At 36.8% G+C, this 61,984-nt stretch overlaps 1 protein-coding gene across 1 annotated transcript; it reads left to right on the forward strand.

Moving 5' to 3' along the window:
• Positions 1 to 11,745: 11,745 nt before the first annotated feature.
• LOC149775823 (heat shock 70 kDa protein 12A-like) lies at positions 11,746 to 29,071 on the forward strand. The gene is made up of 5 exons (XM_089943440.1): positions 11,746 to 12,172; positions 17,518 to 17,871; positions 18,218 to 18,439; positions 23,265 to 23,409; positions 23,765 to 29,071. Exons 2-5 carry the CDS (start codon positions 17,575 to 17,577, stop codon positions 24,823 to 24,825), a joined length of 1,725 nt encoding a protein of 574 aa, XP_089799566.1. The 5' UTR covers positions 11,746 to 12,172; positions 17,518 to 17,574; the 3' UTR covers positions 24,826 to 29,071.
• The last annotated feature ends 32,913 nt before the right edge of the window (positions 29,072 to 61,984 follow it).

Genomic DNA, 61,984 nt, shown 5'->3' on the forward strand with positions numbered 1-61,984 from the left:
AAGCAGCTGGTATGTGGCAGGCCACGAAACATCTGCTTTCTACATGTTCATTATGTTCATTCAGACACAAATTTTATCAACCAAAACGTAAAGCGCCTACTACGCGAGTGTACATGGTTTTTATTACAAATCAAAAGTGCTGGCGTGTGCGTCCATTGTTTGTTTACAATAGAAAGTAGTTCCTTTATGCACGTAAATCCAATATGAAGGTGTGCAATATCGTAAAATACTGAACGATTCTGACAATGTAAAGTTAACAGAGAAAATAATGAGCATATCACATATATATATATATATATATATATATATATATATATATATATATATATATATATATATATATATATATATATATATATGTATGTATGTATGTGTGTGTGTGTTGTTATGTATATTTACACTGTTTTGTGTTCTTGACCATTGTCTGTAATTAAGAGTAGAGGTCAACCTGACTATTCTCATGTTTGTCTTGTTAGTAAGATTTCATTGCGTTGTTTGATTCTGTTTGTGGTCAGGAAATATCCCTGATTATGACCTTAGGAAGTTCTAGAAACTTATTTTTGTATCAGTTCAGGGTACGTATCGATTAAGATGATGGAGCTTTTCCAGAAATGGTTATTGCGAATAGGTCAAATGGGGATGTCTAAGTTTGAGATGATGAAGATTATTCTTTCCTTTCTTAATATAATTCGTTTAGTTTTATTCAATTATAATGTTACAGGAATTGTTTATTTAAATTATTCGTTGAAATTACAAAGTGCTCATTCAATGCTTGGATTAATATAACATTTCATTCAAGGACATTCTTGATTATATCACGTGACGCATCAAAACTGTTAGTGTACCATCCTATTCAATACTACTGGTACATCATCACATTAAATACCTGGAATTCATTTGGAACATTCTATACTTTTCGACTTGAGATCTCATTTTTAGGATTATTTGAGATTTGATTCACTACACTGTAAATTCCTGTTAAAGTTTCACCTTGTATTCTAGGGAAATAACTTATTTGTTTAATTTCGCTAAATTGGCTGGTTTCGCTTTTTATACCACTTAGTTTAAGAACATGGAGTAGTAACTATCGAGCAGTAAAAGCTCAGGTAAAAAATCAGATGCAAGAACACGTCAAAGTTTTATCAAACTGCTGTCAGAAAAGCAGATCGCGTAGTAGCAACAGGCTCAGCCAACCAGGTGAAAACGACCCTCCTTTATGTTCTTAGATCTCGATCATTAATCAAAGTCGTACGATACCTTTATAAGTCAATATCCCAAGGACAATAGGAGTCTTATGAAATATATGGTCTCCTGGGTGTTATCAAGGCAATGTTGACGGCCGGTTTTCGCACAACAAACTACCCACGGACCGGTATAGGACTGCATGGGAATATAATAAGCTCACTTGGCCATGTCAGCTTAAAATGGTTAAGAGTCTCAAGTTCAAATATTTTTAGATATAACAAGACAATAAATATTCTTTAGTCAAATGACGATTATTCTAAAACAACACCGCAATTAAACTTAGATGCAGGCGTTGAGAGTGCAAGGGACATAAATCGTCAAGAAAGGAAAGCAACCTTGTAAGGTTTATGTGCCTTTACTATCATTACACTATTGTTTGTGGTCATTTGACTTCAAATAAGCAAAGCAGAAACTACGTATGTAATTAATTCTAACTGATAGTAGAACCGTTTTGACATTATTGTAATTACATATAGGTACAAATAGTGAATTAACTGCCACTAGAACAATCTCTTTTTTATTTTTATTTTAGTTTTGAAAACTTCAAAAAAAATATTGACTATACAAAGATTCATATCTCATTTTGGATTAACTCCCTAAATATGTTGTTCTAACGTTGAGGTTACTTATCAGTAAAATGTGTGTCCACTATATTTTGTATTGATGAGCGCTCTTGTATGAAGACCACGTAATTCCAGTTATAGTTATATATATGCTATTTCAAGATAGTTTTGAAATAAATTCGACTTTGTCATTTTTTAGTGAAGCTGTAGAAAGTAACATAAACTTGCTTGTTTAAGTGACAGTTATTTAATACGTTTTATCTATTTGAAAGTACAATATTGTCATGAAGGTAACCTTATCGATTGAAATGAAGTCATATGAACAAAATATATGGTTTAATGATGAAAAGGGCACACACACCTTAATCTGTATCACAACGATACAAATATTATTTAATTTCTTACAAATTCTTTATAACTTTAATTAGTTGTTTGCATTTTCACATTTTCTAAGTTGTCAATAGTAATTGGTTCTAGAACCATGGCATATAAAGAAAGACGCTCATATCACAATTTCTTATATCGCATATTTTACTATTCCAGTTATATTAAAGCCAAGTATTTTTGAGACGATGTTAAAGTACATCATGTTTCATTTCATTTTATTTAAACATTTCAAGGCACTTTCCTTTGGTGATGTTAAAGACCTAACCTAACTTATTTAGAAGATTATTTTTGCGCAGTAATTTCGTCACTTTTGTGAAAACACTTCTATTCTATATACACTCAGCCATATATATATATATATATATATATATATATATATATATATATATATATATATATATATATATATATATATATATATATATATATTCACTATAGGTATTACAGCAGACGTTTAAACCATGTTAGCTTTAAGAAATAAGTCGCTGTACAAACTAAGCATATTCGAACAAACCTTAAATTACCAGACTAAAAAAATTATAACCCCGTAAATGTTTTAAATAGCAATGAGAAAGTCAGCGAGAGAATTTGTTTGTTTGCTGGTATCTGAAATTTGTAAAGTGTGTGAATATAGCTAGAAAATTGTATTATGTGTGAATATATTTTACTGTGTTGGGTGTAAGGATGCCAACAGCTAAGAGGGCATTTTTGCTTTTCTACTTTTGATGAAAAGTTAGCTGAACACCATATATCTCTTCTGAATACTAGCAGTATAATGTCGGTCTCCGTCTGTAAAGTATCAAAAGCGAGGCCGCAGCCCAGGTCATATTAAGCCAGGTAACTAAATTTGAATACATGCTGTTTTATTGATCATTTGTACAGAGGAAATAACAAAAAACGATTAGATGATAAGCAGATAAACATATCATTTCTTGAATTACAAATCTTCAAACCTTTGGCTATTAACATTTTATCTTTAAAGATGTCCTTCGTTAAACGTGCAAAGACTTCGGATTAGCCTATTTTTGGAACTAAATGTGTGTCTGAGGACTCGGCGCGTGTACATGTATTACGTATTGGTGTTACCTCCTGGGACATTTCCGGATGATTGCTGACTATAAATTATCCAGCCTAGTGTGTGTCATGTGTATATTACAATTGACGCATTGCCAAGCATGTTGGACAATAAATGTAAACGTTTTAAAGGAACTTAGCAGCTGAAATGTATATCCAATTTTAAAGCAAATCTCGATTATGTGGAATTTTTTAGGTGTTTGATTGAAATTTGGGACCGAAATTATGTATCTGTTTTCAAAGTAGAGCAGTATCGGTTAACAGGAAAAAATAATAATATTAAACAAGACAATATTCCACATCAACAAATTTTTTAAAGCTATTGTGTTCAAATTTGAAAATGATGGTAATATTTGCAATATGGGGACAGTGTAAGGCTCAAACAATGTCCTAAATTCAACATTGTTTATGTCTTTAATAGCAAGAAAAATAGCGTGATCCTAGAACAGAGGTGCGGCTTAGCACGTAGACAAAGGGTTTGTGCGACGAAACCTCTTCTAGGGACCAAGCGAGCGAAGTCTCCCCATGACCGTGCATTTTAGGTGTTTCCAGAGCATACGAAGGGCATATAATTGCAAATAATAACTTGCTTCGCTCTTTAATTTTGGTGGTGGAGTGCAGGACGGCAGCAATACAATGAGAGTCTATCATAGCCAAGTTTAAAATAGTAACATGACTAAGTCCTCTAGAGTAATGAACTAATGAAACACTATGGTCAGCGCATCAGCTTAAGAAACAGAGCTGCAAAAGTGAAATGTTGAACCACAAATTTTCTTCTAGTTCAATGTCCTACCACACTCACCCTGTAAATTTTGTTATAGGTAACAAATTTGAACCAGAACACATTGACAAATGTTTCGTTTCGAGCTGTTAATGTCTGTATAACGTACAAAATACTGTTCATAGCTAAACAGCCTGCATCTGTGTGATTCTTCTATCCTTTTTCTGAACATAAGGCTTTGAAAAGTCTCCTCTGCTGCTTCGCGTACTCTGTTTTACCCAAGGCAAACTTAGTCTCTTTTGCAGTTTTCCGCCAAGTTTGGAAGGTTATGGTTTTCGTGCTTTCCCCAGAGAGTCAAACTCAAGTTCTGTCTTTAGGACACGCTAGTCCATTTTCGTCCCGAGGATTTTGGTTTCCTCTCTTTACATAGAATATATGAAATTATTTTATTTCAATATTAAGACAATGTCTACTTACTTATGTTGTTATGTATATGATATCTTAAACAAGCATTGTTACTTGTTTCAATCCTAAACTGGAGGGAATAGGAGCGATACAGTAGATGCGAGTTGTATTTCGTTAGCTTTCTGCAGGAAAGAGTTAGAAGGAATTGATAACTTTAAATGTTCACAAATATCAGTCATCCTGCAAACATAAACTTTGGTAAGTTATGCACTAAATGTGATAGGATTCTGCCAACACCTAATAAAATAATTATTTCTTTTTTGGTAGGCATATACCTTCGATGAACTAGTTTATAGGCATACATTGATAATTTTCTAAAATACACGAATTTCCTCACTATTAAGAGTTTGCTTATTTGTTTTACCATTCAAAGTTCAGCATTCGCAGTAGTTTACTTTTTATCAAGACCGACGAATTATAGTAACATTAGCTGCCTGGTATCGATAAATTGCACACATTGCACACACACACACACACACACACATACATACACACATATATACAACAGTATGACACATTGGTAGTCACAAACAGCGGGTACTTAAAGAAAGCAATTATAGCTCTGCTATTGTCGCTTAAAGCCCCAACGTCGCTGTTTTTCATAAATTTCACCATTCTCCCACTGTAAGTAAAGTTTGCACGTAACGGTGGCTTTGGGACTTTAACAACACAAGTTAATTCCTTATTTTTGTACCATTTAGGTTTGTATCAACGGCGAGTCCCTCAACAGCCTTTTAGTGGATTGCTCAACATACCCGTGACAGGGAAGTACAATTATTGGCAACAACAGTGGTAATCAGTCATGAATACCAAACCACCTGCGGTTTAGGTCGTAAACCTAGGGACTCGTGTTGACATTCAATCAATTCCGAAGTAATGCATTACGCTGGTGTAGGGGAATATGCAAATTTTAGGGATATATCGTGACAAAAAGGTACGTTTAAATGTGCAGAGCTTTGGAAGTATTGCGCTATAAATAAACATCTACAATGAAATTGGCTGTGACCCATCATATTTATATATAGTATGCTTCTCTACCATGCTACATTGCCTTAACCGTGGTTTTGCTTTTGTTCGTGTTAACGTGGACTTTCCTCATAATACTCTTTCTTCTGTCCTGCACTCTATTTGGCGGACATGTGACGAACGTACTTTAAAAGTTTCCCATGCAGCAGTAAGACACTGGTCCGATTTCCATGGATTAACCCATTAATATATGATACCCACCTATTCATTCCTTTCAGCTCTCGATAGATCCAACAATTCAAAAACCAATAAATATAAAAATAATTCAGTTTTCCAATCAGTAAAGAATACGTGAATGGTTTGGTTTACTTTGTGTTTTACGGCACAACAAAACATTTTTGCTATTTATTGCTGAAGAACTAGAGAAAAAAATGCCTTGTCCAAAAGCACACCGCAACGGTGGAACTTGTACGACCTTGTCCTATTCACAGTTGGTAGGATTTAGGTTGAGAGCTAGCTATTGAGTCACCTCGGTTTATGGAAAATTGATGAAGAATAAATTGTCATTGCCAATTTGAAATGGCATCATAAAGCAAAGTATATGCATATAAGTAACGAATAAATTAAAGCGATGATGATGACAATTATGACGACTACGATGATGATTGATGATGACAATTATTATTATTATTACTATTTCATTTAAATAAATGTTCTAAATAAATGTTCTTTCATTGTATTCATTTAGCAGAAACACAGGTTATTAAAGTTGACATTGGTCAAACATCACTAAACAACCACTTTCTTTAATGCATAACTTTTTGTTTCTCAATATTTGAGATAAGTAGAAGAAAAAGTATATTGCGCAATACTTATTTAACATACGAAACGATCATAAAACTCGAAGTAGCATCTTTCTTCGAAGATACTTTTGCACTATTAACTTTGTAACTTGTTTACTTTTCGCCAATTTAAGAATGGAATTCCAAAGGGTGGAGATTTAAAAAGGCTAAATTGATGTAATACGACGTACAAGGTTGGTTAATTGCATATAGATTTCCTATTATATTCGCTATTGTCTGAATGCACTGATTTTGTTGTAAATAAAGTGGTTGTTAAAGATATCATAGATACATTCGTAAATCCTTAAAAAATGTGATATAATTTTGTTCCTTTGTGGGTAAATCTTTTAACCGAGATCATTCATTTAGGACCAACATGCACATTATTTAAAAGAAAGACTACTGAGATAGATACCTTCCAAATTTTGCGGATATTTAATTAGGCTGAAGAGGACCACTGCAAATATGTCAGAGCAAAACAAACAACCAACAATAACAAAAAAGCCACAAACAAAAAAATCAATAAACTGAAAAAAACTTTCTTCTCAAAACTAGCATAATTTTATATGTCATTCGCGTTGGAACTTCGCAATGTATGTGACGTGATCAGACATTTTTATAACACTTTCTTGCATCCAGAATTTGAAATATTTTGCAGATTTGATAAAAAATGGTATAAAGAACTGTATAGGTCACAATGTTCAGAATAAACATACGGGAAATATTTCATAACCCACATACATATAAGAATACATTTAGCATAAGACTACACACACGCAATTCGGAATAGTTTTCATTTAAAAAAATATAATTTGCACATTACTGTTTTTGTTGTGAACATTCATAAATTATCCAGTTGTGACAGCACAGAGACAGATCTCCTTTTCTTTGCCAACAACACTCAGATCAAAACATTGTCAAGGGTGTACTAAAATTATTTTTCTTACAATTAAGCTAGATGAACGGAAACAATTTTATCTAAATTAATTTAATCTGAGTTATATACAACAATGTTGCAATTCATATATAACCCACATACATTTTAAATTATGGTAAACGAGTATGGCATGCTTTCATCGATTTTACATAAGATTTTGACTTTTGTAGCACAAGAAAGTCTGTGTATCTACCTTATGACTTTCTGTTTCTGATATAATTTGATTGGTGTGACATCTTTCAGCAGAAATATGAATTTCATGTAAACTTGAATGACCAGTTTAGTTATTTATTTATTTATTTGTTTATTTATTTATTTATTTGTTTATTTATCTATATATTACTTAATTTATCTGATCCTTTCGCTCGTATTACGAGATTTCCGTTTTTGGTGGGTGCGGGTGGGAAATGTCATTCATTTTTACTTGCAATGTCATGTTGACGACGTGTGTCCAGAATTTACAAAATTGTATGCATGTTAAAAAAACTTATGATTTCATGTCAGAATTTGACAAATACGTAAACTTCACATGAATTTTGTTTAGAGTAGAAAATTATTGCTAATATTTCTTAAGAGTCCAATAAATAAAAATTTATTTCAAAGTCATTTCATTATACCACTCAGCATTTTTTGGCAGATAAAAGCAGTATTTTTTCGACATGTGGTAAATACAATATTTCATTAATGCTCTCATTCCACGTGCAAATGATAAAACTCGTGGAATAACTTAGATCCTTTTGGTCTTCAAGGTTCGATAAAGGTAGACATTTTTCGATCCGTTTTGAAGATTGCGTTTAAAACGCTGGATTCGCGATTACAAACGTGCGGAAACGAATCCTACCATTGGATCAGCCCGGGTTGGTTAAAATGAGGGCATTTACACCTCATCTCAGCTATTCTTACTATTTCAGCTCGCGTCATCTGTCATGGAGGGGGTGTAAACCGTATCACCATACATCAGCATAAAACTTAGATTCTGGCAATTAAAAATATGTGAGACTATATTGTTGTCAGTGAGAGTGAAATTTTGTAATGACATCGAAATTAATGTAGTCCCCACATTCAATTCGTTTTGCAATAATTAGCAGTTATATATATATATATATATATATATATATATATATATATATATATATAATTATTACATTTCGTTATTTCCTTACATATTTCTGTCATATATCAACATTTATTATTTAGTCCACTCCATTAGTTTTATGCACAAAGATTTCACTTATGTTAGGTACTTACTTTGATACAACCTCTCCAAGTATTCATTAGATACAACTTATCCAATGGATACCAAATATCCAATGGTTACAACTTATCCAATGGATACCAAATATCCAATGGTTACAACTTATCAAATGGATAAAAATATCCAATGGTTACAACTTATCAAATGGATAAAAATACCGAGTGGATGCATCTTATCGAATGGATACATCTTGCCCAATGAATACATCCGATCCAGTGGGTACAACTCAACCGGTGGATACAAAGTAGCCATTTGATACAACCTATCGAATGAAAACAAACTATATTATGGACACAACCTATCCAATATATATATATATATAATTTACTAAATGGATACAACCTATCCAAACACCAGCATAGGCTATGTTTCATCTCCTTGTAATCGTTGAATCTGAATGTAGTAACTGGGATTTTAAGTGCAAGCGACCTTACTTAAATCACACCTGTTCATGATGTCATCCTAAGCAGGGTGAATTCGATAAATCAAGGAGAGTGAATTTAATACACCAAGGAGAGTAAATCCAATAAATCAAGAAGTGTGAACTCTATAAACTTGTTCGATGTTTATGTTTAAATACTGCTTCCTATTTAAAGACAGAAACCTCATTTTGTTATAGCCTTTATACATTCGTTGCTAATATATAATTACATATGGTTATCAAGAATATGTGGCATGTGAGCAGTGACAAAGAAATATTACAGGTCGAATTGTATGTTATACATCATATTCTATAGAATGTTTCAGCTTAAAAAATGACTTTGTACATCTTTGTGAACGTGATCAAAGTGTACACTTGAAACTGAAATTGCGAACGAAATTTGTAGAAGTTTTTAGATGTACGGGTAAATACCGTACACCAATCCTATATCAAAGATTATAAGTTCCAAAATCATATCCCTACAATCATGCGTTGTTAGCTTGCCTGCATGTTTTGAGAGGCTTATAGTTCTGATAATTATGTGCTGAAAGTAATTTGCTTTCTGGGACATGGTACTGTTATTATTTACGACGAAAATTTAAGTTTTCTAATATAAATGTCCTTTACAATCACAGTACTGTCTGTCTCATATGTCTGGTGCAATTTATTGATATTTTATTAATTATGATAACAATTCCTCAGAGGATTTGCAAGAGAGAGAGAGAGAGAGAGAGATTATCTAATGTTTATCCAGGATGAATGACCGGTGTTGCCTTTAATGCAGAATTAGTGTGACCTGCTTAATCATAGGAGCACAAAAAATATTCGAATACTATAGTCAATATTTGCTGATTTTAAATCCCAGAAATAACACCTATTCCTTTAAAGATTTATGATCACACAAAATATCAACATAATAGATTTTGAAATAATCCTATGTCATGGAAAGTGAGGGTTAAAGGGGTTGGAAGAGGAATGCCTAATGACTTTACATATTGTGACATCATTGCCTTTAAAACTGTTTTGATAATGAGTGTATAAACAACTTTCCTTTCTAAAATCTGAATAAATTATTAAAATTACATAGACCTATTTTTAAAGGCAGGGGATTGTGACCGTAGACTTTAGACAAGCAGTGCAAACTTGACCCACATTCCAAGTAAGATAGCCACCACTTATAACGTTTAGAACTTATCGCCATAAAAGTGGGTTAACTTAAACAGGTTTAAAATAATCTTGACAATGCATCAGGCACACAAGAGTGGAAAGTTTAAAACTAAAAGAGCAGATCTTGATGACTCCCTAAATTAAGTATAACAGCAAATACTTTCAAGGGTTTAAATATTCGATAGAAAAGCTTAGTCATTGATACTACCTCAGCTTCCTCTTCAGGATGAATGTTGCCATGGCTACTCCTTTGCTGAAGTAGGCGAGAGGAAGTTTAAATAAAACATTTGCCTTTGATTAAGTTTCACTGGATTACAACTGTACTTCTTTAGACTTATTATCTATAAAATATTCGCATGTTCATGTCTTAAATATCGTGTTAGCTATACGTTTTCCAGCATCTAAACAAAAGAAATTTTGAATACTGTGGTTTTACTATTAAATATATTTTAAATTTGTAAACGAGGAATACGTATATCCAAAATATACTTTCAGCAAAACTTTGTTTTGACTGGATACCGAAATCGTATGATAATCCTGCAAATTGGAGCTCAGAAAAACGTGATCCTGCAGATAGTGTACTCCAACTGCTGGACAATCAACACTGTTTCCGTTAGAGGGTACCTCACTTTGCGAGCTCGCTGTTAAAAGCTCCTGGAAATTTGGGACACTACCAGTATGCACACACTTACGGCCATTGTGGTATGTGGTGACCCTTGTTGTTTTGCTGGCATGGATACCTTATTGACGCCTTTAAAAACCACACAATGCACCGTCAGATCTTGGTCTATGATGTTTGTCAAGAGTAATCAGTAGAATACATATCATAAACATAGATCTGCCTTCACGTTATGCGACATCAGGTCAGGGTCTATCATCTTTGCTAGTATACAAGGCCATTTATTCGTATTGTTACAATAAGACTGTTAGTACACGATGAAGAACATATGTGATGCTGACACAAGAAATTACCTTTCATTCTTTTTTTCTTTTGCATATACCAAGCTTGCTAATTAATTTAAATTCGAAGGTTTATAACTCACCATTACAATTTTCCACACTCCTTTGTCAATCCTTAGACGGGAATTTATTAAAATTATAATGACAACAGTGGTGAATTAAGAGAACATTGGGTTTAAAATGGTATGTTAGAACAGACCACTTTCCTATATAATACATTATTCGACCGCATCCAACCACATTAGCTAATCGGATCGAACGCTTCGATGACATTGGCGTTTTATGATTGTTTACAAGGAAGTTTACTCAAAAGGGACATATCTTCGTAGGTAAGAGAACAGTGCGAGTCATATTTTGTAGGTAGTAAAATATATCTGTCTACAAATGCAGTGCAATTCCCATGTACTGATATCGGTCACATACTCTGCTATACTGCAAGTCTAACTCATATGCTGCTTGTATAAATCATGTAGGAAGCCATATTTAAAATAAATTCGGTAACTAGAAGTCGTGTTGGGTACATATTGATTAATACCAAACAAAGATCATATTCAGCTATTATTCCAAAGGTTGTTTGGCATTTTGGCAAAGTACCAAATCACCTGATACTTTTTTACCTTTGTGCACACAACACCCACATGCTAGAGCTTTATGTGCAGAGTGGCTTGTTTAAAAACACCAACCACACAAACAAATATCAGCACTCAGCAAGCGTTTTGATATCAGTCATGTGCCTCTCTAACATGCTTTTATCCCGTAAAAATAGTCAATCTCAGTTCTAGTGACAACACACAAGCACGCAACGAATATAACGAAACCCGATGGTACTGAACAACCATCAAACTGAATATAAAGTAGGATGTTATGTTGTTTAATAATTGATACTGGCGCCGGCAAGAGATGAGATGCAACGTTTCTAGCCAAGAAAGTACTACATCAAGGGAACAAAAGGCACGAACAAAGCCAAAATCAAAACAAACTGTCAGCTAAAAGTTATGAGAGTGGACAAGTATTGTACCGTAATGTACGAAGAAAGCTACCAGCAGATATGAATGAAACTATATTAGAAAAAACCCAGAGAAAAATTAGTAAAAAGGAAAAAGACATCTTCAACTCGTTCTGAATGGATGTATTAGCAAAGGATAAAGGGTTCTTGTATTGAACAAAAGGTAAATTTATACATTTTTTATTTTGATTGTGTGTAAGATATGAAACGTATGTAGATTCTAATTAGCAAATAATATATTGTATTGATAGGTCTTACATGCATTACCCCCTCATCTATGTCGGAACACGAGGCTTTTCAGGAAGCCTGCAATACTGGTCCCAGTATTTTGATATCAAACACATCTCTTCAAGGACAATGTTTTTTTCTCGACCAGGCTTTGGGTCTGTTCATTTTTTCAGTATTCCAACAGAGACAGTTAGTGCTATTCCTAAGAAATGTTGATTCATCTCAAAATCTTTGTTCACTTCTCGTACAGAATATAATAAATGATGGCATTTTTATAGAAAAAAAAAACTTTTCTTAGCATTGCAACTTTGTTTGATCGGAGAGTTGTGTAAACTTTACTGGAATAAAAATAAAACGATTAAGGTTATGTGTTTATAATCCATTTGCCTCGTGTGTGGCTGAGAAATCGCAAAAGAGACGTCGGTGAAAATGGTGTTGGCGTGTAGATAGGAGTGGCGAAATAATAGTCGGAAGTACAAAACTATACTATTTGGCGGTAAACTATGCTACTACGCTCAGTTAAACAGTTTTATTGATAGATATGGACATTTAGAAAAGCATACAGTCAATCATATTAAGATCATATGCTCCGATTTGAAGCCCGTTTCCTCAGCTTCAGACCGAATTTAAATTCATAGTGTTGTCTGGGCCTTTAGTGTGTGTGTGTGTGTGTGTATATATACATATATATATATATATATATATATATATATATATATATATATATATATATATATATATATATATATATATATATATATATATATATATATATATATATATATATATATATATATATATATATATATATATATATATATATATATATATATATATATATATATATATATATATATATATATATATATATATTAATAGCGCATACTGAGCTTTATATATATATATAGCCGTTGATAGCGCTCACAAATGTGTGAGATTACTGTCAATTACTGGAAAGTCTTCTTTCATTGCTGTCTGAAAGATTGTTTCGTTGGATTGTATAATTACCTAATTACATAAAACTAAACGATGCCAGTAAATTGTATATAGTTATTGCTAAATCAAATTTAGCTTTTACGGTTCTGTTATTTAAGCGTGCTTGCTCATACTAGGGTGATTTATGATTATAATCTAATTTAAGTGTTTCAGAACAGTCTAACCTAAAATACTGTTCAAACAAACTGCTACGACTTGTACGCTACATGTAAGTATATACTCATGTTAACAGCTCTATTCATAAACAAGTATAAACTCCGACTACTTTCTGAATAACTCCCACATTGTAAGGTTCAAAGGTCGTGAAATAAGGGCCTATGTTAACAACAGATTTCGGAGAAACATGGCTGAATGTGTCCTGATGCATATGAAATGTTTGTGGAATAGAGCTAGAGCGGAAATTAGTTTTGGACTTAAATATAATCTTCATGCGTGAAATTAGTTTCGAACCGGTCTCTTATCTTTGTAATGTATTCATACAAATATGATACACTTAACCTTAATGATTGGGATATATACCTCTCGGATAATTACAATAAACGTCATTTATATACTATTCAACTGTTTATTATATGATACCTGTATTAGTCCTGTTTGGATTGAACATTTCGCTGACACTTGTGTAAGCGTCTGCTACAAGTGGTTTGAGTAAATGCACGGGCATAAACAATTTGCCAATAATCTATTGAAAGAAACTATTCACAAAGGATTGGTTTTGCAAAATAATATAATACTTTAATAGTTCATTCTTGCCTCACTCTCCTACAATCATGTTTCAAAGTATATAGCAATAGCGAGTCTTTTAGTTCGTTAATGTTTTATCCTTTAATCAAAATTAGCGTAGGAGAATACACCAGTATAATGAAAGACTACTACATCACCTCTGATATGGCTTGAAGATATCAACTTAAGATTGTTAAGGACGGCGCCTGATGAAAGCAATTGCCTGCAAAACACTGATCGTGGTTTAACTTAAGGTCGTCCAACAGTTGTCAACGAACGATTGTCAGGTTGTTATTGTTATTGTTGTTGTAGGGTTTAACGCCATTTTTCAGCACACGATACATGGCGGCCATTATTAATGGTGGAGGAAGAACTCGGAAAACCCCCAGAAAGAACCACTGACCCACGAGAAGTTACTAGCAAGCTTTCTCACATTCCCACATTAGCAAGCTTTCTCACATACCCAATCCGAGACTCGAACCCACGCAGACAGAGGTGAGATGGCAGTGATCCGTAACGAAGAGCGCCTTAGACCACTCGGCCACTCGGGGCCCCCGATTGTCAGGTAATAGTTAACTAAAACAACTATCAAGCCGTCGAAAAGCTATGCCAAATGACAGGAAAAATCCTGGTAATGTTTCAGAGAAAGACTTACATAACCGTACGTTTAGAGCTTGCATTGATATCTGGGAATACGTAATTAAATAGCATTGAATCCTGAACAGAAGTTATACACTTATTTTACGTATTACTTTGATTAAAATGCCAAGTCACTGGAGACAACCGCAAATGAAGTGGTCAAAAACGTGTACTTGTGCATGTGTTTATGTGTGTGATTTGGATTTTTAACGTAGCTTTAACAAAGGGTCAGTGATATCGATACGTTGTCTGCAGTGTGACAGTTTATAGTGATGTTTAGCACTGGTGCATCATGCCTCAGACATGTAACATGTCCCACCCAGTCAGTGTCTTGACACCAGCCCGGCCAGTTCTAACACTAACCTGTTAATACTGAGCGCCTAGTGAGGCAGTTGTTAGTGCCATTTTTATATATCTTTGATATGTTTAGGCCGAGGTTCGAACCCGCGACCTCACGCATCTGAGGCGGACGGTCTAACCACTAGGCAACCGGAGAGGTCAGTGTCCATGTAATGAGTTAATATCCAAATCACATGCTTGTAGAATTAACAACTTATGGTTGTAATTACGTATAGATAATCTACCAAAGGATCACTGGATACGGCTAAATAAGTACAGTGTCAGCTCCAGTGCGTATCTACATATGCCACTTTGCTAATCAGCATCATAAACGTCGCGAAAAGTTTTAAAAAGTCAATGTAATATTCTATCCCATCGTATGCACGAAATGACAATCGAAAGCGACAAAATATGAGAAAAATACCATTTGTTACATAGCTACATTACAGCTCAGAAAAAAATGTTATCGATTGAAGTCTTTGAATAATGCTTTTCTCTGCAAGTTAGACTCCTGCCCCTTTTCGTTGAGCATGCATTACCGGACTTAATTTTGCACTGAATTTTGATTGTGTTTGTCGGCGCTTGCAATGTGACGTAAGCGTACTTCCCACGACCATTAATTCAAGTACCAGTAGTCCTCTATGGAAGCAATCGATTTCACAGATTGTATTGTTTCATCTAAAGTCGGGTAGACCACCTAAATTATTGGTGTTTCTTATCAGATATGTATTCTAACTGCGTGAGTGAGTCCTATTTGAGGACAAATATAAAACGAAGGGCGTGAGCCCAATGACACGTTCCAAGAACAAACCGCTGTTCAGTATCTTTCTATGATCTGATGGTGGCACAGTCTTCAAACAGTCAGACGAATGCAACTGAGTTATCATCTTCACTTACATTGGTGTGAGGTCACCTTGCTCAGTTGACCTGGACAGCTGACATTGCAAACAATTTTCTTCCACTATATTTTGCAATAGTTTACGACTGATCCAGAGGCTAGTTATTTCACCCGTAATATATTTCTTATATCTAATAGTGTAATGCAATTACAGTTTGTTTCCTAGATTCAAAATGCTGCAACTGTTTATCATTATATCCTAAACTTGTAAAAAAGCAACTATAAGTGTTCCGCAGGTTAAACGTATTTCGATGACTTGCTGCAGACCTACATGATACATCAGTATGTATATTTCAAGGTAATAGGTTCGATGTCTTTGCTGAATATACGTGCTGCTTCGTAATTTTACAATAATAGTCGCGATCGCAAGATTTCATGGAAGCAAACTTTCCATAAAGTTTAAAAAGAAATATTTCCTCATCTGTATGTTTTTCTTCATATTCATATTTTATGCTTTTAGTTTATCGTTGACTTATGCTTCCTCTGACCAGTAGTAAAACTTGTGTGTTTGCAGGTTGGTTTATATAAATAGCCCTATGTAGTTTTTCCCGACATCATTCTTTGTTCCAGATATATGTGCTATGTGTTGGTTTAATGACGAATTTGTCACGTTTTGGATTGTATAAAATGCACAATAAATAAACACAATCACTGCTTCAAAAAGCAAAATCGAGAGGTTGATTTCCTTAACAAGTTATGTAAATGAATCACCCTATATACCTTTTATAAATTGTGACAATAAGAGTAGCAACCATATATAATGGTACAGATATTAACTGATATGCTGCTGCTGTTGTTCTTCTAGGGTTTAACGCCATTTTTCAGCACAAGATAGGCTATACATGGCGGCCAGTATAACTGGTGGAGGAAGAACCCTGGAAAACCCAGGGAAGAACCACCGACCAACGAGAAGCTACTGGCAGGCTTTCCAACGTACCCACGCTAGCCGAGCCTTGGACTCGAACCCACGCAGACAGGTGAGATGGCAGTGATCCGGAACGGTGAGCGCTTTAGACCACTCGGCCACTCGGGGCTCCAACTGATATGCAAATAATAGTTTATCTTACATTAGTAAGCGTATGTACATTTGATACATTTGTGTATTTAATGTCATAACGTTCAGCTGAAATTGCTTGTCCAAGATTGCCAATATAAGCTGATTATGTCGATACCATTAGAATCTGATCAACATTAGGATGCTGTCAAGCTCAGAGGATCCGGTGAATTATCATTCCCTTCGCATGTTGTTGTTGTTGTGGGGTTTAACGCCATTTTTCAGCACACGATAGGCTATACATGGCGGCCAGTATTAATGGTGGAGGAAGAATCCGGGAAAACCCCGGAAAGAACCACCGACCCTCGAGAAGCTACTGGCAAGTTTTCTCACATACCCACATTGGCTGAATCTTAGACTCGAACCGCCACAGACAGGTGAGATGGCAGTGATCCGTAACGAAGAGCGCTTTAGACCACTCGGCCACTCGGCCCCCCCCCCCCCTTTGCATGTTATTAAAACCGTCAAATCCGTATTCATCATCGTCGTCATCATTATTGCTTTATGTTTTCTGTTGGGTTTTTGTGGTATTTTACTTCTTGCTAAAATTAATAGTATGGCATCTCTATCCGCATATTTGAATGACATTATCATCATGTGTGTTCTTACATTTTACTAATAATTCTTGCAGTTGCCTTTTCCCACTCACGCCAGAGCCTTAAACAGAGAGAGCTGATCAAAAGAAAATATGGAGATGAAAGTAGTAGATCTGGTCGTAGCGCTGGATATTGGTACAACCTATTCAGGCTTTGCCTGCCAGTTCCGCGGAACCTTTGAAGTCAATCCAGCAGATATCTGGACGAGAACGCACAGCCCTGATATTTCCTCACACAAGACAAAAACGTGTATCCTTATTCGTAAAGAGGATGACACTATCCATTCCTTCGGTACTGTTGCTGAGAAGAATTTTCTTCGCATGGATGACATGGGGGAGTCTAATAAATTCATGTTCTTCACGGGCTTCAAGATGCTTTTGTATGAGAAGGTAGGAAGAATATTTGATTATATGCTTAAAGATGAAACAGAAAAAAAATGGTTTCTCATATTCAATGTAAAGAAGACAGTTAACCATGCTCGTATATATACTTTGCTATCGCATAGAGATACGAATAGACACGTATCTATCTATCTATCTATATCTATATCTCTCTATCTGTGTATATATCTATATCTCTCTATCTGTGTGTGTGTATATATATATATATATATATATATATATATATATATATATATATATATATATATATATATACATACATATGCATACATATATACATATATACATATATATATATAAGTCGTTTCCAGTATAATGAAAATGTTTTCTGTAGAATTTCAAGGAGCGGATGGTAGAAGCAGAGCCTTGTGGTGACCACAGGAGTGTGAAGTTTGTCATGTCCAAATTTATCGAAGCGTTAAAGAACGACTGCCTCAAGAAGTTTATGGAGAATAGAAGTATTCGACTGAATATAGACAGAATCAGATGGGTTCTGACTGTACCAAGCATATGGAACGAATCTGCGAAAGCAGTCATGAGAGAGGCCGCAAAAGAGGTAATGTATTACAAGAATCTGCGAAAGCAGTCATGAGAGAGGCCGCAAAAGAGTTAATGTATTACAAGAATCTGCGAAAGCAGTCATGAGAGAAGCCGCAAAAGAGGTAATGTATTACAAGCACAAGTCCCACTTAATTACATTATTAAACTAATCACGTTATGCTCACCAAATTTTCTGAAAATATAGAAATTATTCGCCATTTTGGGTTATTTAGATTCTTACTGAACATTTTAGAAATCACATGTAACGAAAAACTGATTTACAGGAAATGCACCTGACGTGAAAAAAACACTTCGGCATATATAGCATTGTATATAAAATTCTACCTTGCTGATAATTCTGTTAGCACGAGCAAGATATTATTCGACAACAGCAGCCTTTCGTCTTGATTGAAGAAATTTTCCGCGTAGCGAATTGAAATTATTTTAAAGAATGGAAAGAAAACATCTTAAATATTAAACAAATGAAGGAATCAGTAGTGAAATACTAAGTGTCTAAACTGAATGTTAGCAATAAATAAAATGCAACGTAATTACCCTTTAATCAACGATACGACGTTTAGAATGGATCCGTTACAAATCTTTGAAATTAGTAAAGCCATTTGGATAAACATTGGTACTAGTCTTTAATAATATTTATTTCTTTATTCTTTACGATTTCCAGCAATCTAGGTGGCCAGGGCCTTTGAGTTAATTTTGTTTATACGCGTATAAACCGAAAGACATTAATACTTATTTAGAACTCCCCCTCATCTACTGGGGGGTGGCCTACTCTTTTCGACATTCACATATAATTATATGCAGATTATTTGCAATCAATATTGACGCCATGATGGTTTTCATCCACAACGAAGGAAATGAGACCATATCGTGTTTACTGTGTATATACGGATGTTATTCTACTTTGCATCACTCGTGAAATATAAAACCCAAAACTGGGTCGATCAAAGGTGAAGATAATTCGCAGAGAGAGAGAGAGAGAGAGAGAGATTCAGTCGAAGCCACTGACATTTCGAATGTTCTTACAAGTTACATTATGATACGTACATTAGACATTTGAATAGTGTTACCTATAGTAAGTAAGGTCAAGAAGAGTAGAATATTCTTCTGGAGTAATTTAATGAATTCGCCTCACGATTAGACAAACTGTAGATCGAGGTCTATGTCGCATTTTCATATTTTGAATGAAATTGGGACCTGCTAGAAAAAAATAATGATGTTAAGAGTTTCTCTTGTTTTAGTTACAATGTAAATAAATCACTTGTTGTAGATTGTATTAGTTAATGATTAAGCATAACCATCCAATGAAAACAGTAAAGCTCGTCTTAACTGCCGTAAAGAAGGGGAGTGGTTGGGGAATCTAGCTGAAACTTAAAATGTTGTTGAGATCTCAGTTTATCTTCCAATGAACCTACATAAATGGTTGGTCAGTCTTCATACATTTTCAGCCCAAAAAATTTAAGCCAACTAGTTTAATAGCTTTGTCATCAAACATAGTAATTTGGTTTTCTTGCCCACCTCATGCATGTATGTATGTATGCTTTATTACGAATCTGTAGTCATTAACTAAATGATAGACAAGAGCGAAACCGTCACAACAACTAATGTATTTCCCTAGAATACGAAGTGAAAAGTTACAAGGAACTTACAGTATTGTGATCTGAATCCCATTTAGTCTTAGAAGTTCAGTCAGAAGTCTAAAACTATGAAGTGTTCCAAATAAATTCCAGTGGTGTTCAGAATAAATTCCAATCTTGAATGTGCTGATGTGCAAATAGTATTAGATGTGTTGATATGCCATCAGCCTAAATGTATCACAGTGATATAATCTAAGATGTCCTTGAATGCATTAACCATATTACCAAAATAGTTATCAAGTCAAAACGTATCAATGGGCACTTTGAAATTCCAACGGAATATTTAGATAAATAAGTCATCTCAAATTATAACACAATTAAAAGACTTATTCCACTATTATAACATATTATGATATGAATGTATAATTCCTGTGTTGACAACCTTAATATAAAAACCTCGGACACAATAAGAGGACCATGCTAATGGTCTAAATTAAATTTATATATCATTAAGTTGTCAATATTGTGTGCTATCTTTCTTATCCGTTTCGGGTAGAAAAAAATAAGACTAGCTCGTCGATTGTGGGATTTATTAATGGTACGAGGTAAACCTAAAACATTACAAAACGCATACTTAGAATACAAGACAAATACCATACAGAATATAACCGACACAAATACAATACACAGTTTACAACCCACCCACCGGCGTTTATAATTTTATCACCCAAAACCCACCTAATTATCACTTACCAGACTCGAAGGGTATATAATTTCCCAAATTATACTAAATCCATTGTCTTTCACTTGCGTGAAAAACCAGTACTCTTCACAACTTGCACTGCTCAATGTGTTGTCCGTCTCCAGCCTAGAGTAGGAATCCTAAAACTGTTGTTTGTTAGTTTGGCGGGGAAGTGATTTTAGTACTCCTTACGCACGGGAATCATGCACCGCGATCGATCACTCACTCGCTCGCTCACTCATGACAACCACGCACATTGGTACACGATTAAAGTCCTGGGTCACAGTATGATCACGTCTTTTATTAAAATTTTAGTAAAGAACACGACAGATATCAGGTAGACCAGGGGTTCCCAAGGGAAAAGTAAATGCCATGAATTCAGACATAAGTAAACATGCAAAAATGGCATTAGTCAGGTAGGTCAAAATACAGAACCTCAGTTGTGGACAAAGGTCGGACTCAAAACACAAGTTAAATATATTTAACAGTATATGTGTACGTATATATTATTTGGAAGGTAAGTAGGTATGTATGGATATCCTAAAAATGTGTTACTATTTTCATCTTCGAGAAATAACATATTTACATAGCCATTTGTTACTCAGCACACACTTGTCAAATTCAAATCATAAAGTCTAATAATAAAAATATTAACACTTTACACGCAAATATAAAAGCGAACTTTCATTTTAGAGAAATGTCGACTGAAGGAAAAATACTACCATCCAATATATTAAAAAAACTAGAAGGTTCAAGTTAGGCCAGTCATCATACATGGATGTTGAAGAAGTTGTACAGTAATCAATACATATTCTCTTAGCCAGGTCAAACTTAAGATTAATCAGCTAATTGAATACTCTAGATGAAATCGTTGCAACCAGCCACCCACCCCCAACGTCTACATATATTATATATTATTTATCGCCCTGAAATTGGCAGCAGCCTGCTTAATTATGAAAGTTTACTGAAGAACAACAGAGAAAAGGTGAAGTTCAGTTGAAACAAAGCCAAGACACTGAGTACCATTTATGACAAATGATAGTGTGTATGTTCCTTAAAATCAAGTATAATATTTATACCCTAGCAAAACCTGAGTAAACGCTACAGATAGCAGTTTCAAAGTAACGCAGATCGGTAAGTTAACTTACCATAACCCGAAGACAAAATTAGATAAGTATACACACATACACACACACACACACACACACACATAAGCAAACATAAACTTCACTTCACAACTTATTTCCCAAGAACAGAAAGTGAAAATGACAAACATGCTAACAGTATTGTGAACTAAATTACAAATAATCCTAAATGTTCACAATTCTAAAGGTAGAGAACGTTCCGAATGAATTTCAATAATCTTGAATGTCCTGATGCACCACAGTAATATAATCCAGAATGTCTTTGAATGTGTTCTCTTTATTCCCAGAATAGTTTTTAAGTATAAAACAAAAATGTAAATGAATATTTTGTAGTTCCAATGAATTGTTTAAATAAAAAATTTCTCCAAACGTCTTATATCTGAAAAGAACTATCAACTCTGATTATATTCCACTTGACCTTTGTCTCAATAGTATATTTTGGAAAATCAAATCATCTTAATAAACAGTATGCACAAATATAAACATTTTTGCTTCCAGAACCTTCTAAGCTCGTAAACAATGTCATGAACTCAAAAGTGTGTTTGTGTGTGTGTGTGTGTGTGTGTGTGTGTGTGTGTGAGAGAGAGAGAGAGAGAGAGAGAGAGAGAGAGAGAGAGAGAGAGAAATTGTCATAAACCACTTGATCTTTACTGGAAAGCTGGCATATTCTTGCTATGTGGGTTGTATGTTTAGTCAGTTTTTCTACTGGTCTTATTGTGAAGCTAAACAAGATATGCAATCTGTTTAATTGTATTATCTTGGATCTTTCGTCGATACCGTTTCGTTGTGAAGACAAGCATTAACATACGCACCGTTTGAAAGATTAACGTTAGAACCATCATAGCATATACAAATCTCAAAATGTCGTTTTTATGTGACGCTGTCGGGCCGGCACACAGACATATATATATATATATATATATATATATATATATATATATATATATATATATATATATATATATATATATATATATATAACTTTAACACAACGTACGGTATTCGGAATTATGCAGCATGCAAAACAATTTATATTTTGTATAAATTGAACATTCTTGAATAATAGTTTTGGAATATATAAAAATATTTTTTCCGCTGAAGACTGTACCGTCGTTTATAATTTAGAATTGCGACCACTCGGGTGCATATGCTGCGATTTCATCCAGCCAAGTTATTTATATGATTTCATTGAAATATCCTTTGCTTTGTTTTTCCTTCCAGGGTCTTTTTATGACTATGCACCGTTTATTAAACTTTACTACTGTTTTGTGCAAGACAGAGCTTTATTGGCTTTTATTGTTTTTTTTTTTTATTTCACACGTGGACGCATATATCTTGGACGAAATTTATTAATTAAAGGCGGGGATTCCAGGAAATCAATTACTCCTCGCCCTAGAACCAGAGGCTGCAGCCATTCATTGTTTGTACTTGCCAAAAGAGGAGCGATCTGGAATGGGCAATTTAGGCCACGTGGGAGATAAATTTGCGATCATCGACATGGGAGGTAAAACTACTTATGATCGTGATTGCATTTTTATAAATTTAATTTTATTTTACACGTATTGTAAAACGAGTTAGTTTAACTTTTAACAATTTTAACAAGCGATCACAACTGTTTTAATATTATACAGAAACTGCAAAAGGTTTTGTTAATATTTCACATTTTCTTTCTTAATTACATGTTTGTATCAGGTATTGTATGTTGAAAGTAAATTCGTATGCTGAATATTGAAACTTGCAGAAACGTGGCCACTGCCGAGGCAGTCAATATTTTAATTGTAAATGGTTTTCTAAGGAATAATTAAAGAAATATTTTGAAATTACATAATATATATTTTTCCCTGCAACATACTTTATAGGAGGTACGGTGGACATCACAGCAATAGAGGTACTCGAAGATGGCCAATTACGGGAAATAGCGAGATCTAATGGTGGAGCTTGGGGAGCGCAGAATGTCAATCATGCGTTTCAGCAACATCTAAGAGATACTTTTAAGACTGCTATGGCGGGTTCTATTTTGGAAGAGTGCTCACGCGCCGAATTGCTAGACGTGGAGAATGATTTTGAACAGCAAAAGATTAACATTGGTTTACATGCAACAAGAGAGGAGGAATGGATCAAGCTGAAGCTACCAAACAATCTTTGGATGAAAGTGTTTCCAAACATAAAAATAGAAAAGGCTAAATACTCTAATTTTTTTCAAATAAGCGAAAAGGGACTTTCATTTAATTCAGAGTTAATTAGAAATTTTCTTTTCCAGGAAACGTTGTCCGAAATCATAAAGCACATTCTAAAAGAAATTAAAAGCAATTGTCTAGTAGGCGTAAAGAAGTTCGTCCTAGTAGGAGGGTTTTCGGAATCGCCAATCACTAGAGGTGAATTTCACAAGGCATTTCCGCATATAGACATAATCATCCCAACAAATCCCTTTTACTCTGTAATGAAGGGAGCGGTTCTTTTCGGACAAAGACCAAACGTATTTAAAACCAGAATCTCCCGTTATACATACGGTGTCTCAACTAGCAGGAAATATGATCCAGCGGTACATGCACCAGAGAAAAAGAAGGTTCTTCCCAGTGGAGAGGAGATATGCAGAGATGTCTTCAGCATACACGTTAAAAAAGGTGAAGCTGTGTCGCTTGTATGTTCCCAAAAATCTCGAATCTACATTCCACTGGACGAGAACGCAACGTTAGTACATTTCAAATTTTATCAGTCAGAGGAAACAGATCCAAAATATGTGACAGATGCATGCTGCAAGCGTCTAGGCGAACTTGTGGTGGATATGCCCGATACAACCGGTGGAAGGATGAGAAAGGTGGAGGTGACTGTAAAATACGGTTGGACAGAACTTATTTTGTCTGGAGTGGATAAAACAACAGGAAAAGACTGTAGTGTTAAGTTCCGTATAACTGAATGATATTAATACATCCATGTAGAAATGTGCGAATCCATGGACACTCTTGCTGTTGTTGTTGAGCTTGATTGCAGTCAAACTACTGTGAGATATCTGATCCATTATAACAGTTACCTGTTATAGACGAAAGCTTTCGATTACTAGGCCGCAGATGCATATAGTGTATCTAGAATCAATGTTTTACTTTTAATACTAATACGTGTTCCATGACAGGCTCGATCCTCAGAGTCATGAATATTTAAACATGTTTTGAAGAATCATTTCAAGGTATAATATGTAATCACAATCTTCAACACCCAAGCCAACCTTCAGATTAATAAAATGCCAACAATCTCTTATTGTCTCATTCAACCTTTGCACTTTGGACTTTTGGTGAAGCTGCTTAGACCGGATTTTATTTGCTTTAACCTTGTTAAAGATTGACCCACTTTCTGGGGGGAAAAAAACTGGCAATTGACCAAAAGGACCCCATAGATTATGAAACAAATTATGGTGAGACGATCTCATATTGGAAATCAGTTTATTCGACTGAAGATAGATCAAAGATGAAACAAATTATACTTTATGAAATATATAGATACAGTCTAAATACCATTCGGAATAAACTCTGTTGTTATTATACGATTTCTGGTTTTTAGAATAGTCTATTTCAGTCAAAACTGTGTCGTCTGCGTCCAATATGTACAATATCTGGTCTTAATATTTCTACAACAAATTTAACAGATAAATAAGATAAACTCTTGTATGCATGTGTTCAAAGAGATGAAAATCCAAACTTTACGGAAATAATGAAATTTTAAAACACAGTGAACAACATCACATTAGTTGCTTGAAAACATCGGCAAGAAAATAGCGACCGTGTTACTAACGAATTTCCCCTTTGATTCGAAATAGTTGACAATCAGGTTGGAACTTATAAATCAACGAATGAAATGACAAAGGTTTGTGCATTTTTATATCATTGAAGCTTTATTTTTTAACTCGTGGGGGAGGAGTTTGAAAACTGTGAGAATATTGGAGCATCATCCCAGAAAAACGGCCCAAGTAAACTGAAATGTTTCCTTCAAGATACGTGAAAGAGTTTCTCAAATTGAAACAAGAAGCGAACGGATATCTCGTCTGGTGTCAGGCTGATTAAAAAATGGCCATTGTATGCAATTCCATCGATCTTGAAGGCATCTACTTGGAACACTTATGTCTGAACGATATTGTCCAAAGCCGTATACTTGGTGGATCTAAATCTATACTTTCAGTTAATGGACGATTCAGGAACACAAACGTTTAGGAACACTAACGAACTAACATTCCCATGATACTATTCTGAGTTTTGCCAGTCACGAAGAGAAAACAGACGGCTACTAGTACCGAGCTAAGAAATGACAACTTCATACCAAATGTAAAAGTGAAAGGACTACTAGTAAGCAATCATACTAGTCAAATAGTGAGCTCTGACTTCTTGAAAGAAGTCATAAAGTCGGATCAAGACATACACGTTCTCCTCAAGACATACAAATTACGAATATATTTCACGTTTCTCAGATTACAATGTCGTGAGTAAACCCTTTGAAAACGTTTCCGCATTATCTACGAAACAAGTGTGACTACAAGTTTACAACAATGCATTACGTAAGTACCATCCTCAGATAGAAACAGGAAAATATTCCAAGAAAGAAATATTATTTTGAGTAAAGAAGTCCATCCATAAAGATGACTTTGTATAATGTAAACAATGCTTGCCTTGCGTTGATATCCATTTCATGTTAACCAAAGTTCAATTTCTTCTACTACACAAAAGATGCCATCGAAAAGGAAATGTTATGACTAGTCAGACACAATTCCATTATCTTTGCAAGGAATAAATTATGTAAAGGAAATGGATTATATGTGACTTCCTTTTAGTAAGCCGACACATGCTCGAGGCGTTCTGGAGGACCTTCAAATAAAAGTGATTTGTGGTCGACCAAACGTTTGACTAAGGTTTTGAGAGGACTGGTATGGTTCAGCAGTCTGCACGTTGAAAGGATAGCGAAGATACGAAGCGGCCCAATGTTGACGATCTGACATTTCGTTAATCACGTTGAGAGCGGAGGATGCGGTCGTAACTCTAAAGTTGTAGAAATTCTGAGAATCAAGGAACACCGGACATTTTATACAGAAACAAAATACTTAATTGTGTTACTAAAAGAGACAGCAGCAATGAAATACAACGCTCGATAAAGTTCATGTCTTGATGATCTTGAGAATTTCCATGCCATATTTTGTTTCAAAAACCTATCAGGTAACGCGTATCAATTCGTGTTGGGAAGAGTTATCGTTATTAGTTTGTCACTTTCAAAACCTGTAAAGCTGTGATTGTATTGGTGCCCATCAGATCTCCACGTAGGACTGTGAATATTTGATTTTAATCACATAGTGTTGTTGGAATTTATCCAAGAACCAATTAGTGAAAAAGAACATTTCCACTCTATCAAATCAGAACACAATTGTGTGGAATTTCATTTTGCCGTAGCCTTTGAGAACTCGGCAAAGGGGATAATGTTTGCAGAAATTAAGACTGCTCTTTAAATCACCAATCTTACAGAAGTAAGCATGGATTTTAAATAAAACTGGAACACTGACATTGATACAAATAATGATAATGAAGAACTAGAGCAACATTATTCAAATACACAACAATAAGGTAGTGGCAGACACGAACGAAAATCAGAAGAAACAGAAATGGTATTTGACTAGAAGAACTACAATACTTAATATCCTGTTTCCTAACCAATTTGCCAATAGAATCACACTCATGGTATAAAGATTTAACAGACCACTGAAGACCTCGACAGATTGGCTTAAAAGCATTGCATATCCATTTAAAGAAAATGTAAGGTATGTGATCATTACTTACCAGTACCTGTAAGAAATAACAAAAATGAACACCAGGAAAAGCCATTGCCTTCTGACAGACAGTTCGTACTCTAATTTCTTGAATCAAGTGGTCTGTGGTAAAGACGAACTTCCTCCTCGAAAACTTAACGACGTTCGAGTTTATGTCATCAACACGGAACCACTTGATCGCGGTTTTCTTTTCCAATGTTAGTATGGTAAAAGAAATAATTTGGTTCCTATGTATTGCCTCCTATCAAGAACATATCACAAACTTGGTGAGAAGAAACGCTGTTTCAACTCAGTGTAATGATGTGATATCATAAGGATCCCATATCAACTCAATGTAATGATGTGATAGCATAAGGATCCCATATCAACTCAATGTAATGATGTGATAGCATAAAGGATCCCACATCAACTCAATGTAATGATGTGATAGCATAAGGATCCCACATCAACTCAATGTAATGATGTGATAGCATAAGGATCCCATATCAACACAATGTAATGACGTGATAACATAAAGGATCCCACATCAACTCAATGTAATGACGTGATAGCATAAGGATCCCACATCAACTCAATGTAATGATGTGATAGCATAAGGATCCCATATCAACTCAATGTAATGATGTGATAGCGTAAGGATCTCACTTCAACTCAATGTAATGATGTGATAGCATAAGGATCCCACATCAACTCAATGTAATGATGTGATAGCATAAGGATCCCATATCAACTCATTGTAATGATGTGATAGCATAAGGATCCCATATCAACTCAATGTAATGATGTGATAGCATAAGGATCCCATTTCAACTCAATGTAATGATGTGATAGCATAAGGATCCCACATCAACTCAATGTAATGATGTGATAGCATACGGATCCCACATCAACTCAATGTAATGATGTGATAGCATAAGGATCTCACTTCAACTCAGTGTAATGATGTGATAGCATAAGGATCCCATTTCAACTCAATGTAATGATGTGATAGCATAAGGATTCCATTTAATTGTATGTAGACAATATTGTATGTAGTTTATTCATCGACGAATCCTTGGATTCCCTTTAGAATTCTTGCCAACTCGTTTTTGGAAGAGAATGAAACGTGGTTTGGTGATCATTATTAATATGTGTTTTCTTTAGCTCAGAAACGTACAGTCCATCGATATCGAGGTCAAACTGTCATGGACCCATGTCTTACTTACAGTCGTAGTAGATCTCCAAATACATTTCTGTTTATTTTTTTTTTGCATTTGTATTGTGAATGAAAAATATACATGAAGCTGAGGGGCTGACTTGATCCTTACCCTTCCGTCCTTGATTTATTTAGTTTGTGAAAAATATCTTATTAAAATAAATCATTTTATTTTGTTGTTATTTTTAAGAAAAAGAAATTGAATGCTATTTCGTTCTTTCTTTCTATTTATTATTGGCTTTCTATGGGCGATGGTTTCCTTCATGATCACGTATAGAATCTTATGAATGATTTCATTCACATCATTTATGTTTACCCATATAGCATGTAAAGCTGTGTTTTATCACCAGTCTACCGATAACAATATTAATAAACAATAGCTTCCCCAGCCCATACATATATAACAAAAAGATCTGTATTTCCCTATTTTCTTATTTTTTTATTTACTTTACCCCATATCTAATGCTTCTCAGTACGCGTGGTTCATTGACAAAGCGTGCACATTCGTCCTACTACAGGAATGCTAATCTTTAGGAAACACTGTCCTTACCTCTCACTCCTTTTGGCAACGGCAACTGACGATAATCCAAGGAGTATCATACAAACTAGCTTTAATCTCCAAAGAAAATGTAGAAAATATAAGTCGGCTATAAGCAAGACATCGGTATTTTCGTTTGGTAAATAATACCACAAATTTTATCATGAACCATTCTGAGCTCTTATAGCCATCTTTTCCTCCTTTGCCTTTCCCGGGCATGGATATTTAGGAAATGTGCTCCGCTCTCATTCGACTAGTAATTACATATTACACCCAATGTTAATGGTCAAATGGTCGCACACGAAATTCAAGTCCAACAAGCACAAGTATCGTCGATTCTGTGCAGAGCCAGGAGAGGAAACAAATATCAGACAGAACGAAAATGTAGGACAACTGAGCGAGGCTGTAAAGGTTTAGAAAAAGGGAGATACGTCCTGTGCACGGAGAAAGAATTTTACTTTAGTGTCAGACATCAAAATTGGGAGATGTTCTCCTTTCGGATGGCAAAGCCCGGGTAAGAGAAATGACGCAGGAGACTGAAAGGATCAATAGAGAGTGGGAGAAAGAGAAACAAATCAAGCTTCAGAAGTACCTGATAAATGGGAGAAGGTACATCAAAGAGAGCGCGAAATGGAGGAGGAAGAATGGAGGCAGGAAAAGCAGCAGCAGTTAGAATGCAACATTTACTGTGCATTGTCTAAACACACAACACACGCATAGACACCCTATCCTCCGCCCTCTCCAACACCCATTCACCCTAATGTGGACTCTGGTGGAACACACACACACACACACACACACACACACACAGAGGCAGACAGACAGATAGATAGATAGATAGATATACACCATCTTTTCCACCCTCTCCAACATCTATTCTACTTTATTGTAACGAAAGTGAAAACAAGTCTGTATGTTCAGGGACGTCATGGCGTTTCAACTCGTATATAATTTTCCGTTTGGACAAATACGTCACTTAGCGTTAATGATGCGACACACCTGTCAAGGCATATACAACTGGTGTCCCACAAAATACAGGTATAAAATTAGTGTAATACAATATTGCTCGTTGTTGATCGACACATTGTGTTCATGACAGTTTAATCGTGAATTTAATACTCAGTCGCTTGCGTATGTCCGTGTTAGGATGCCTTGCTGTACATCTCTACTTAGATATTTTAGTTCGCATGGCGAAACCAACGTACAGAAAGCATGGGCGCTATATAGGATACCTTAAGCGCGGACAATTTAATTAGCGCCTTAAGAAAATTATAAAATGATAAAGACACCTTGATTCGGCAAGAGCGGATCAGGACTAATGAAGGTATCTTATATCAATATGTTTCTATAACGCATAGCGCGCACTTCTACCATCCGCTTAGAGGGAACGTTGCATAACAAGACTTAAAATATGGTACTAACAGCTGCCTCGCTTGGCGCTCAGCATTAAGAGGTTAGTGTTAGGACTGGTCGGCCTGGTGTCAGGATAATGTGACTGGGTGGGACATCATGCTACATGCCTGCGACATGATGCCCCAGTGCTAGACATCACTATATACTCCCACACTGCAGACATTGTAGCGATATGACTGAAAAACTGTTAAAGCTACGTTAACAATCCTAATCACAAACATACACACACACATAAAACTTTGTCGTATGTTTATAATTTAATTTATAACAATTTGCCTCTAATGCATACTTCTTGATTTTTTATGTGTGTGTGTGTGTGTGTGTGTGTGTGTGATTGTATACACACCTATCAATGTATCATAAACGTAATATAGAAAGGATTACAATGCATCAATACAGATGGTGAGACAGGTAAAAATATTACCATATGCTAAGAGACCAACAAGGAAAATGAGAAATTGATGAAATCATGGAAGCATTTCATCATAAATTAATTTTTGAAAGGTACCTACACGTCAAATGCTATTATATGTTGATAACAAAACTGACCGAAATCATAAATAGTTTGTTTATGTGACCGATATCTTGTGCGTTTATTAAAAATGTAATTGTCATCTGTTATCGACAACAGATGGCTTTTGCTCATATTTTCATTAGAAGATAAAATGGTAGCAATTTCGCTTTAAAACTACATCTATCGTCGACGACAAGCATGTATAAATGATTCTTCTTGAATTTCGCTTGAAAAAATGAATTATGGGCAGGTGTATTCAGTCATGTATTTTAGAAAATACGATCAGGTATGTTTATTTTATTAAAGGTCACTGGCAATCTATTTTGTACAAACGTGTGATTATATGTTAGTAAAAAAAACCGCATTTGTTATGTATACACACCATAAAAATGTTTAATTAGACTTTAAAATCCGCTTTTTTTAACTGACAAAAATTATTCGGCAATCTCCATAAACAATCGGTAGTTTCCGCGTGCCAAAAACGGATATGACATATATTTATCCCTTCTATTCAACCTAGCTATTCAAGTATTTAATTTCCCCCACGTAAATGTTTTAGTGATATATCTTGCGATCGTTCTTTTGCCCAGCACATGTGGTGCACTGTGTTGCATATGGATGTAACCAAAAGAGTGATGAGGGGACAAAAGGGTTCTTTCTTTTCCTAAAGACCCTGTTTACCACAAAAAGGTGGATTGAAGCTGTGGGATCGACTGGGGTGAGAGATGGAAAAGTCCTAATTCCCGTAAAAAGCTATATGGTGTATATGAGAAGATGGAAGAGGGATGGAAAGAGCGTAAGTAAAATATATCAAATAAAGGATTACAGTACTGTAATATTACTGCAGATGTAAAATATTAATGTTTAAAATAATCATAATACTTTTTGAACGTGCATACAGTAGACTTTGATCAAACTCTTTATTTAGCATTATTATACCAATATGAACTCAAAAGGATTAAAACAATTATAGAAAAATTGAGGTATTACTCTGCGACGTTTATCATTTATAGGTGTAAAAGTCTGTATAATCAGTCATATGTGGATATATCTCAGGTTGCCGCCCCCCCCGCCCCCTTGTCGGCAATGCCTTTTCTCAGCATATAAGAGGATAGATGTGGCGGTCAGTATAAACGGTGAAGGAAGAATCTTGTAAGAACCATAGTACCAGAGGAAGATACTGGCGGCTTTCTAACATACCCATATTAAACCATATTAAAAGACCAGTGATTCGAACCGACGCACACAAAAGAGACATGGTAGTGATCTGTAAAGGTAAGCGCTTTACACACGTGGCCACTCGGGGCTCCTTGATGGTTCTTAATATTATGTATATTCCACAATTGGTACTGTATTGCTTTCGATATAATACTTGCAGAACACTAATTAAAACTCATGGTTCAAAATGCCGATGATCCATCCAATATGGGACTTCCTGATGAAATCTTGTACACTACATCTAAATCTCGGGCTGAAGACTTCACAACGAAACAATTAGTTCCGGTCTTCATTGCAGGACCAGTTTTCTAGATTCCAGTGTATGTATGGTAATTTACCTAACTGTATGAAGTTTAATAGATGTCTGCTGTGTTGTGTTTGTGTGTATATATATATATATATATATATATATATATATATATATATATATATATATATATATATATATATATATATATATATATATATATATATATATATATATATATATGTAGACCGACTAATTTTATGTACAATGACCAAACAATTATTATACCATGAATGACTTGTTATATTCCAATCTCATTCTACTTCCAATGACACAAGAAAAATATACATTGTAACTATTTTTTCTCTGACAGACGTACCTAAATTACAGCATGGGATGTCAAAATACTGAATCAAATGACACATAATAAATATTTTTTTTTTGTTTCCAAACTTTCTCTTGAAAATGAGAATGTGAAATGCATTTGACACAACCCCAATCAATGTACATAGAGTAAATGAAACGGTGACATAGCACTATAGTGTTCATTTAGTTCATAGCACAGTGGTTACTGATGTTACAGATGAGAAACCTCAACTTAAAACCACACGTCTGTTGGGTTATTTCAAAAGCAAATGTTTCAAAACTCAGATGAAGACAACATCTGGAAGGCAACCCAGTTTCAGCGTATCCTTTGCAAAGAAGAGATAGCATGTGATTGGTACAGTGTGAAACACTTTGACGCTATTTGTTCCCCTTTGAACCGAATTTGTAAATCTCTTTCTTTTCGAGGAGATAGACTGTAGGGCAGCCCTTTCGAATACCTTCACGTATTTAGGGGATTTATCCGTTGGGTCGATTCCCCATCTTTCCGATTCCATCGGGTATATTGAGATTCTAGACAGGTACATAACACAATGATGCCTAGATAGAATAATTTGTACTTTCCTTGGGCATGGTTGTCATGTTGCCTGCCCTCGATTACGTAAGTCAAGAACAAAGGAATTGGTTAGAAGCCATGTATATATGTTATACCCCGCGGCTATAGTGGTCCTGTTCGTAATTGTTTCGAGAGCCCCGCTTTGTTCGGTGTCAAAAATTACATATGGACGTTTAAAGCTTTGTTCAAGAACAAAGGACTCTTATTGGCGTCGTAAATCTCATCACGCTGACAGACGACCGGAGCATTGTCTGCTAAGCTGAATAGAACAGGTATAATCGATATCCAATCGGAATTGAGGGAGGGTGTGGTCAACATTTCAACCCGAATTTAACTGAGTACGTTAGACTAGAAACTCCAGTCATTGTGAAACATCGTGCTGAGAGGTTGTAGCAATAACTCCGGGATGCCACTCGTGAATTGGCAGGAAAACTTATGAAATTCTAAGGATAGAGAAAGCTTCGTAAAGGCCAGTGAGTTATTTGCTCGATTGTTGCAGAATATTACGGCATTGTAATTATGTGAGGTATGTATACTTCATTACTAGAATCATTAGTACGTATAATTACCTTTGTAGTGTTTAATGTACATGCGTATTTGAAAAATGAGTTATGATTATGTAAAGAATTATGTAAATTGCCAGCTCGTAGTTAGAATTAATATTGTAATTCGCTATATGGTTAATTCGTAGTAAACTAGTGCATTTATTCATGGGATATTCTAAACTTTGCAACTGTTGAATTGAATTGTAACTTTGAAATATGGTTGCAGTGTGTAAAATTAGTTAACATGGATATTTGAATATTTGTGTACACTCGTGGGAGTGAAATGTACAGAGATGTGTCTGATTGCTCTGCTATTGTTCAGTATAATGAAATTAAGAATATATATGCGGATGTGACGCATTTTATTGCTCTCTGTATGATAAGTAGTTGATACCGTGCTTATATTACGACGTTGTTTACCATACAAGAACGTATGGGTATTTCGATGTGCACGAATGCGTGACCGAAAAATGTAATAGCCTTTATCTGATGACTGATTGTTGGTTTAGTGTGAGGGATGGCTAAGGAAATATGCTAACGTCCTTGTGTTTTCACAGGAAGCTGTGGTTTAGTCCCGAGTTTCTAGGAGAGAAAGAGAGAGGGGCCCCGAGTGGCCGAGTGGTCTAAAGCGCTCACCGTTACAGATCACTGTCACCTCACCTCTGTCTGCGTGAGTTCGAGTCTCAGGCTCGGCTAACGTTGGTACGTGAGAAAGCCTGCCAGTAGCTTCTCGTGGGTCGGTGGTTCTTCCGGGGTTTTTCAGGGTTCTTCCTCAACCAATTATACTAGCCGCCATGTATAGCCTATCTTGTGCTGAAAAATGGCGTTAAACCCTACAAGAACAACAACAACAACTAGGAGAAATACTGAGTAGAGACTAGTGGAGAAGTCGATTGTGAATCGAAGGCTAGTCGGAGACCAGAGTCAAAGGGGAGGAGGAAAATGAGTCAAAGAAGAGAAATTATAGAAATAGCAGTCAAGGAGAAGGAGTTAGGAGGGTGTCGGAAGGAGAGAAGGAATTGGAGGGATAGGAGAGACACAGATGAGAAAAAAACAAGGACAGGTGGAAAAGCGATCTCACACTATAAATCACAGGATGCAATAGGCTATCACTTGGTCGAGAGGAAGAAGAGTGGGAAATTATTATCATTTGAATATTAAATTGTATTAAATTGTTATTCCTTTGAATTTCACCTTTGTGTTCTCAATAATTTAACAGTCGGCATTGCTGACTGGGGTCTCGGAGCTTACCTCGTTCTATCACTAATTTCACTTCCTTCAAACTCGAGCCTGGGTGGGACTTACATGGTAATTTAAATAATATATTGGGAACACCCCACCCCAACCTTACCAAAGGCCACAATGGTCAAAACCCTTGTATAAACCGTTAAGTTAAGCTTAAGAAACTTAACTATAGGACGGTGTTTCATTTTTTTCTTATCCTCAACACGGAGAAGCGAACTTAATGCCTTGCAGTAAAAAAGGGTTGTTACAGTTTAGATGTTAAGGGCTCCTCTGAATTGTCCTCACAATTAAGAGAGTTTATCAATCTTTCACTGAGAGGGACCTTACTTTCATTATAATCAAATCTCATGAAGTTAGGACTGTTGCTACTTTTTTTGGCCTATCGTAATAATTCCTCTTTAGATGATGTTATAAGAATCGCTGTTTGACGGTCTCATATTACCATGTCGATGTACCTTTGATCTTTGCACATCAGAGCGAATGCATAATTTCATTGGCACTAGAGGAACGTCAAGTGATCCAACCTTCTGCATGTTAAGAGTAGTGAACACCCTATTGTAAGCGTAAGTAAATTGTTATTATACGAAAGTGTTTGAGACCATCATTCTCTCTCAGACTGGTAAATTCGGCAATACAGTAAGAACTGGTGATGTCTTACTTTAATTAAAATTGTAGATTTTATTCTATATATCAATTTTCCACCTCCCGCCCAGCTCCTCTGTCCTGCACTCTAGGTCCAAGTAAAAACAAATGTAATATTCCGTATATTGGCTTAGACACATTTGTTAGACTGGGATCTCGTTCATTTCAATTATGGCCCTACAGTACTAAGTACAGGAGGGAATATATTAGATTAGATGAGAGTCTCTGAAGAAAGCAATACAATATTAGCAGGTACGTACTACATAATTAAACAGTTTACTCCACCCCCACAATTGAAACGCATAATATATAATTGATGAATTCCTCAAGTTTTCCTTGCATATTTTCTGAATAATTTAATATGGTAAACGTTTATTTTAATCCTTGGTGACTTCTGAATATTTTTTGAAAATTGTATTGTTTTACACCTAGAAATATTAATGATATTTAAGCATTAGAATTTTGGCGTATGTTGGTATTCCAAGCCCGAATACATTTGCATATTAGCACCAGAGGGAAACAAAAAATATTCATTTGTGATTTAGAAGATTATAAATATTTTGCGCAGACAAGTAAGTATTGGGAAAAATAGGATAGGAATGCGAATTATCAAGTAAAGAACATGTCCGATCAGGGCATCTTGATCTTTAATTCATCATTAGTACACGGTCAGTACCAGATTTCGCACAACATAGCTACCATGGACAAAATTCTCAGGGATTTCCGCTAAGAATGGCCACAAAAAGTAGAATCCATTTGATCTCTGCGACAAATGCAAATATGTTGTTACGTGAAATGCCATTATTAACCTTAGAGGAGTGTTTAAATATTACCAGAAAAAAATACATGGAATCATGTATAGAGTTTGAGCAGATTCTTGAAACTGATATGGAGAATCAAAATGCACTCTGTAATCTGCAAAATGTATACCTAAACCTAAGGAACTGCGATAAAGCAAGACAAATAATATCAGCAATATAAACAGTGTTTTTATGACAAATAAAGGAAAAGCCACCTACCTTGGAGAACAGGGATTTGCGATTTTATTTGACTGTCACACTAAAATAAATGAGCTTGTAAGGGATAGAAGATCAGTACATATGTTCGAGGAGAGACTACACATATCAGAAGACCTGCTTACAAGCAAAGATATAAACAAAAGATTCCCCGAGGTTCAAAAGGGTTCTGATTTTTGAGCTTTTTATATTTCAGTGACGATTGTGGTATGTCCAGTCCCTGTAGAGAATAAGTAATGCATGCAAGTCAGTCATTGATAATGATGATTTAGAACATTGTAATGAAGCTGACATGAAAAAGCAAATCGCTATAATTGAAAGAAAGATGTTGATCATCACGGTCATTTAGCTTTTAAATGCTTATACCAATTTAGGAATTTGTTCTGTCTAACTAAAGAAGATGAGATGATTTAGAAAAGTTGTCTATGGACCATGAATTGCAAAGATAGTTTAAGAACCCTCATAAACGGTTTGTAACAGCAATGAATATTTAGTAAATACCGAGACTTTAATTCGCTATTCCCTCGGTCTCAAAGACGATGGTTTCAACGTTAGTCAAGAATTCTTATTCGTTGATGATTGCAGTTTTTTAAAATTATAAATCTGACCAGGGTTAGAGTAACATTCACGGGAGGATATGACATTATTATAAATAACAACGACGATTTAATTAATGATTGGATCATAAAATCATCTGGTTATATGTTTTCCACTGGGGCATCAACCACTCTTATTCGTCCACCCACCTCCTCAAGCATCATTGTTTTGTCGGACAGTATAACAGCGATGGCTCTGTAATTAGCAATGACCCTTCTTGCTACACTACCTCGGAAATGTATATCAAAGACAGACTGCCTAATTAAATCCAAGTGTTCCAACGAAATTTAATGGATTGGGTACCACAGTGTAAAATCCAGATGTGATATTTTGTAGACCAGAATCCGCCTTTTTGATCACGTCCCATGAATGCCATCAAACGATGATAGGCACGTGCAACATGATAAATTTCCAAAATTCAGGAGGGCTCTTGATGCCCGTTTATCTTTAATGAAACTTCAGTAACACGAAGTTTGTCAAATATCATTAACTGTGTTCTTGTGAGCATACTCGTTCAGCATTGTGTGTGTGTGTGTGTGTGATTTGGATTTTTAACGTAGCTTTAACAGTTTTTCAGTCATATCGCTACGATGTCTGCAGTGTGGCAGTTTATAGTGATGTCTAGCACTGGGGCATCATGTCGCAGGCATGTAGCATGATGTCCCACCCAGTCACATTATCCTGACACCAGGCCGACCAGTCCTAACACTAACCTCTTAATGCTGAGTGCCAAGCGAGGCAGCTGTTAGTACCATTTTTGTAAGTCGGTCGGGGATCGAACCCATGACCTCCCGCATTCGAGGCGGATGCTCTAACCACTCGGCCACCGGAGCGGTTTCAGCATTTTGAAGAGCAAATCAATAAATGTCCCGGGCAAGAGATGCCTTGCTGGGATGCTATGTTCCATGTAAATGAACCATTTGTATTACCCGGAAAACTATTTGTGGTCATTGTCAAGCACGATAACGTTGACTTACCAACTTGGTCCATAAACGATAACAATCGTTGCTCTTTGGTCAGCGATGGTGTCATTGTTGGCATCCACAGTAAAATGTTTGTCAGTACTGCTTGACCAGGATCAACAACAACACGGCGCCAGGTCGCATCTTTGTCGTCACCCGTTCTTACTAGTAAAAATTGTATGCTTAGCTCCGAAAAAAAATATTCTGATGTGTCTGCAAAAATCCAAAGATGTGAGACTGTCAAAATGCGCATGAAAATTTTCTACGGTCACCTGTCAGAACTGATCGTCGTGCATAAAATCCAAAGTTGAAGTCGTCGTTGATGTTCTGTACCGTCGAGAATGCTGCGGGAGGTCTGGGTATCACTCCAGCTGGTTGTGAATCAACCGAACTAACCTCTATTAATTGTACCAAAAGATGATGATTATGATCTGAATGATTACTGATATCCTTCGAAAACATGATTGATGGACCGACTGACCTTGAGTAATCATCGGAATATATAGCTTGACCCAATATCGTTCTGGCAACGTCGACGTTATTGATACACGATTCAGCATTTCTTCAGCCGATCATGTATGTGGCACTGTCAAACAACGGCATGATGCCATTATTAACAAAACCAATTCTACCCTCAACCCCATATGCATCAGATGGTTCAGCGGCTGTCAGACTTTCACCTTCTACTTCAATAAATACTCAGCAGGCAAGAAATATCTGCTTATATCTTGCACTGGTAGTTCAATTCGTCCATGTTGGTTTGGTACACTTGCATCATACGAATAATATTGATAATCACGTGCTGATTCATCTTTAAGGACTGGGGCATCCATTTCAAATACGAGATCAGATACATGCTTGAACATTTGTCTTATAAATTCGTTATCGTCTAACATGAAGACCACTTTCCGCTACTATATTTGCGGCTATATTTTTCTCTCTCTCCGATTCTGACTGGTACGGGCGCGCCAGCTAATTCTTTCAACCGTTCATTTTGAGCTTGATTTATTACCTTACTGACATTGGCTGGCATGATTTAAGTGCTTGGAAGTGTAACTAGCCTTGGTTTTCGTCTGCGTATTAATCGCGATAGTCGTTCCTTGGTCGCAGAAAATGGTTTACTAGGAACATTACCCACATTACTAATACATTTTTCTCGAACAACATCAATAGCTGTCATTCCTAGTTGCTTTACATTCGGTATCGCTTTTGGGGCTATCCTTCTGAATAGACCCTAAACAGCATCACCGAGTAGATCGCTTTGTATACAGGCAATCGTGAATTTATCACTCTGACCATGGTAGGTCGGCGTTGAGCATTGTGTATGATCATGTTATTTTTTCATGTCAGCGATATAATTGTGATCAATTACTGTAATAATTGTCGGCAATGTCATCGATAAGTGAGCGATAAACATTTATATCCATGGCAACATCAGTAAATAAACGCTAACAAATAGCCGCTACTTCAGTGATAATGTTAGGGGAATTATTACCAGCTCGTCGCCCACCAATTAATATCTGTGGTCAATTAACTTCGGCAAGGACGTTACAGGGGCATGGGGTAACTATACTACTCCCACTGTTACTGGTACTAGCAGTGGCAAAACTATTTCCAGTGGCACCAGGATGCAGATTGTGGTCTTGAAGTTGTGGGGGTCTCTTTCTTTCTCCATAAAGGTGGTGGTGATGATTGTATCTCTGGTCGAGATAGCCCACCCACCCTGGGGGGTGTCGGAATCGGTGTTTCAGCAGTTTCAGCAGTTACTCGCAGTTCATCAATGTTTTAACAAAATCGTTAAAATCTTTCTGATATTGTTCACTGATTTTGAAACTACCATCGGACTCATGAAATATTTATTTATCCTACGCTTTTTTGAATTTTTATAAAATTATGCTTTTAGAAGCTGGCGCCTCAGCGGATACCAAAACGCAGCAGCTCTACATGGATTCTTCATAACTTCTAGATTTGCACAGGATCTCGGACGGGATATATTTCCTAATTGCCTCTAGTCGTTGTCGATCTAATTTAGATGTTCGAGATTCCATTGTCAGTGCAGAATCGCTCATTTTATTATTGATATTAGTGCTAATATTAGTACCCGAACTCCTATCTCGTGGGTGGGGTACTAACATGAGCACATATGTGATTCACACCCGGTGCTCTTTTATCCTAATATCAACAATTTGAGCATATTCTTGCATATAATGAAATAAATTGAGTAGTCCTCTTATTTAATACCGGAAGTATCGCAAATCAATATAGACATAGTTGTAAAATCTCGTTTACCTTTCTTATACGATATTTGCATTCAGATAGTCCTCCATATCAGTTAAATTAATGATTAGTTCCGTTCTCAGCCTCATTTGGTTGTGTGTCATATAAGGACAGTGAGGCCTTATTTGGAAACGTAAACAAATCGTAGTAAAAATATGGCGTAGTATGAGTGAGAAATTCTGCTCATTAAAAGTAATTACGGTTTATTGGCAACTTTCAAATTCCACTAAGAAGCCAGTATTCGCCACTGGATTGGAAATAACATAGCGTGGAAATTCCAAATATGGTCTGGCAAGCCTTACGTAGAGAAAGGGTCATGGCTAGAGTATCGCGCTATCTGTCGTGGCGGACAAGGTGAGGTTAGTGTTACCATGCCAGTTTATTTTATCGTGTAAGGGTTTAATACATTCAAAGTAAGCCAACTTCTTTCACAACATGATTATACTTATGTAGTAGATTTCTACTGTTTGTTTTTCTGACTTTAGTGATAACTGTTGTTTGCTCCATTACATGATACATCAATTCGTAGCCTCAACCACAACAAATCAAGCTGAGGCTACGACATCGTAGCTATATTGATATAATAATGATTTAGTTACAGATCATTGCTCACCTTTTTTTTCTTCACCGCACACCATCATAACAACAACAACAATCAAAACAAAAATCACACACTTTAAGAACGAATGAGTTGTCGCCCTTCTTAACACACTTCACATACAATAACAAACATACGCGAACGCACTTAACTTATGGGACACACGGTACTAATTATATGGAAGAACTGTGAACCAGTCTAGAAATGGGTGAAGAAATAATAGAGTATTTACAGGTTTGGTGGTCCATAATTGGTTAATAATGAAAATTACAATTTTAGGAAAAATATCTTTTGAGAGCTTATCCTATATGTAATGTAAAAAAAATATTGACAAATTTCTACTGATGCAATTTTAGCATTTTTACAGGCTTGACTCAGGAGTACTCAATACTGAAAGTAGCACCTGATTCATTTGGTGCAGAATCAATTACACGTGTTTCATGCACATGTATGTAAAAATGCCACGGGTCATATGGTGTTCTCCACATATAAGCTTTCACCAAGGTTAGATGTGCATAAGAATTATAGGTCTCATTATCAGCACCCAGAAATTTTAAGTTATTGAATTTGGAATATGATAGTGTTTCCATATGTTTACCATTGGAGTTGAATTAGTACCGTGAGTCCTATATGCGACCTATACCATAATAGGAGCTTGTTGTTTCCATGGTTACCACGTGCATCCAGGGTATCAATTTGGTGGTTTTTACATATGACAATCATAATGGAGTCTTTTTATCATGGTTTGCATGTGATTTTGGAGAAAAATTCTATACAAAAGACAGATGGGGATGGTTTTGTACAATGGAGAGTGGAAGTAGATATCTCAGGCCATGGGGAAAAGAGCATAGTATGGCCTGATGGCAGAATTTCATATGATGGTGCCCATAGATTGGCCTATATGGTTAAATACCATTTAACACATGTAACAATTCCCCAAAAGGGGGTGGGGGAAGATTTTATATGTAAGCCACTTATGTCACAATCACTTATGTAGCAATTCTGATCATTTAACTTTAGAGACACACTCAGCAGATCAAAGCAGAGAACATTGTAAAAATAAGGACTGTGCACAAAACTGCACATGCTGCATTGCCTCAACCTGTTAATTGAATTATTATATGTCGAGTCACATTGAATATCAATTATACCTGTCTTATTTCTTATCCTAGAATTAAACTCCTTGACACCTATTCTATGTTCAGCATGTTTCTCATATTGGTACATTACATTTTTGGGCAAACAGTATTGGAACTTTTCTGCATCCCTTTTGTTGAGGGAGCAGGGAGGGACATTTTCACTTAAAATAAGTTTTTAACCCATCATTCCCAATATAAGTCTGCAAAAGTCCTATCTGTATTGCATTATTTACACAGGCAGTTTTTCTTCCCCAACCTCTCTTCATACAGTTGAAACATTCTTGATGTATAACTGCATGGTGAACATACTGCTCTCTCGCACCAGACCAGATCTCTTTTTTCTTCATGTACCAAGTCCCATGATAGAAAACCTTTATAGTCAGGGTGTTGCAACTGGTGCTCTCAGAACACATTATTCCAAATCTCAGCATTTCTTTACTGTGTGCACTAAGCGATATGTGTTTTGTTCACCATATATGTTGTTGTGAATAAATCAAAACAAGCTTCATGTCAGAAATATGGTTTCATATTTGAAACAAAAGCTATTTATAAAGCCTACATTGCTCTGTTCTTACTATCAAGTAATAGTAAGGAATCATTTAGCTGTAAATTAGAGCTGCTATTTGGTTTGCCAAATCAAGGTGTATTACCTCCCCTTTGACTGTAACTGAGTGATTGCAAGGTTTGCTTTGTTTCTCTTTTGTTCAATAATGTATTTTTTCAGCTTTAAGTAATTTAACACTGCTTATAGTGGAAAGTAGCCACAGTAATGATTTTGAGACTTTTTCTTAACTTTTTTTGAGCATTGGGTAAATGTAGGTATATATTTATGTATTAGACAACTTTAATATGCAGTTCAATTCTATTACTTAAATTTAACAAGTAGTTTATGCAGTGACAAGTTTTATCAGTGTCTGCATATTGCATAGAGACATTGACTTGTCTTGGCATAGCAAAGTTTTTCACAATTTCTCCACCTCCAGCATACCTGATAGATTGAGTCATAACAGTTTGTGCATACACTTTCTGTCTCCAACATCAATGTCAGCATTATAGGAACTTTGGATAGCTTTTTCAAATTTGTCTCTTGTTGTCCTTATGTAACATACCTCATGTTGGTGTGTCTTTTGGGTAGATATACATTCCCCCCCCCCCCTCCTTGTTGTGGGGAACATTACCAGGCTTGAAGAAATTACTGTCTATTCTTTGCTTCCTCGCCCTTCCCCATAGTTTTATACTAAAAAGTAGCACTATGTTATTTAATTATTCAGTATAATAAAGCTTATGGAACTTTTCCTTAGCTTTTATACCTTTTTATTAACATTTGGGGGTGATGAATCACATGTGATGATTGTTTAAATAAGTTTGGAATGTCAGCATCTCTTGATGCTTCATGGGTGTGTGTATTTGTTTTAGTCACAAAAGGGCAATGGCCTCTTATCATTTTGACCTGTCATGTGGCACAGTTATTTGTTTTGTTTGATTGATGTGAATAGGGATGCACTGCATCTTATTTCTGTGAGAGTCAGCAAGAAAAGAAATGCAATTTTGAAATTTAAAACATTTAAAACTTGTCTTATAGCCAGTGAGAGATGAAAATACAATGCGTCATGTAATTTGATACCCTGTGATGTCATACTTGCTGATGTCAGCATGCTTGTGTTTCTTTTGTGTAGCATGCATGCCATAGAAAGATAACATGAAGATACAAAGGCAGAAAACAATTATTTTAATAACAAGAATAAGCCACTAATAAGTACAATACAACACAGCAACATGTAATGCGGATGCAATTTAACTATAGATATTGGTATCACATAAAATGCTATTGCACTATTATCCATGCACAAGCATGGCCAATTCTTTCTTACAATTATGCTCTAATATCAAGGAGTAAAATACAACTTTTTCTAAAAAATTTAAATCTGGTTATAGGACACACGGTACTAATTATACGGAAGAACTGTGAACCAGTCTAGAAATGGGTGAAGAAATAAGAGTATTTACAGGTTTGGTGGTCCATAATTGGTTAATAATGAAAATTACAATTTTAGGAAAAATATCTTGAGAGCTTATCCTATATGTAATGTAAAAAAAATATTGACAAATTTCTGCTGATGCAATTTTAGCATTTTTACAGGCTTGACTCAGGAGTACTCAATACTGAAAGTAGCACCTGATTCATTTGGTGCAGAATCAATTACACGTGTTTCATGCACATGTATGTAAACAAAATGCCACGGGTCATATGGTGTTCTCCACATATAAACTTGTACCAAGGTTAGATGTGCATGAAGAATTATAGGTCTCATTATCAGCACCCAGAAATTTTAAGTTGTTGAATTTGGAATATGATAGTGTTTCCATATGTTTACCATTGGAGTTGAATTAGTACCGTGAGTCCTTAAAACTTGGCCTGGTTCTCACGATAGGTCAGGCAGCCAGTAGATGTACTCGGCGCGTGGAAACTATTGTACCTTTTGCCATGTATACAAATACCAGGTAAGGGATAGTCGCGTTTAGTTAGCTTGCTCGCTTTTACAAGGTATTTTGATTTCACTCAAAGTTGGTTTTTGGTTTCACATTGCAGCGGGCGGGGGGGGGGGGGGTTGAGACTGAAGGATGAACTGTATCGAGTATAGAGCTCCATAAACAAACATTCGGTAGAAATGTGTAGTCACAGTAGCACAGAACAATAGTGGACACATACTCGTAGAATCAGTTTACAAAATAAATACCAGAAAGAGGCCGTATGGTCCACCCCACCCCACCCCACCACCGCTTAGTATTTACATTATTAAAACACTTTGAATTTTTGAGGTCAGCTCTGAGCGTTAATTTAATTAATTAAATATGAAACGGAACCAATCATCCAAGGATTTGTCGGTATGTGTATGTGATATACAGATGGCCGTCATCGTTGTGTTGGAGCATGAACTACGAATGAATGAAGACCTGTCATCATATGCATTAGATACAAATGTAGCAACGGTCACTGATATCTTGGGGGACGATCCTTGCAGGCATCAGAACAATAACTCTTGTACAGCCAGAATCAGTCTACGGGTGAGGAAAACAAAATGGATCACTAAATATTTTGACATGTTCCAGTTGGCTTCTTATTTGTTCATTGTGCTTTTTATAGACTTCAATCTATCTAATAAAATATTTACTTTTATTTTGATATCGTGTATTTAATAACACATGGACTCTTAGTATCAGGTTATGCTATGATCAGCAGACCAGAAAGTGACCTGTTTCAGAGCACTAGGTTAACACAAATGCTGCGAAACACCAGTATTCCAAAGCTACAAACAACTGCTCTAACTCTAAAGAATGGATGTATGTGTGGTTTATATTTTTATTATAGTAACATTAAGTTCTATGACAAACCGATCCCTGAATGTCCACACAGCTGTCAGAACGTGGATGCACACACTTTTAAGCGAATCATATCACACATTCGGTGTCAAAATTTATAACGTTATTTCGGACGTTTTATATTACCAAATAAAAATACATATTGTACAGGTGATTTAGACAATGATGTTTGATCATGTACTCATATCGTTACATTAAGACTGATAAATATTAATAGGTGAATATCACATGACGGCAAGAAATGTGAGACAGCAGATGATATCATTTTTTCTGATGATCACTATACCCGTCCATTTTTACAAGTATTAATTGTCAAGACGTTAAAAACTAACATTTTATCACTGAATCATTATTATTATAAGAAAGTTGTCACTACTTAGTTCAACCTTTCCTTAACCGAGACATCCATTAAACAACAAGAAACATCATTACACAACAACAACAAAAAACACATACAACGGGGACTGTATATATGTATGGTTAGGATGTATCTGATAGACGTAAATACTTTTCAACTTACCCCATGACAAGTCTGAAAAAGAAAAGACAATAACTGGGTAAATGTAAAAGTGTCTAACAAACAACATGACAGTAATGTATACAGTTAAAAATTAGAATGGCAATTATCAGATAAATAAGCCAAGAAGTAATTGATAGCGTTCTTTCTTTGAAAAATAATACTTCCGGTCCCGGCAATATTCGTGTAATTAATTACCTTTAGACATTGCAATGAGCTGTTGAATTTCTCAATGTGTTTTTAATAAAATGTTTGAAAATGGCGAATTTCCAATATAGCGATCAAAATGTATTTAATGGAAGTATGAATAAGTCAAGCAATTATAGAGGAATTTTCTTGACAAAAATACATTGTGCAAAATATTTACATTTTGTTTTAATTGTTTCTAAAGATGGGTAGAACGAATAACAATAATATTTATAATAATAATAATAATAATCATAATAATAATAATAATGATAATAAGCATAATAAGCATAATCATAGTTTAAGCATATGCATATTTGTTTAACACATTTGGCCAAGAAGGATCCATTTGCCACGTAGTCCTCAAATTGTGAAAATGTTGTGTTATAAAATATTCACTTAAACCACTTACACAGTGAAACATACAAGTATACTGTACCTCATTTTTTTTCTCCGTTAACTTTACATTGTCAGAATCGTTCAGTATTTTACGATATTGCACACCTTCATATTGCATTCACGCGCATCAAGGAACTACTATCTATTGTAAACACACAATGGACGCAGACGCCAGCACTTTTTGATTTGTAAAGAAATCATGTACACTCGTGTAGTAGGCGCTTTACGCTTTACAAGGTCATGCAGTATTCCATCCGAAAAACTCGTTTATATTTTCCTATACAATTGCAGTAACCTATAATTCTGGCACACATGCTTTCACAGACTTGAAATGGATTAATATATGTAACTATCACTATGTCAGATGGATAGATTTAAACATGCACATATTATCTCTGGATATAATGATAAATTTGCTACTGAGAGGCTTTAATGTATCAATATAGCTGGCAAGAAGGAGTGTCCTTAATTCAGTTTTAAACGAAGCAAGGGAATCGTAACTACGTCTCATTTGGGATAAGGAAGTTCAAAAGGCAGATACTGGTAAAATACGTGCGTTTGAATGGTTGGTTCGCATCCTCAGAATCTGAGTTCTTAAATAGTTGCCCATAGGAGATTAAATTCAGTTTTTGATAACCTTAGTTCAGTTAGATGTGGAGGTGTGTTAAGTAATTTACTAAAATTATACATATGTCGACAGGCAAATATCATTTTCAATCTTATATGATGTTAAGGATGTTGAATGATGCCGACAAAATCAAAAGGACAAGTATTGTTTAGAATTACTTATTTTTTCAGGGTTTTGTATCTCTTCACACATTCTCGGATAATATCATCTAATTTATTATCTCATGGTTTCTTACGTTTTTTCCCTTCTTTACCAAGCTGTCTAAAATCTTTCCCGAACAATCCAAGTTCCACAATTACAATATGTGTCAGTGTCATCGTGATGGCGATTATTATGATGATGACACAGACGACGATGATGGTGATGACTAGCACAGGAAGTAGGTCACGGTGACGCTTTCCTAGCTATATTCAGATTAAGTATGTTCGAGTTTTCATTGCCGATCTGACTACGCAATCCATAGTCAATTATAAAAGTATATATTCTGATGTTTTCATTATTACTTACTATTAATACAAGTACTATTACTACTACAATAAATATAATTACAACCGTAACTATTCCTTACAATGATGGTAAATTTTATTTTACTGATACAGTCCCCATCATCCTCAAAAACAGTCATCACCATCATCTGACACATGTTGTAATTGTGGAACTTGGATTGTTCTGGAAAGATTTTAGACAGGTTGATAAAGAAGGGAAAAGAACGTAAGAACCGTGAGATAATAAATCAGATGATATTGTCTGACAATGTGTGAAGAGATACAAAAGCGTTACAAGAAACCAATGATGCTTTGAAGTTGGTTTCATTCGATACCTAACTATTGAGTACTTTGGACTCCTGACCTTTGTGTGGGGCGGGGAGCGCGTGTGTGGTTTAAAAAGTAGTAGATATTGTACTTGTCCCCACATCTAGTCTCTTTTTAGTTTTGAGCCACGTATTATTTTACATTATTATTGATTATTAAAAACCTTTATATCAGAAAGCATTCCAGTGAATCGTGCTCTTAATCATAGAAAAATATTATGAAATATGATGAAAGACGGCAAGATATATAATGGTAGTTTCGGGTAGCCATGACTTTTAACAATTACATTACACCATAAAAGTCATTGATATTGTACTATATTGTTAAGGAGCGAAACCTGTAATTTTTCCAATCTGTATTTACTGGAACGTTTTTGGGCCCCGAGTGGCCGAGTGGTCTAAAGCGCTCACCGTTCCGGATCACTGCCATCTCACCACTGCCTGCTGGGTTCGAGACCAAGGCTCGGCTAGTGTGGGTACGTGAGAAAGCCTGTCAGTAGTTTGTCTTGGGTCGGTGGTTCTTCCCTGGGTTTTCCAGTGTTCTTCCTCCACCAGTTATACTGGCCGCCATGTATAGCCTATCTTGTGCTGAAAATGGCGTTAAATCCTAGAACAACAACAACAACAAGTGGAACGTTTTATTTTCGACCATATACTGCGTTGAACAAATCGTTTATTACAATCACAGTATGGTCAAACGTATCTTCGCAACCATAAACAATACATTACAAGTTAATGGAGGAGTCACGCATAAGACGCAGTAACCTCTATCACGCATAATGCAAGTGTCAGTGGAACGTAGGATCCTCAGACAAACACTAGCAAATACTACCAACGCAAATATGACTGCATATATCCATATCTCTCAGTATTGTACGGACTGATGTCATCCCTATCAGCCCCCAACCACGATAATACTAAGATCCACATGCTCAAAGTAAAATGTTTAGTAGTAGGTGTGTGATTTGGATTGTAACGTAGCTTTAAAAGTTTTCAGTCATATGGCTACGATGTCTGCAGTGTGGCAGATTATAGTGATGTCTAGCACTGGGGCATCATGCAGCATGATGTCCCACACAGTCACATTATCCTGACACCAGGCTGACCAGTCCTAACACTAACATCATAATGATGAGCGCCTAGCCAGGCAGATGTTAGTACCATTTTTTTAAAGTCTTTGGTATGACTCGACCGGGGTTCGAACCTGCGACCTCCTGCATCCGAGGCGGACGCTCTAACCACTAGGCCACCGGAGCGGTCATTTTTAATTGTAAATCACAAGAATGAACATATGGAACAAAAACAGTTACCTAAGCGAATGGAACAGGATGCCAAAAGAAAAGAGTTAATGTGTTAATGTTTATGATTTAATGGAAATCTAAATATAATAGAAATAAAGTCTCAAGCACTTATTCAGACGTGGCCTCGTTTACTATAAACATATTGTGGTAGATAACATATGAACTAACTAGCAATAATGTATCAGCAATGACAATCTTCTTTTATGTACTTTTAGTTAAGTTCATATGTGTCATACTTGAATTGGAAATAACTGATGCTCCTAAACAGTCTTTATTCAATTTTACATTACGTTCGAATTACCGGTTTAATCGAAACACGCATCTTCACGTGACTTGTGGAGAAAACAAAATGTACTTTTAGTTGCTATTCTATTGCCTGTCTGAATTATGGACATGGTCGTCGTTAGAGTACAAATCAATCCATTAGCAAGACTATTAAAAATATGTGAATTGTGAAGAAGAAGATTCATATATATATTACATGTTTATTCTCAGTATTGTAGGGACTGAAACATGTGAGTTATTTTCTCGATCCATTCGCTTAATTTGATCATCTTCGGGTTGTAATAACGGACATCAACGTTAATCAAGACAACTCATCCATACCTCGACCCACTAAACAAATCAAATAGAATCCAAGGTTTCCGGGTCGGGAAACAAAAGCAAAAGCAATGCTTGGCCCTCTAAAGAAAAGCAAATAGCGATTAAACCTTCCCCTGTGGAAAGCCATATAAATAACAATGTGTTGGAAGAGAAAACATATCGCCACCCCCAACACAAAACTAAATAATAAAGCATCACCCTGAGAATCAAGGAAAAGAAAAAGAAAAAATGATCACTGAACAGAACATCAAGAAAGAAACGATAATACAAAGGATATCCAAGTAATAAAAAAAACAAGGAAAAACATGTCAAGCAATTGAAAGAAAGAAGAACCTGATCTAGATGAGATAGGGGACGATTTGCCTGAAGAATAATGAAATCAAGAGATGGAAATGAGAAGATATCAGCAGAGACAACCCGAGTTAAAGTTGGTGGTTACTCCCATTATAGGATGTGGTGCCCTTAGCCGAAGTGTATGTTGTTCTCATATGCAGTGAAGTAAAACGTAAAGCAAAGATGTATACACATGTATACGTATGCGAATAAATACATGTATGACCCGAGACAATAAATCTGAGCCGAACAGGAAAGAGAGAGAGAGAGAGAGAGAGAGAGAGAGAGAGAGAGAGATAGAGAGATGTTACGCATGAATCTAATTTTGCGATTCATTCGTACACTTTGCACATTTTACATTGTAAGAAAATGGTTTGTCCTTTGCCCTTATTATATTATAAACAGCATAACAGATTGATTTAAGATAAGTTAGTTCTTTTATATGCATGCTATTGCACTTCTTTTACAAAAATATAACACGAATGGTTCACACAAATATATCGATCCTGGCATGGATCACGTAAAGAAAGCACCTAAAACATAATCAATGGAGCTAGGGACGGAATTCTTCCCAACTCAAGTTCTGAGTGCACTCCAGGGACTCGGCCTTGCTGTAGCCACAGACTGGAGTACAAGAGCTCAAGAGAAACGTACAACCTTGCTCTTAATATGGGAAAAAGAAACAAATTACAAAAAGACACAGGAATCGTAACAGGAGACAGCGGAAACAGGTGGAGCATAAGCAGACGAAGTTGTCCTGCCAATCCAGCCCTACGATCCAACAAGTGAACAAACCACAGCAACCGACCTCTCCAAAAAATGCAACTAATGGGGCCAGGAGAGAATTACAGGCAGCACAACAACGGACCACGCTCCGGGAAAAAACTTCAACACAACAGACTGAACCAGCAGCAGTTAAAAGTGAATTAATACGCACGCTTATCAGTCAGTTCCAGGCAATGAGGCGTAACCTTCCCTCTGCAGACACCTCTACACTACAAGCTGACTTGGAAGTATCCTCCTCGAGCGAAGAAGAGACTGAGGGAGATGTAGGAGTAGAACAAGAAATAGAAGAGAGCGAGGAAACTGACCCATATGAACAGCAGTACCGCGAAATGGGCCTGGGACCAGCACTTGATATTAGAAAGGGGGGGGGGGACACTATATCAATGCAGTTAAGTACCTCGCCTGGCGCTCCCTGGACTCGTATCAACCATGACCGGCACAATGGCACTATGGAATCAGGATACTCGCTCAATTCTACAGCGAAGCTTGCAATAATTATCCGATCCAGCAGCTTGTTGAGGAAGCCAATTACATTTCTTCACGACATGGCTATCATTTTCCTGAAATCACCAGAAAGGAAAAAAGGAATGCAGAGAAATGCATAGCGGCGGAAGAAAGGAAGGGAACTTTCGCCTAAACAGCCCTTCTTAGGGCTAACAAAATTGCCTGTTATTTAAAGGGAACCACATTGGCTTGGTTTCCCAATTCGATCAAACCACAAACACTGACTTTCTCTTTTCGGTCGCCTGCATCAAAAATTTTAACAACGCCTCCCACCTATTTCCGTCTGGCGCAACAACGCCTTCCACCAGTTTCAGTCTGGCGCAACAACACCTCCCACCAATTTCCGTCTGGCGCAACAACGCCTTCCACCAGTTTCAGTCTGGTTCAACAACACTTCACCCTCCACCAGTTTCAGTCTAGCTCAAACTACACCTCCACCTCCACCTGTTTCAGCTACAAATAGATGAAACTGGTAGCGTATAATACGAAATATGCCATCACACAAAATACTCAAATACATGTATATGAAAAGGATTCATATCCACTCTACAAATGACTATAGTCCATTACATTATATCAATGTCATTGATGGTTTATACAAACGAAAAAAAAATACATTAAACCCGCACTCTTACGTGTGACTTTCTACTCAGAGTCCTACACGTGAAAAGTAATTAATTCTAACAGTGAATTGTCTGTTAAACGTGGTTATATTATTTATCGAAGCTTTATCAAATTTACGATAACAATAAAATAAGTATGTCATGAACACACTGAAAAGCATAAATATATAACTGAATCAAAATTATTTAACAGTTGTCACTTACTCCTATGGCTGTAGTTTTACGATTCCAAATTGACACTCCGTACCAAGATCCAAGCAATAATGTACCGCTTGCAATAAAACCTTAGTATTTATACTATAAAAAAACAAAACGTTCAAGACCCAGGGGTAAAGTACCCGTGCATGTCGAGAAACATGGGCATCACGCTAGAGCGACTTGCAGCGAGATGTACCCATTTAGTAACTATATGTCAAAGTAATAAAACAAACTACTTTAGTTAACGCTGTACGCGTCGGCAAAAATCAAATATACATTGTCATCGTTTAATGCAAAACCGAATTATTTTCTTGCCTTATTCCGTGACACACACCCACAGCCCTCATTAACATATTTGTGTTAATAAGCCGCAGGTAAACATTTGCACGTTATCTATATTACACTAGCGAAGAGTTATATTTACTTTAAAGGATAATATTGGGTGAGAAAAATAATCTACGTTGGAGTTTGGACCGAGACAAGGAAATCCCAGTCGCGGGTTTACATCATACTTCTCCCCAGGAGGCAAGCCTCGCGGGGAGAAAAATAATGTAACCCCTTGACTGGGATTTCCTTGTCTCGGTCCAAACCCCAACATGGATTCTATATATAACGCTTGGCGGGGAGGGGTACGAACTTCCGCGCGGTACTAATCAATCACCAAAAAAAGTCCACAAGCATCGTCTAGCGGGGCGGGAACCCGTACTGTTCATACAAAAACAAAAACAAAAACAAAAACATCGCCTGGCGCAGCGGGACATATAACTTTATAGACATAGACAACGAAACAAATACACAAATATAACACAAACACAAACCAAATACACAACTATGGCAACAGAGTTAATTTTTTCGAGGCAACAGAGCGGCCCTGAAAAGGGCCTTTGGTTTTTTGTTAACACCATTCAGTTAACATAGACGGCATCGCAATGCTTTTCTTCTCTTCCTCGAACTTCGTCTGACCTCTGGACCGTAGATTAACTCGCTTCAGACAGCCTTGTCTCTCCACATGGATCCTTAATTTCCAAAGGGCTGTCTCTGTGATCTGGGTAATTGCTCTTGATGATCTGACATACATGGTATAACCCGTGTTGAACAGCACTGACGATAGGAGAGTAGACAATTCTACATTAGTTCACATCTTGTGACGAGAACAGGTGAAGGTAATTAAGTGAACCACGGTTATTTGTAGTGGAAGAGCGAATTGAAACGGATTAGGTTCTTTCACCAATGAAAACACGCGTTACAAAATTCAGTCAGAGTGCGGAGTCTCTCTTACGATCCGAAGAGAGCTACATGTGACGTCACATTCCCTATATAGATGCGCTAGCGTCTGTGCGAAGTGAATCAATGCGACATTGTTAGAAGGTGACTGAAACTAAGAAGACGATGAAATGGAGTGCACCGGCCGTGGATACGAGAAGTTATAGCATATCAGCGGCTAACAAAGCAAACACGGTTCTACTTGGAGAAGAGACCGATTTTAATCGGGATTTAGTGGATTTTTCTCTTCTTCACAAGAATTTGTTCCGGTACCAGCACCTTTGCCACTTTCTCCTTTCTTAACTAACGTCGATGATTTTAGACAGAGGAAGAAAGAAGTATTGGATACATTTTTGCAACAGCAGACAGAAGCAGAACAAGCCTTTCTCATTCAACAGCAACAGCGAGAAGAAGAAGAGACAAAAAGGAAACAACAGGTAGAAGAACAAGCAGAGAAGAAACAAGATCTAAGAGAGAAGGAGGACAGTGAAAGTCAAACGGTGATAATATTTTTAGACATTTTGGCAGAGTTAAGGAGTCTGAAACAAATGTATCAGACTCCTTTAATACGACCCAAGAGAAAAAGACCTTCCAGAGCCAAACAGTCCAACCCCGTCCAAAGTTCGTGAGTGTAGGTTCGTATTATAAAAATCAAAATTTAAAGACACCTACGTTTTCTTTTTGGTATAATCTGGTACAAATTTACAATCCTATGTCACAAAACACCACTTTAAAAAGTTCATTTTCTTCTTCTGTGTTTTTTCACTTTCTGTTTTTTTAAATAAATTTGTTCACTTTCACATGAGTTTTTTCTTCCTCACTTTCTTCTCGTCTTCTTTTCTTCTCTTTCTGGACGTGTTCTGGTTCTTCCTTTTTGGAGGGTACCTCTACTTCCTGTTCTGAACCCTTATCTTCCACCTGCTCCTGTTGTTTCTTAGGCCAGTCTGATGACCAATGTCCTTTCTCTTGACAACGATAACAGGTATCTTGACTTTTGTCTCTTTTGATGCTTGTCTTGTTTCGACGTTGTGGACATTGTGAAAACCAATGCCCTTTCTTCCGACATATATAGTAAGTATCTTGACTTTTTTCTCGAAAGGAGGTGTAGTAGTCCGTGGGCTTGTCTGAAGAAAACCTTCCTATGACACCTCGCAAAACTCTAATTTGAAGTTCGATCTGTGTTGGGTCTTCCATCATTCTGGTAGGATTGAGAGTGAAATAAACACTTGGAGGGAAGACACTGACCCTTTATATAGGGAAGACACTGGCCTTACATTGAAATTTCAAGTGTAGTCATTTGACTTTTTGCCATCAAGATGAAAGTATCGCATCATTTCGCGGAGAAAGGAGAAGAAAGTAAGAGGCAGAAACGTGACCTATCTCATCGCTCAGTAGCTGAAGCTTTGGCTCAAAGCCAGCGATTTTGAAGATGACATGAGTGAAGCAGAATCCAGACCCAGAGAGTCTAAACCAAACCAAAGTTCACCCTCAGTAACGCCTGAAAAGTGCTACCACGTTCGAGAGACTGATAAACGTTCCTCTAGAAAATTTAGAACCACAGCCTACACGTACACGGTGAAGTTTAAAGATTTCAAGTCCGACGTACCTCTGGAGAAAGCAGAAGAGTTCTTCACCGATGTGTAGGATTCTTTGTTAACCACACTGAAACTGCTATGTGAAGCCAAAGACGATTATCGCTTGACACTTTCCATTTACCACCACAGTCTGAAGACCCCTGTTCAGATCGAGTTTAGCAGGCCATCAGAATTGACAACTTCCAAAGTCATCGGCAAGATTCAACACGTGCCGCAATCCAACAACAAGTTTCACATCACCGAAGGGAATGCCGAAGAAAATGCGACACTGTACATGGCCATGTTTCTCTTCCAAGGGACCAGACGCACAAAGCTGTTATTGGTGGACTACCTTCGCAGCATCAAGAGCGGCCTTGTTCAAATTAACAACCCTCAAGACCAGATGTGTTTTGCCCGTGACATCGTGGTGGGACGAACGTATGCTAACAAAAACGTGATCTTTTAATGATAAAAGATCCTGGGAGAACATTCGAGAAACGAACTCCTGTTACAAGAAGCGGGGCAGTCCAAAGACACGCCCTGTGGAATTCCAGAAATGCAGACATTGCAAGACGTCTTAGCGCTACACTACACCTTAAAAGTACACCTTCAAGAAGTGTGCGTCCCGCAGTTGTTTCGAAGCAAAAAATGTCAAAGACTGAAAATATATTCACATCTATCATCACGGTGAACATTTTGATGTCATTACCAATATCACTGGATTCCTGGGATAGAAATATTATTGTGAAAAATGTGACTATGTTATAACAATCGAGAGCAAGACACGCATTGTAGATCGAAACGCTCAGGGTATTTGGCCTCTAAACCCTGTCTTGACGAAGGACAAGAACGAATAAATTGTCAAACTTGTCAGTGCACTTTTGTCAGCCGTACGTGTTAATAACGACTTCTAAAAACGCAATTTTCACAGAAGAAACGTACTTGCCAACTCCTGAGATTATGCCCTACGTGTGGACAAGTGATAGGTACAAATTGTGCCAAGGCTCACATATGTCCAGGAAAGAAACGATGTCACATTTGTCAGCAAATCGTGGACTTGGAACACGAATGCTACATTAAACGATACCAACCCACGCAGAAGGAGGAAGAAGATGACCACAATAAAGGAAATTTCATTTTTTTCCGAATTTGAATGCATGCAAGAGACCGGTATTCACATTTGTATTTTCTCGTGTTTCATCGAGCGTTCGAGAAGTGCATCCAATAACCTTTCTTTAGACATTATCTTCACTACAGATAGATCCCAGGAGGACGTGAAAAATATTTCGAGGACCGAACACGCTGACCGATTATGCCCAATGGATCTTAGACCCCATCGACAAGACGTGGAGCCAAGTGGACATCGAACGTTTCGGATATTGCCATCGCTATGCCACAGTGATGGCTTACAATTTCTCGGGATACGATTGGCAATTTCTTCTCAAATGCTATACTGAACAAAGCACCGAAGGTCCTAAAGTGACTTTGAACGGAGCCAAAATCATTTCCAAGCAAGTGGGACAAGTACAGTTTAAAGATTCAATGAGTTACTTGGCCATGCCGTTAAGCCGAATGACTAACACATTTCGAATGACAGAAATGGTCAAAGTTTATTTTCACACTTTTTCAATACCGAAGTCAATCAACACGCCGTTCTACACGATTTGCCTGATGCTCACTAGTACGACCACGACAACATGGCCACCAACCAACGACAAGCTTTCTACGCATGATACCTCACTCACGCCTCGGCCCCCTTCGACTTTCAGGAAGAAAGGTTAATGTATTGTAGAATCTACGTGGACATTTTACGGCGTATCTAAAAAAATTTCATAAACTGTTCATGGAGCACGGAGGGATCGACCCTTTGAAGAAGGCCTGTACCATTGCCAAAGCGTGCTTCTTATTGTACCACAGACGATTCATCCCTGAAAAAAAAATAGCTGTCATACGCCCTCAAACGACAAACTTTGTCAAACGTCAATACTCAGTCAAAGCCCTACGCTGGCAACATTACTTGTGTGATAAGAAAGACAAATGGATCCAGTACGCCAGAAACGGAGGAGGTGCAAAGACCATCGGAACGTGTTCGGTGGATGGCTGAGACTTAGAAGACCCCAAGATCGTGTACGATTTTAATGGGTGCTTATTTAATGGATGGCCCATCTGCTACCCTCAACGTGACACCAAAAATCAGATTTTACAACAGACCATGGAATACTTGTACGAAGCTACTTGTCAGCGTCGTTTAAAGTTAGAACAGCAAGGATACCGAGTGGTGGAGGTGTGGGAACACTAGTCTGATCACCGTTTGAAAACTGAACCCGAGTTTTTAAGAGCATCATGGAAAGTTACAAGTTGGTGGACCCTCTGAATCCGCGGAACAGTTTGTACGGAGGACGGACCAATGAAACCTGTTTGCTGTACCACGCCGACGAGGACAAAGGAGAAGAAAACAAATACTTGGACGTGTGTTCCCTGTATCCAAATGTGTGCAAATATTGTCAATTTTCCGCAGGGCACCCACAGGTGCTGACGGAACACATCGACGTGAATACCATTCGACAGTACGACGGATTGATCAAGTGCAAAGTCTTGCTTCCCACCGACTTGTACCATCCCTTTTTTCCTCACCATTGCCAAGGAAAACTGATGTTTCCCTTGTGCCGTACTTAAGCCGAAACGTGCAACAAAGACCAACATTGTCAGTACATTTAGTAAGCACATGCCTTGCCAGGAACGTGGGTTAGCGTGGAATGTTTCAAAGCTTTGTATCTGGTATACCAACTGTTAGAAGTGTACGAAATTTACAACTTTTCCAATAAAGAACAATACCACAAGGGCGACGAGACTCAGAAAAGCATTTTCGCAGACTACGTGGATCCATTTATGAAACAGAAACAAGAAGTCAGCGGCTATCCTTCTTGGTGTCACACTACCGAAGACCAAAAGAAATTCAAAGAGAAATACTTTGAACAGGAAGGCATCACTTTAGACCACGTTGAGAAAAAGGAAGGAAGGCGATTGTTTGTCAAAGTGATGTTGAATTTCTTGTGGGGCAAAATGGCACAACGACCGTGTTTACCCAAGACAAAGTATTTGTACGATCCTTCCCGCTACTTCCAGATGATTCGCGACGAAACTAAAACCATGAAACACGTGTATGTACTTCATGAGGACTTGGTATTATTCAATTATGAAGAAGAACTGGACTTGTAGAGGCCGCCGAATTCGGAAATGTCATTATTGCGGCATACGTAACAGCCCATGCTTGCTTAAAATTGTACGAATCTTTGGAACTGTTAGGAGATCGTGTGCTTTATTTTGACACTGACAGTTACATCTACATTGAGCGCCTGGGTCGTCGTCACCCTGACATAGAAGGAGACCGTTTAGGAGCCTGGACGGATGAGCTCCCCGACGACAAGATTCTGTTTTGCTAGTGGCGTTCCTAGTAATTATGGCTACGAATACCGGGACCCACAAGGAAAAGTGCACACCGAGTAAAAAGTGAAATGATTCACTCTCAATCATCGCATGAGTCAAGTGGTGAACTTTGGGGTATTGAAATAAGCCTTGCAGTCTGAAGAGGATCAAGATTTTAAAGTGACCAATTTCCAACCTCACAAGATGGTACGTTTAACCACATACCAACACATCCGTCGGCCTTTGGAAAAAGTTATCAAATCGTGTAGCAGAAGCGAGTGAGGCTCCTGAACCATTTCAATTTGCCGTACGGACATGTCGATATTAGTCAGCATACAAAAAGGGAAAAGGTCCATGACCGATAGTTCATTGTGACTACCAATACCAAACAAGAAGAATCCTAACAAACAGACACCATTCAAGTTCGATGATTCTCAAGAGGAGTGCGATGCTGTACCTTGCGATTGCAGGGATGTCGTACGCTGTCACCTCAGCGATTCAATACCACATCATGGGAACTTTGCTATGATTACTATAACCATACCTACCATGGAAAGTGATGATGTGCATGTCAAACCTGACGGTTGCGAAAGCGATGCTACTCGTTATCGCGGGATCTTTACTGGTTTTCATAGTCAGCGTGAAACCATGCGGCTACCACTCCATGGATGTCATCCATGCCTGAGCAGACTACTTCGGGTTTCACCGTATCCTCATCAAAATGATCATGTAAAAGAAGAATATTCGTTCCCTGTGCGTTTGTCTGAACACTGCGACTTTGAAATTCAATTCTAAACCATCCAAGAAAAGTGGTCAAAATATTTGGCAGGACCTATCCTCGAAGAATTAGCCAGAGCCGGATTTATCTACTTGGGCGTAGGTGGTAAAGTCAAATGCTTTAGTTGCGGTGTCTCACTTCACCAGTGGGAGCAGAAAGATTCAGCTTAGCTGGAACAGGCTCGATGATCTGCGTACTGTTACATCCTATCTTTAGTGGGACGACCTCATTAATTTCTTGATGGATACTTTAGAAGTGGACATTCTTGCATTGCCTGTGGAGCTGAGAGAACGCATTTACTGAGAGGTTGTCAAAATACAAGTCCAACGCAAATAACAAATGCATCCGTTACGTCACGGATGTTGGAACCACTGGCACCTAAATGGTATGAGAGGACTGATTTATTTCAAAGTGTTCCATTGGTCAGACATTGATGAATCACGTGAGATTCATACAATTTTGGATGCCACACATTCCACTTAGAAGGTGACCATAGTACACGGAATTCCAAAGAAAGAGTTAGAGGATTACAAAACATCTTTACAAGAACTATTCTTGGTTCAAGAGGTAACTTCTGTACGACGTTTGGTGTTGGAGATAGTGACTAAGCCATTTAAGTACGATACTGAAATAAAACCGCTTCTGTTCAAAAGGTAAGTCTATTACCATCAACAAAAGAGGGTATCAAAACTGGCTACCAAGCCACGACCTTTATCATTTGTGATAAACGAATTCTTTGGAAGGAAATGAATGACAGTATTCAGACGGTGGCGGATTACCAACACTTTTTACGAGAACTGCATCCATTGAATTGGGGCGGTCGTGTTGAGTGGTTCTTAGTGACTTCCTTTGTGTGATTTCGTTTACCAGCTGGTCCCATGTGGACTCTTTACGAACAGTACCTACAACAAAACCATGAGGGTGGTACCTTTAAATGTACACGAGAGACTCATTGTGTTAAAAGCCTTGCGCTTTCATCTCGATACTTATCGACCTCTACGGCAAAAACATTTCGTCAACGTTTAGGCACTGAAGATGTTTACGAAGATGTGTGTGTTGTTTGTGACGTACACCTTTACTGGACAGATGTACGTGACTGGAAACGTTTTGGTTTCGAGGCTTGGACAAAAGAAATGGCAAACTATGCCCAAGATTTGTGATCATAAAATCAATCGTTCAGTGAAGAAAAATAACTTTTAATCCTGTGTTAACCGCAGTGCCAGAAGAAGAACCCGACACCGAGGAAAACCACCCCATCCAGGACAGGACTGTCATCGACAGAGACATGCCAGAAAGGCCATTCCGACAGGACCCCTGTGTGACTGTGCCAAGGGATGTAAAGACTCTACGAACATTACACACTATCCCTTGGAAACCACACCTTCGTCACCAAAAATAATGTACAGTGTTGTACAGTGACTAGTTTATATTCCACTTTGGTTGTTTTGATTTGTATTGTATCCATGTACTTAAACCTTTGGCTTTTACGTAATTTTGCCTTTTGTGTTCAATTTTAAATTTGTTTTGAAATAAACGTGTCCTGAAAAAGGAATAAAAACTCTTGTCCTGTCTGTCTTCGTTTCAAAAGTGACATTCCCTGAACTATGGCTACATCTGCTGTATATGCTCCCTCTTGCACCACTTTCAAAGTCATCGACGAAAACTTACATCGCGCCAGTTGTGAGGCCTTTTATCTTCGTTATCCCTTTAACATGTTAATTTTTGGACAGAGCGGTTCAGGTAAAACCGATTTTGTCAGATGTTTGATCGAACATAAACATCATTTGATCGATCGTCAACCTAAACGGATCGTGTGGTGTTACAAAGAGTATGTCTTTCTAATCCCGTATCCAAATTCAGCAATATCAAGTATTTGGTATTT

Source organism: Sinohyriopsis cumingii, chromosome 19 (genome assembly GCF_028554795.1).
Source record: "Sinohyriopsis cumingii isolate HCF-2022 chromosome 19, ASM2855479v2, whole genome shotgun sequence".
Classification (NCBI taxonomy): Eukaryota; Metazoa; Mollusca; class Bivalvia; order Unionida; family Unionidae; genus Sinohyriopsis; species Sinohyriopsis cumingii.

What these genes read in the sequence shown, in the direction of transcription:
- LOC149775823 (XM_089943440.1), top strand. Translation starts at nt 17,575, where the DNA reads ATGGAGATGAAAGTAGTAGATCTGGTCGTAGCGCTGGATATTGGTACA. An exon ending in AGATGCTTTTGTATGAGAAG is followed by an intron (nt 17,872 to 18,217) that starts GTAGGAAGAATA and finishes TGTTTTCTGTAG; the next exon opens with AATTTCAAGGAGCGGATGGT. An exon ending in TGAGAGAGGCCGCAAAAGAG is followed by an intron (nt 18,440 to 23,264) that starts GTAATGTATTAC and finishes TATTAATTAAAG; the next exon opens with GCGGGGATTCCAGGAAATCA.